This window comes from Cryptomeria japonica, chromosome 2, assembly GCF_030272615.1.
Source record: "Cryptomeria japonica chromosome 2, Sugi_1.0, whole genome shotgun sequence".
Classification (NCBI taxonomy): Eukaryota; Viridiplantae; Streptophyta; class Pinopsida; order Cupressales; family Cupressaceae; genus Cryptomeria; species Cryptomeria japonica.
The window spans coordinates 121,871,854-121,943,942 of NC_081406.1; the positions used below are offsets into that span (position 1 = coordinate 121,871,854).

At 35.7% G+C, this 72,089-nt stretch overlaps 1 protein-coding gene across 1 annotated transcript; it reads right to left on the reverse strand.

The window, feature by feature from the left end:
* Positions 1-15,479: 15,479 nt before the first annotated feature.
* On the reverse strand, positions 15,480-21,263 carry LOC131045638 (uncharacterized). Its single transcript, XM_057979249.2, has 6 exons — positions 20,490-21,263; positions 17,849-18,051; positions 17,397-17,664; positions 17,195-17,280; positions 16,990-17,081; positions 15,480-16,787 (listed from the first exon to the last, which is right to left on the reverse strand). Exons 1-6 carry the CDS (start codon positions 20,793-20,795, stop codon positions 16,519-16,521), a joined length of 1,224 nt encoding a protein of 407 aa, XP_057835232.2. The 5' UTR covers positions 20,796-21,263; the 3' UTR covers positions 15,480-16,518.
* Between the last annotated feature and the right edge of the window lie 50,826 nt (positions 21,264-72,089).

A 72,089-nucleotide genomic window follows, 5' to 3' on the forward strand; every position in this document is an offset into this window, starting at 1 on the left:
TTAGAGTACTCCAATTCTTCTTGTTTTGGTATCTTCAAATTTTGAGTGTATGAGTCTCAAATTGCTCCTCTAAGTTTAGGTTTAGTTGATTTTAGAAAAAAAAAAAAAACCACTTATAGCCCCCTTTTGTTCCTCATCTTGGTGCACATACCCTTGTGTCTCTATCTATTTTCTAGGTATTTGTATCTCTCTATATTTCTCCTACTATACATCCCTCTTTTTCTCCATCTCCTTGTCTCTCGTTATATCTCCCCTCGTCTTCATCTTTATCTTTTTATATCTCCATCTCTCCCTCTATATATTTATCTCTTCCTCCCCCTCTTTATATCCACCCTTTCTATCTCTATTTGCATTTATATATCTCTCTTCCTATTAGTAACAAACCTTAATTATCCTTCTAATTTAGATGTTTATGTATTAGCTATATTTGAATCTCAGTTCTTGATGAGGTGTGTGGGAACTACCTTTCCCCTCTAACTTATGTTGCTAGGAAGGGAGGGAGAAATAGGGGTGGGTGGGTGGGTGTATGAGTAAAAGGGATATATATATAGATAACGATACATAGGGTAATAGATACATAAATAGAGGGAGAGAAATGGATAAACATGAGAATTAAATAAATTAAATAAGAGGAAATGATGAGAAGAGAAGGAGATAGAAGGAGAGATATCTAAACATGGAGAGATAGAGATAGGGAGGGAGAAATAGGGACTCTATGTGTATGAGTGAGAGGGATAAGGATATAGATAAATAAAGGGAGAGTGAGGGAGATAACTAGGGACATAAGTGGAGAGATATAGAAAGAAGGGAGTGATAGGGATTCAAGAAAGAAAGGTTGGAGGGAGAGGTAGGTAAAGAGAGTGTAAGAGGGGAGAAGGAGATATATAGAGAGATATGTATAGGGATTGGGGAAGAGGGTCGATATTGAGAGTAGGGGGGAAGGATGAAGGGATGGAGAGTTAGTGAGAGAGTTATATTTAAGGATAAAGAGAAAGGGAATAAGGGAGGGAGGGAGAGGTAGAGAGAAAAGTCCAGATCTTAGAGGAGAGAGAGTGAGATAGAGGAGGGAGTGATAAAGAGGTAGATATAAGTGTAGAGCTTCAGAGAGATAATAAAGAAGGGATTTAACAAGAGTTAGAGAGATAGGTATAAAGTGCGACAAAAACAGAGAGAGAGAGTTAGGGAGAGGTTGAGAAATAGGTTTAGATCTTAGGGGAGAAAGAGAAGTAGAGAAAGGAATAGAGATAGATATGATGGTTTATTAAAATTTATTACTCTCCTTAGTAAAATGCCTAAATTTTTTATTAGTAATTGCTCATTTAGTGTTTCAAGCAATTTGAGATGATTGCCATTAAAACAATCGTGAAAGAGGGAATTCATATGTGAAAGTTGTGAGCATTTGACATTTCAAAAATGAAGGATGAATTTCAATTTCTTATAATTATTTTTTATGCATAATATAGAAACATTGCCTATTCCATTGTGTAGAGCTTCAAATCATCTTTCCAATGTTTATAAAAAATTAAAACTTTGATAAGAAAGGTGAACGTTATGCCCATTTTACTAAAATGTGTTTAATAGGCTTTTTAAAATGGATATACATTTCCAATGGATATTAATTTTGAAATAGATTATTCATTTTAAAAACATAAAATTAAAAAAAAAAACTTGAGAAAATGGATATCTATTTTTGACATTTAAAAAACAAATATTGGTTTCTAACGGATATCCATCACTAATAGATATCCTTTTTTTTGACATAATTTTTTTCGCTCCATTTTTTCCTCAATATTGCTTTGGGATTTGGCTTGGGAGTGCCAAATCTAGAAAGGAAACACAAAAAAAGTGTTGAGAAGTTTTCCATGGTTATCTAGACTTCGACAATGTGGTTGACAACTAACTTTTATTTGAATTTGATGAAATGAAAAGGGTTTGTTAGGGAGATCATCAAATTTCCACTAATATAGATTATGCCTTATTTTAAATTTAATAAATAATTATTATTGATTTTCTACACAGTTTATTAATTAAACCCTAATTAATAGGACGATAAAAAAACATATATAACTTTCAAATGGCTACACATTTTTTGAATCCAAAAGATGTTGCACAGTTTATGCTTCCCATACTATAGGAAAAAAAATTGAAGTTCATGAAGTTTTGACCAAGCTATGGTGTGCAGACACACAATTTTTTATATTTTAAAAAAGTTCTAATAAAAAATTCATAATTAATTATTTTCTTTCAAAAGAATTACAAAATAAATATGGCACATTGGGGCATGTGTCCTCTACTTACATTGAAAGTTTCAATTTATTTTTTTTTCTTGAACTTAGGTTTCATAGACATACACCTTTTTATTTTTTTCTTGAAATTTAAGTACTACTAGACATTGAAATTTTAATTTTTCACCAAATAGATATACTTTTTTCCAAATTACAACTAGTGGCTTTAAACTAGATTCGATTTTCTACAAATTGTATTTTTCATATTTTTCAAATTATGTTAATAACTCATTCAAATTTTTATGTCAAGTATCCTAACTTTGATTTTATAAATTTTCATCACCACTTAAGGGCCTACTTTGGGCCCCCATGATCTTGCATAGCCAACATGCAATGAAGGTCGTTTAAGAATTACATGGTCATACCTCTACCTCTTTATAAACAATCTCTCAGGCAATGGAACCAACTTATCTTTGACAACTCCCTTAATTATTTGAAAGGATATATGAATCATTGATCATAAATAATCAATGGTAGTCAAGTCTTGAGTATCTTGGGTTAATTTCAATATAATTACCAATCCTGTAGTCCTGTAGTGCACTTTTTATGGGTACCATCTATTTTATAAGATAAATATCTAATTATAACCCACAAGATTGATTTATGTGAACATGTTGACCCAAATCAACATTAACTTGTGGTCTTCACTATGATGCCTAGTAGCATTCCTTTTCATTAAATGGACCATTAAAATTTCTCTTGAACTGAATAAATATCTCTCAAAAGATTTTAAAAGGATATAGTGGATAGTATATTTAGCTATTTACCTAATAAATTATAATTCTCTTGAATTAGTGGCCCTAATATATACCTATAGGTTCTTTTCACACATGCTTGCATAAACATATATAAACATGGGTATAAACTATAGACAAAGAAAGGTTTGATTGCAGAATAGACATAGTCAATTAATGGATTTCTACATGAGTAAACCTACTACTTTGAAAGAGGAAGTATTGAGAAATTCATCATTGCATAAAGGAAATAAGGGGTTAGCTATGATCAATTTCATTGACCTATAAACTACCAAGACATTCATTGAAAAACATTTCAAGCTATCAACTAAGAGTAAAAGTTGTGGAGGATTTAGCATGTAACATGCACATGTGATTTGTTGAAAAGAACTAGATTCAAATGCATTGTTGCAATTTTAACAAAAATTGATCCATGCATGCTTTGTAGAATTCAACCATGTAATTGTTGAAATATTGCTCATAATATTGGTACGTTGAATTTAAGAGCTTGGTTAAGACATGCAAAAGTTCTCACTTACTATGGATTCAGTACTAGACTTCAAGCACTGCCCACTTGAGAGAATATCCTTTCCCCATTATCAGCTTTCACATATTGTGTTGTTACTCCTTTTGTTTTTGAGAACTAGAATGGAGGCTATGCTAGAATGGAATGGTTCCTCATTCCTCACCAAGACACTATCTTTCTTCTATATCTAGCCTCATTATTGCCCACTTTTTTAATGGAATCAAATATATATTAATTAATCCTCTACTTAGTTTTTTTATTTCCAAGTTATCTTCACCATTATATTGTAATAAATATATTTAAATTATTAATAAATAAATAAAATATTCCTCCCCTTTTTTATGGAGGAGATTCCCTCTTTTCAAATAATGCATTATTATATAACTTATAATAAAATAAAAATTCAATGATTTTTTCACATTATTAATATTTCCATTTCTAGTATTTTAAACTAAAGAGCAATCTAATCTTTATTCTTTTTTCACGACCTTTAAAAGAAATCATAAATATTCAATTATCCAAATAATTAAAACAAACATTTAATGATTTCTAAGTGATTGTGTGTGCGCATTTCATCATAGCCATTTCCTTTCAAGATGCTAAGCTCTCTCTATTTGGTGATGTTCTCCTTATTGCACAATTGTGTCAATTAGTTTATCACAGTCATGGAAACAACATTAAAACATTGACCCATGTTAGGACGAATAAAGAAAAATGAATTATTATACTCATCATAATAACTTTTATTGTCCAAAATACTATTCAACTTTTATAGTTTTATATCAACACATCTAAAAATTTAAATGTATTCAAATTAAGTAATTTGCCGATAGGCAATTCCCTATAGGGTTGCACCTCCACCGGAATTGTCTCACGCCGTAAAATTATGCTTTTTTCCATTGTCCGTCAGTTATTCCGGGAATCTCCATTCGTTGTAGGTGGACAATGGTGTTCCTTCCCACGTGGTACTTGCTACATCCCATAGGCGTTTATATCATGTCAAAACTGCCCTGCATACTGTTCAGCAACACTGCCAAAAATCCTATGTAAAAACTGACAAAATGAAGACGAGAGAAAAACAAAAAACAATATCATGCTCTTCTTGGCTGTCTGGAACTTTCTGTGATTTGAATTATTATGGCATTGTTTTACAAATTTGCAATGTGTATGTGCATTAAAAATGCACCAAAAAAAGAAAAACAAAATCAGGTCTCCAGGTATGATGCTTAATGAATGCCTGAACTTCATTCTACTTGTTTGTGAATTGGATTTTTAAAATTAATTGTAAGAATTTGTGATTTGAAAACTACTATTTTTTATATTGGTAGATATTGATGTCAAGAAAATCCAGCTACCCTGCAATGTGTTTGGCATCGTTAGAAATTTACCTTACATTATTGTAGAACTGTGATGAAATCAAGATAGAAAAAAATAATAATTTCAAACTCTTCCAGGCTTGGCTTTAATTTATTTCGTTGTGGTTTTTGCATTTGGTTTTTTGTGATTGGAATTATTGGGCAATCGTTTTACAAGTTCCTAATGTAGGGGTGTCCATTACAGACAAAAGCTAACATTAACGGGACATATGACTACAGAGAACAACAAAATCAGGGCATTCCAAGTATGAGATCCCTCCTGCACAAACCTATGGTTTTTATTTCATTCGATATGAAATTTGAATTTCTTCAATAGGAAACTAAACTTAAGTTCATTTACAGTTCAATTTAAACTTTTTACGATGTAAAATTTGTCTTGATCTGTATTATGATTCAATTATCATGGTGCTGCAGTTAGTTTTTAGGTTCCATAGATGATAGAACTACTGATTAATTTACGAAACTGCCATGACAAAATTTTCAATCTGAGACAAACAAAACCCAATGCTCGTACAGCCGATGATACAATCCTTTCATAGTAAACAACTAAGCGTAATCTTATTGATGGAAATAAAATGAAAGATGAAATTAAATTTCTTCTAGCAATAATTTACAGAACAACAATTTGTATTCACACTGAAAGCAACACCATGGAAATCCAAAATTTGTTTCATTGCCCTTGCCAACTATGCATGGAGAAAACAACAAAGTAGCAATATCTTTCATGTCATCATCTGCCAAAGTTATGAAATTTACCCATGATTAATTGAAAGGAATCAACCCCATGGCTACAAAAATAAAATTAAAAATAAGAACAAAGTTAGGGTTTTCATATTATTTAGGGTTCAGAGAATGAAATTAAAAAAATGAATAAAGTTAGGGTAATCTTAGAGTTAGATTAGTGTTATAAAAATAGTTTGAGTTAGGCTTAGGGTTATTAGTAGTATTGTGAAATTTTAATTTTTTCTTACATTTTTCTAATACTGTAATTATGTTGTTATATCTTATAATCACTATAAAAGGGAAAACTTAAAACTGGATCCATCTACTAGCTTCCTGTAGTGAAAAAAATGATGAAAAAACCAAAAAAGCCCAAACAGATTAAGTTCCCTGTAAAGATTTCTTTGTTAGTTAGAATATTTTTAAAATTTATTCAACTTTGGAAAATAAATTAATGTGGTTGTCCATCTACAGCAAATAACAACCCATCCAACGAGGGAGAATCCACATATTGCACATACTTGAAACCATACTAGCATATTAGCTTTGAAAAAGTCTAGAATATTATCATGATACTTCTGAAGCAATATGGCTTTGACAAAGAAGAATACGACATAGAGAATGACTACCAGACAACTTTCCATGGCCCAAGTTCATAATATTGTTCTAAATTTCCTTCAAAGCTTTGAAAATATATTCTACTATTTGGCTATGATGAACACGAATGTTTCCATTGCCTAAGTTCATAAATATTGCCAATCATGCTTGAACAATTGGGTCCTCCTTGTAACCATAAGATTATTGGTGTATGTGCAAGGGATGTAGTGGGTTGCATGGCTTAATTTAACTTAGGTTCTAGGTGTCATTTTAAAATTTAGTTATAATGGTACCATGTTCATCTCGTTTACTTTTAGTTACCTAGGCATTTAATATTTGCATTAGGCATTTAATGTTTGTCTCAAGGTAATTTCTCATACTACACGACACCTTGCTTATATAATGATGTTGTATAGATTAACGTATACCCCCTAATTTATTTAACTTCAGTCAAACAAAATAAAATGCATTGGTAATGCAACAAATCAAATTTAAAAATCTGCAACATGAACACTAGATCATTCATTCAAAACCTCTTGGAAACATTACTATATTCACTCTAAATTGAGATTACAAATGGTGCAAACTCGTGGGCTGATAATAACAGTCTTAAAACTGATATAAACTGTAGTGCAACAACAAAATAATTTTTTTTAAAAATAACAAAATTCATCCCTTCAAATATTCTACCAAAAACTGTGAAACAAGCTCATCAAAGACATACAATCTTCGACACTCTAACATGGATTCCAAAATCTATTTTCTATTGTACCTTCACCTCCAAATTTTAAGTTTCTTCTCTTCATTTTCAAAAAACCCTTCTTCCCAAAACAATTCTATTCACTCCCAAAATTGCTACCCTACATAAATGCTACACACGACCCCTTAAAAGAAAAACACCACCCAAAAACAAAAAAGGAAACTTAAAATGCCAACCTACTACCTCATCTTGTAGAATCACATTTGCTAATTTTAGAATCTTACAAGGGATTCCACTACTCCAAGGGTGTCAAGCCATTTAAAACTCTCACTGTTCACAAATTAAAGAGCTAGTCAAAGCATCAAAATCTAATGCTTGCTAATGGAAAATTTGAAATTTCCAATTTGGGGTTCCCTCTATGTGGATGCCCCTGCATAATATAAGCAAGGATCTTGTACATTTGTAATATATCACATATCTCATATCTCAATGTTCAAGAAAGCTCATTGCCTGCATACTCTCTTATGAAGGCACAATTTTTTTTTAGGTGATCCTAGAGTCTATAGCTCCTATATGGTATCAGAACCATGGTCTTGCAAAATCCTTCTCAAATCTAAGGGTAGAGCTATTTCTAGATGAGATTTTTTTATTACAAGTTATTTTGGGTGCATATTGAGGAGATTTGAGCTCGCTATTGAGTCTAGGATGGCTAAGAAAGTCAATATTGGCCTTCATTGTACATAATTTGACATTTTTATCAAATTTGTGAGGGTTTCAAGTTGGGGCAAGTTGCTAGATCTAGGACGTACCTAGATTTTAGAGAATATTGGGCCAAAATAGACCCTACCATTACGTTTGAAATACCCAAAAACCTTAGGAATGCTTATCAAATCATCAATTTTCATTACTGTCACCTTAGGAATCAAGGAAAATTTTCACCATTTTTGTAATCATATAGAATCCATACAATTGTATGATTCCATATTGTATATCATCGTATGGTACACATGTGTCAATAGTTGTTGGTATGGATCTATGGATAGGCAAGTTTTTAAGGAATATTCTTGGATATTCTCCCTTATGTCATGCTTGTGAAGTGTTTGTGCACTCCTACATCACTCTATATGTACTTTTATAGTAATTCATCTGGTATGCCAGCATCAATTTTTAAATATTTTATTTTTTATTAAAAAAATTCTAGCATTTTTTAGTTCAACAAGTGACTCTATTAGCACTAGGAACTAATGGCTATAGGGGGAGCATGGGAGCTCATACCCAACTGCTCCTCTACACCACTACTTCTAGGGCAAGGCCTTTGTCCTCTAGCGGTGTTTTTTATTAAATACTCATAGTGTCCCTCATTCATATTGGCATTGTCAGTCAGCTCTGAAGGGCCAAGTTTTGACCCCTTTAAGCCCTAGAAGAGCATTTTATTTTATGACACGTAACTTGGGTTCACGAAGTCAATATTTTGCAAACAAGATATTGTCAGAAAGGTAGTTTTGTGTACTTCGCAATTGTGCAGGTAATTTTTCCAAGTTTTATTGTTGGTAATTTTTCTTGCTCACTGATGTCAATTTTTCCATTGTGGACCTCCAAACTCATAACATGTCGCCAAAATCTCTGAATTTCATGGTTCTTGTAGCATTAGAAAGGTATTGAGAAGCTCTATCCTTATGCATGTATACTTTTTCTAGATTCAACTCCAAGTATTATTTATTTAGTTTTATGACCATATGAAATTATAATTGATTACTTTGACATCCTAACCCCTAGATAGGTTATGTCTTTTTGGAAATGATTTATTTGCAGTATTGATTATATTTGAGAGTACTCATCACTTTAAGAAACCCCCCAAAAATAGGATATAAATCTTGGCACATCTTATTTTTTGGGGAAAAAATATTAATTTCTATGTGCAAATCTTTCATTTTTAAAATAAAAATTAATTTTATTGGCAAAACTTTCTTTATTGGCAAATTTACTTTTGAGACATTGATTTGAAAGGCTAAATCAAGTTGGGTGGATATTTAAAATATATAAGGAGAGTGGAAGACTTTGGGATCCTTGATATGTTAGAAACATGGAGACATAAAACCCCTAGGTGATAGATTTTATATATGGTGAAATTTGGAAGATTCAAACTATTGCAAAACCATAAAAGTTCCAACCACATAAAACCTAGTTCTACAATCAATAATCCACCATACACCAATGAAGAACCTAAAACATGCAAATCACAACAAAATAGAAAGAGTATACCATTCACATATTTAGTAGGGTTTGATCTCCATTGTTTCCTATCTCCATTGATCTTGTTGATATGATTGCTCTCAGATTTTGTATGTGCACAGGCGCTCAACAAAGAACAAATTGTGGTTGTGAAGTCACTTGATTGCTTGAAGGCTTGATTGAATATGCCATTAGAATGTTGGATTAGTTATGGTTGATAATGATGAGAGGATCCTCTTATATAGAGAACGCCTTAGAAAATGGAGGGATGGGATTAAGAGGTGAAAGGATAAATGACCGGCTAGGATTAAGGATAGGTAGGGAAAGTAATAAAATAATGAGAGGGTAGTTAGGATAAACGAAAAGATAAATGACAAGTGTCATGGAGGGAAAAAGCTAATGAATAAATTAAATAAATAAAAATTCATTAAATTAATAGAGGAAGTGGGACCAATTAAATAAAAAATATATTTATTTAATTTAAGGAAAGGATAATTTAAATAAATAAAAAGTATTTATTTAAATAAAGAAAGGCTAGAAGAGACTTAGTGAATTAATTAAATAAATAAATAATCTATTTAATTAATAGAAAGCTTAGGATAAAATAATTAAATAAATAAAAATATTTATTTAATTAAAAATGGGACAATTTTAGGTGTCTATAGATTTAATGGTAATTCACAAAGTTTTCTGGTATATCAACAATAAGTATTAAAGTTACAATTGTATATAATTACGCATGTCATTGTTGAATTAATTTACTTGTAATTTCATCTTAGAATTGCAATTAAGGCTTGTAATTAGGATTTCAATGTTTAATTCTACTTTAAAAACCGCCATATTAAAATTAGGCCACAAAATTATAATTTTAACATAAAATTAGAATTAAGACTTCAATGTTTGATTGTAATTTTGACTATCACATTAGAATTAGGACTAACATTAGAATTAGGACTTTCAATTACATGTAATTTTAATTTCAACTTAGAATTAGAATTAAGATTTACAATTTGATAATTATATATGCATGATTTTAAATTATATATATATATACATATATATATATATACATATATATATATATATATATATATATATCATGTAAGAAATAATGAAATACTTATAGTCAACAAGAAATAAATACCTAGAAATTACTTAAAAAATTAATTAGGAGGATTCAGGAAATTGTCCAAGCTCATAAATGCCTCATGGTGCTATTACCCTACATATATATGTGCATGCATATAAATGCAGTTCAATGATTTTAAAATTTTAAAATTATACTTCAAGTGAATTCAAAGTACAAATGTAAATTTCAAGTACACACTACAGATGACTCAAACATAATGTTAATGATGGAACACTCACCACACCTTTTAGTGGATCTAACGTGGAAGTAGGTTATTGCAAATATGTTTCACATTTTACTTAAATTATATAATTATTAAAATATATCCAACTTGAAGAAACTAATTATATATATTTAGTGAAATCTACAAATGGTTAAGGGTAATTTATTGGTCTACCCTATATATGGTGTGTCAAGTTGTACAGTTGCCAACACAAAATATTGATCTAATTAAGATGATGTCATTGAGCCAACCATCTCCACCAAATAGTTCACAATACATAAATCATTATTATATATTAATGATTGATATTTTAAAATAGATAAGTCTATTTATTAATTTTAATATGTATGTTCCTCACAAAACTTTAAAACGTGATATATATTTTTAGGATGATCATAAGGTGTAGCTAAGAAAGAACGCTCTTCTAGTGTAACCGTTGCGTGGATGCACCATCCAATTGGGACCATAACATGGTTGATTGCAATTCTAACAAAAATATGGTGTTGATGCGTGTGAGATGCTAGAAGCATCATCATCTCCTTCATGCTCTCTACCACTAAATTTAGCTATTATGTGAGTAGCTTGTTCAATTAAATTTCCCTAGAGCATACTCAATGTTCATAATGTCAAAACCACTACCTACTTGTGAATGAGTTTAGAAATACTATGTGAAGGATAAATAATGGGGTAATGTGTCAATTTGTATAGATGTGTATCTGGATTTTAAATCCAATTCAAAGTTAGTCCAGAATTTTCTCAAAAAATATAATGGCACCGCAAAATCAACATGTAGTATGATCAAAGATCATCCATCATTACTCCCAAAACTATGTTGTAACTTGAGGATTCCTAGACCATCTAATTGGGATGGGTTGGTTTGTCAAAGGGTCAATAAAATATGGGGATATGGCTTTCTTAGTAATATGTACATAAGGATCTGTCTTTCTTGTGGTCTTTTTGAATTGAACTTTCTCCTCTTCTCCCTCCAAAGTTTTGAAATCTATCTAGACCCACATCAATTGATTTGACAAAATTTAAATAGTGTGTATTAAATATGCAAATATAAAGTCTATAGAAGCATATTAGGCTCATTTTAGATCAAATCATTTTTTTCTAGTAGCATGGTTATGATTTCATTTATAATTGCTCACACACAAGCCTTATTAAATGGAGGGGGTGGGAGTTTTACTAGTGGGGTTGTGAGGGAGGAGGGGAGGGGGTTTAAAGTGGTGATTTCTAGTGGGGATAAATATTTTGTAAAACTTTTAATAAAATTCATATTTTGGTAATTGATCCATCAATATAGTCTAAACTACTTGCAATTACAATTAAAATAAATAGTTACTTGTACATTTTAATATGTTAAATGCACATTATTTATCCTTTTAAAACACTTAAATATATAAATATCTAAACATATAAATAAATCATTTTACAATTTGAACTATGAACTTTAGTGATTCATTGCACACATTTTGGCACATGATGCATTTTGAAATCGAGCAAGTGTTTTGAGATCATATGCATCCAATATTAATAAAAATAAGATATATTAGGAACACAAGGAGTGAATAAATGAATTTGAAATTGTATGCTAAATCAAAGCAAAATGTCAGTAAGCTTCTACCTAATATTAGTATGTGTTTCTTTTTTATGATATCAACTTTGCTTGCATCTTTATTCAACATGTCTTGTAACCTTCTTTGTTGGGAAATAGGATTGACTAGTTATCAATGAAGCTATCACTCTTCCTCTATACACTAGTAGTCTCCCCCAAGTTTTTTTAGCACCACCCAATATCAAACATAAGAAATTTTTCTTAACAAGTAGTTTTTTAGATTGATAAGAGCATTAGGAATTTCTATAGTATTGGGACATAAGTATGTCATGACGACTAGATTGAGTGTACGACCACATCTATGAGCATAATGAAATTTTCTATCAAGGCCTATGGTAGTCAAGACAATTTATTCATATTATCTCATATTTTAATCATCAATAGCTTTCTATAATTGATCACCCTTTATTAACTACCTAAAGTTGATAAAATAGAGCTAAACCATCATAAGCCTCTCAATAATATTTACATTATATACTATCAACCCTTATTATTTGCCCCTAATTTATATTAGGGATATTTTATATCAATTTATTTCCCTACATTTTGATGAACTAAGTTGGTTTAATCTAAGTTAATTACTAACATGTCATTTTCCCTTTAGAATCTACGACTAAGCATAATAAAACATTTGATGTGTAGTTTAGATTCTAAAATTCAAAGAATTAAGATTTGAGATTGACTATGAACAAGAAATGAAATGAAATTAGAATGGAGGGAAATAGGCTTGTCTAATTTGAGAGTTGGCCAAGATGCTACCAAATGAAGGAGGTTTTGAGGATCCCGAATGCAAAAATTGAGCTTTGAAGTCTACTTTCTAGTTATGTGTAAATAGGGACAAGAATGTAAACAATAATGGCCTAGCAAGCATGGTCCTAACAAAGAAGTTATGGTACCATTTTATCTCTTTGTTGACTTTTTTGTACAATCATATTAGTATCTCATACGATTGTGTTGATGTCTTATATTCTTGCATTGGTGTTTGACTAATGACTTCGTCTATAATTTCTTTTTAAAAAATTGTAACCTCTAACTATGCCCTTTACAAGTTATTTATGCTAACAATGTCTTCAATAAAATGATGTTTTTAGTGCATCTAAAGATCTACCTTAATCAAATCTCTAATCTTATTCAACATTACTATTAAAAAATGCTCAAAATGTGTAAAAAGCTCAAAAGGTGCAAAAAGGTGTATGTTACAATGCAGGTCTAGCAATAGAGATCCTACTAGATGAGATTGTTGCCACCTATGTGAAGAAATGTTCTCTTAGATGCCCTAAGTACTTAAGTGTGTTGGAGGTATTCATACATAGACATTGACTTACTTAAGTGTGTTGGAGGTATTCATATATAGACATTGACTTTTAATATCACCAATGATGTAAAAAGACATATATTAGTGAAATGATAATGACCGCATTTTAAAGAGACATTTTCTTAACAAAAATTTATTACATTTTAAAAGAACATTCCCTGGTTCTTGCACAATGATTATAGATTTTTTCACTTCCCAAATTCCACAGAATTTGGCATCAATGTTTTAATAGTTAGCTCTATAAGTACTCAAGCTACAATAATAATGTTGAGCCTCCATGAGAATCATATGCAGCACATAAACAAATGTATTAAGAACAAATAAAATGGACACCATCTAGTTCATATTCTACCATAAGATCATCATTGGGGTAGGATAAAACTCCATAAGAATATCATTAGAGTAAGCTAAAGAGTCTTATCTATTTTCACAGCTGGCAACATAAGATCATCATAAGGACAAGATAAAGAGTCGTCTAATTTGGATGGTGGCAGAGAAACAAACAAATTAAGGAGGTCCAGAGAAGGAATATAAATGTTGAACTTGAGCTATAAACTCTGCATTCTAGCCAAGTGTTAATAAAGAAAGGCCACAAGTAATAATGTCCTATCAACAGCATTTCTGATGGCGAAATGTTAATGTCATTTGATATGTTTGCTAGCTGCCTTCATGTTGGTATCGTAGGTGATTGTGCCAATGTCCTAAATTATCGCATCAGTATTGAATTGGTGACATCCTCAATAATTTCCAACAAAAAGCTGCAACATCTAACTATGCCCTTGGTGCATGCCTACATTAAGCAAAATAGTGTTTGTCATACATCTAAGGACCTACCTTGGTCAGGTTTCCAAGATGATTCATCAATGATTCTGAAAATTGCTTGGAATGTGTATGAAAGGCCCTCGAGGTGCAAGCAAGTGTATGTTGCTACAGCAATGGCGATTAAAAATAGAGATCCTAGTATATTAGATTGTTGCTACCTATGTGGGTGGTTGCTCTCTAATATGATTTAAGTGTTCAATTGTGCAGCCTTAAGTGCTCTTTTCCACTTGGACCTTTTTCTATAAGCAGGCCTTACCCATTTTTTATTGCTTAAGAAATTTTAAAGTTTTAGGGTGAGAAAAGGCAAGGGCTTGGATAACAAAAGTCAATTTTGGATGCAGTGGATGCAGGCATGCATAATCTTGCTTAGAGGCAGAGCACTAGAGTCCAATATGATATAAAAGACCAAGGGTGAGAAAGGGGAGATCTCCATATATGAAAATATGGTCGATTAGATCTCCAAGTTCTTGCTTACCGGATTTGGGCGCTATAGTAAGTGTGAAACAAGAGGTTTTGAGTGCAGGTTTTGAGTATGCACTTCTTTATTTCTATGCATCTGCATGAAATCGTTACAAGTTTGGTCAGGTCTTCATATATAGATTTATGATATCAACAATGATGTTGAAGTACATGGATTAGTATCTTTGTAAAGAGTCATTTTTTGAACAAAATTTTGTAAATTAAAAAAAAAACATTTCCGACGTTTTGCATAATAACTCAAGATTTGTTCACTTCCATAACTCCACAACATTTGGCATGCCAAGTTCTACACAGTTACAGTAATAATATCAAGACTCCATGGGACTCGTATGAACAACAAAAGCAACTTATTAAGAACCAATAAAAATGGCACCATTTAGATCATATACGATCATCACTGGGGTAGGATAAACTCCATAAGATCTTTCATGAAAAAATGAATACAATCCACGAATATAGAGATTTATTTTTGAGGCAAAACAATACCGTACTTCTATAGTATCCTATTGTTTCCAAACTTGAGTACCACCCAAGCAAATATTAACTAACATCAATCAGAATGTCTAAAACACAGTTTACACAAAGGACTAAAAGAAATCATGACAAAAAGGCTTTTCTTATTGGACTGATAAGTAATTCAATATCCCATTTAAATTCCAAGAGAAAAAATATCTAACATAATAAATGCATTCTATGAATAGTAAAATTCTGGACTACTACAATTGTCGAGCCAAAAAACAATAAAATTTATTTTAATACTCTGCTCCAAGAGATATACATATGACATCTCTACAACAAAAGTCAAAACACACATCTCTGTTTTTATCTTTGTCAAAACCAAGTGTTTCAACTATTCCTACTCCAAAATATATCGATATGACCAGCTCTATCACATACTTTTTATACACAAGTTCCCCTTTGAAGGAAAAATGTACATATGCTTCAGAAATTACTTTTGAATGGAGAACTGTCTACTTTCCATATAATTTTCTGCCTACACTTTTGAAAATCATATAGCCACAAAGTTTATCATGTCATTTCATCTTTCAGAACAGCTACTGTGGTGTTCAACAGTGATTCATATTGTAAAAATTTATCTTCCACTGCCATTCCAGATTAGGAAGTAACCTAACTTCAATATACAAGCAGTGAATCTCCAGATGACAAATCTTGACCTGCAAGAAACGGTTTATGTATCTTTGAATAGAGCCATAGAGGCAACACAAGCAAGATTATGGCTCTTTAAAATGCCACAGGAGCCACAAGCAAACCAATGTCTCTCGATTGCATCTGAGCAGTGAATCTCCACACAGCAAACTGACTCGCAACATATTTTATTGCTTTTTGGTGCATAGATATGCATGGAAAAAGCACCACAATCATCTCTTGGCCAAAGTTTTTTCCCTTGACTTTCCTTTTTAACTCTGATTCTGTTCTTTTCTTTCTTTTTTCAGTCAATATTTGGAAGCCATGCTGAAGAGAAAAACTATATGATGGCAACATCTCACATTATTCACTTTTTTTCTTTTTACAAAGTTATTTGTTTTTATCCTTTTTTTGCATCTGCAGCCTAGAAAAGAGCAGTTTAAAAGTTGTAACTTTTTTTTTCTTCAGAGCAAGCAAGGAATAATAAACATAAGTACTTGTCTCAGATAAGGTTGTGTGTGCAATCTTAAAAATGGCAGAATTATAAATAGAGCCATCCATATAAGACACGGTCCAGCCCATTCCCCAAAATTTGTAAGCTCTGATATTGAGCCTTCATCTCCGATTTGATGCACTGCGTGATATAAAAAACTTAAAATCTGGATGTTCAACTTGAAGAAGTCTCAACCACTTATCTGCTGACTGAAGCAAAGAATGTGCTTGCTGCCGTTCACCACTTCCATTTGAAGTCCATGTCATCCCTCTAAACTTATATGAAGCGAGACCAAACACTGGCAAAGAGATCTTTGGAGACCTTGCGGAATTTGTCACAACAGTACCAACGAGTGCCTGAGCTTCAATCCCAAATTGACTGTTGCTGCCATCTGTTGAAAAAATGAAGGGTAGTGATATTTATATAGGTAAATAACGTAGGGAGTCAAAGAAATAGGAAATGTCAAGAAATTGACTTAAGAGCGAACATTGTACAAAATGAGCAACACTAAACTGAATTTCTGTGCATATAAATCTGCACAATTTGCTTATGGTTCAAGCAAGCAGAATGACACAAAACAAGAAGCTACAGACCTTTAAAGTGTGTTGCAAGAGGATGAAATGTCAAAAAACATGCATCAAGATCTCGTAAGGTTGGTCCAGTTGGTATCCTATAAATTGGGTACCTGTGCCACAACAATTTTATTTTTTGGTAAACTATGGGATTTGTTAATTTCCAGCAATATGTTTTGTTTTTACTTTAAGTTTAAACAATGCAGAAATTAGATCACAGACATACCATGCGACAGACATCCAGCTTGCTGGTAGCAAATCAATGCTTCTTAGAGTTTTTAATTCGGGGCAATTGCGTGCCAGATCGGCAACCTATGTATCAAAATCAAAATAGGAAAGAGTGAGATTTGATTGGCAGATCAAGAAAAAAAATGGACATGAGAATGATCTCATTAAAAAACATATTTGACCTTGGAAAAGAAACTTGCCTTGTCAGATAAAGGTTCCCGACTAAATGGGGAAGCTCGCTCGAAGTATTCAAAAACAAGGTAGCCAGGAGAATTACTACCTTCACTATCATCGCTGAAAGAACATTCTTGACAACCCTTTGTCTGATTTCCTAGAGTAGGCCTATCAAACCCAAACAATTGATGACTGCATTTGTGGCCCCTATCAGCTTCACTATCACTGCTGGTCTCACTACTCGTATCTCTATAATATTCACAATCACTTGCTTCACTCTCAGCACTGCAATGTCTACAAACAGATTCATCTTGGTCAGTATTAAACAGCCACTGAAACTTATTGTCCAAAAGGCTACCATAAACAGATTGTCCATTTGAACATTTCCAGAAAACTTAAGACAGATTGAATTCATAAATCATATAAATAATTGACTAAAACTAATGCAATTATAGAGAAAGACCAGCCTAAAGGGTACCTCTTCCCAATTGTAGATCTGGAAGAAACTGCATATAGTTGAATAGCAGAAAGGAATGGCACATAGTATTGAACAACAGAATCACTCCCATTCAACACCAATGGTACGCCAGCACCATAAGCACTGGGTTCCTTAAAAGAACCCCATAGATCATCCAGAGTATAATATTCTGCTTCACAATTTTGCTGTCCTTTCATACACGTCTGTTGAACCACAGAACATTCCTTGATCAATTTGCAACAAAGAAGTTGAAGGGAGAAGAAGAAAAACATTCAACAGTTTTTTATTCTAATAGGTGAAGGAAAAAAACGCAAAATGACTGTTTTTTTGGCAAAGGAAAGAATAATGGCAAATTAAGGTTGAAAGCAAATAGAATTAAACACAACAATATAAATGTTGCAGATAATCCTTTAAGTAGAAGGGGAGAAGGAAAAACTAAATCTGACGCAAAGGTTGTGGAACAAAATTATGATCGTGCCACAAATGGGAGCAATAAGTTACTTGAGTATAAACGAATTAATGCCTGAAGTTTATCCTTGTGAACCATCAAAGTTACCATGAATTTTGTCTTAACTCTTAAGAGATGAACAAATATAAGATAACAAGGGTACAAGATTAACAAAAGCTCAATCAAATAGAAAAAAGCCTTGCTAGTTTTTTATAAACTAGAAATCTAGGGTAAGAAACAAGCTACTGCCTGTCAGAAAATTCCATGAAAAAAGAAGCCTGCCATTTTGTGCTCCTGATAAACTAAGATTGAAGTTATTCAGCAATTGGGTCACTTCCATTTGAATAACAAAGCTACACCGGCACTACAAAGTACAAACAATATAATCCTTAAAATAATACCACAAATTATTGGAGCTTAAATAAATAGCAGGAATTCATTTCATATAATCTGTAAGAATGCAGAATATACCCTTATTAGCAAAGGGTAAGCAAAGAAAAATAAAAAATCCAAGTATCAATGTGGAATAACAATCAAGCAAGCTTTTATGTTTATGCAAGTAATGGTGAATGGCAGGAAACACCTTACTGTATTTTAATGCAAAGGAAGGAATATCATTGTATCAACAACTGGAAAACTAAACTGGAAGGAAACAGTGAGAATCACAGCTAATAATTTTTATTGTGAGCTGGTAATGCTTGGTCCAAATGTTAAACACTTACGCATCAGGATGGCTCAAATTTGAGCTCAGTCACGAATAAATTTTCTAATGGGGTGTATAAAGTATAAACCAATCACCTAACATTCACTCATCAGTACAACTGAAACTTGAGCTCAGCTGTGGATAGACTTCTAATGGAGAACATACACCAATCATCAAAGGAAGTTGTCCACAGACTTGAGGATTACACCTGCAAGAGGAATTGGAATATCACTCCAAATAGTAAAACTCCAATAGCCTCACCTCTACAAACCGGCAAAGAGGGTTTTCTCAATCAAGAGGTGAAGAGCATATTTAAAAAAATAAAGAGGGAAGCGAGTCAAGAACGGGGCAAAGATTGATAACCACAATTAAGATACTGCTAAAAACGCTAGACCTAAGTCAATTCAAAAAGGCGCCTCACGTCAATCTTATCTATGCAAAGCTCATGATCACGAGTAGATTGATCTTAGAAATGTGAATAGTCACACAATAGTATCAATTATACACAAAATATAATCCATTGTAAGTACTTAAAAATCCTGGAAAATTATTTCAAGAAAAATGTTGTCCTTTCTCAGTAAATCTTAAAGATAAACTTTTGGAAACAATACAAAATCCCAGATGTCTCAACATATCCAATAATATAATATTCAAAATAGAACAGGAGTTTTTGAAACAGGAAATGCTGAGATATCTGATGATGTCTAGCTATCAGAAGTAACTTTGTTTGACAAGAAATGGGTTGTATGGGCACTTGGAATGTTATTGTGTTTTTTGGCCAGAGGAACATTGGTGTACTTTTTGGCTTTTGGCTTCATACAATGACCTACTCAGCCCTTGGTTATGACCTTTTTTTTGGTCTAATCTTCTATATTAGAATTAAACAAACGAAGAACAAAGAAGACAGAGCAGCGAGAATAAACAAGATTATAGTCTGAGGAACAGAATTGCAAGCCTTGTAAAAATTCTATAAAATATATAAGATGTTACAATGTTAAAAAAATCACAAGATAAAGAGCAGAAAAATATGGAGTTCTTCAGGGAATAATCATTTGGCAAAAATTCAATTAACTTTAAGCCTTGTAAAAATAATCAGAAATGTGACAAAGAAACCATAGTAAAATAACAGGGCACACGATAGAAAGACAACGGGTACTTCAGCTGACTAACTAATTCGGAAAAATGAAATTAACAAAATTAAAAGCACCTTAAAAAAAGAATGTAATAGCAAAACGAACAAAATTCCAAAATGCTGTTACAGTAGACTTGAGAATGTCACTCAACCTATAAATCTATGGTCTACCATATGTAAGGATAAAGGGGTTTAAAAGAACCACAGACTTGCATAAGCAAACTCAGAGATACCAAATAGAAGGTGATTCTAAAACTGTGAAAATGATGAATAGATCGCATTAAGAAAAGAATCAAAATTCAACATAATTCCCACCCACTTCATTGCAGACATCGAAAAGATTTTGCAAAAATAATACCTCAGGCAAATAGTGTGCAGGGACAGTTGGAGTTGTGGACTCTAGGAAGCGATCCAAGTTTCCATAATTAGATCTTCTGGGAGAAGCAGATGAGGTTACACTTCGGCATTTCTCTTCAGAAAAAGTTCGATTTTCGGGCTCCCAATTCTCTACAACTGACTTATTAACCTTGGTAGCAGAAACCCCACCATTATGATTAGCAGAATACCGTGAACGCTGAGCGCGTGAATAAGCCTTGCTATTGCGGAGATCGCCGGAACGGTCGCCCATATTGCCCTGCTCCAATTGCAAACCAGCCCCAAACATTTGCGAATTCTCGGTCTTAAGCCCTATATTTCTTAAACCTCGATGCAGAAACCCTCAAAAATACACGCTCTGAGCAAAGCGAATATCTCAGGCAACAGAGCCCAGGGTTTTCCTTTACCAGCTTAAAATTTCCACGGTTCACAAACTTTCATGAAATCAAAGATGAATTAAAAGCCGTCACTTTTCATAATTAAAAGATATTTCCACTGCGATTTGTCAAGTACCTTGGATTACTGTTTCTTGAGCAAATTTTCGGCCTGGAAAACATTCAATGGGAATCAAACCCTTGTCCTTGGAGAACAAGCTCAATCGACAGCTCTGCAGCTGCAGAACACAGCGATCTACAGGCTGTGATGATTGGAAAAACAATCGAGTTTTAGCGATGTAGTCGAGAAGATTTTGGTTCAGTAACGCGGAGAAGCCCAAGTACGGAATGCGGAAAAAAAAAATGACGAAGAGTCTAGAAATAAGATAAACAAACATGCAGCTTCATATCAAGTGCATTTGCGAATAAAATAATATAATAATAGTATTTAACCTTAATTAAATAGTTATTTAAATATTGGCATCTGATAATAACTATACAGTACGACAGGTTCTAACGGCTGGATTTTCCGACCGAGATTTGAAAATCTTCTTGGCTTGGCCGTTTTTTAATAACTTCACTCCACCTGTTAACTGCGGTTAATCTACGATCGCCGCGTCTTTCTCCGTGGCATTAACTAAGGTTATCCACTGCTTTACAAGGCACTCCATCCAACGAACATGGAAGTCATCCCTTTTGTGCTCGCATTGTGGGGCCCACCGTCCCACTATCATATAAGACTATAATAAGAAGAAGAATAATCCGTTTTCCATGTTTGTTTGGGTCCAGAGTATATGCCTAGCTGCAAATCAGCAGAGTGGCGCCTTCTAAATTGACAGCCGTTTGCACTTTTTCTGTTTTGGTTTTCCTCGCAATAAAGGAGAAGAGCATCAGTTGTGGACCGCATTCTAATAGTAGTACATGTATCAATAATCGATCACTTTTTAGCTTTTTTGGTCCATAATTGGCCCATTTGTGCACCACTACTGGGACATTTGTCTACAAGTACTGGCAATTTTGAGTGGGAACATCTTCAAGTAGGTAGTAGGCAACACTTTGAAATGTGTACTTTTTGACCCTTGCGTGCATAACTGATCCCACATTGTGCGTTGTTACTACCCAAAAGTCAAAACAATAGCTATAAGTAGTTAAGTCGCATATAAAGACAACAACAAAAAAATTGTCAAAATCCGATGTATCGTTTAGGATTTGTGGGTGCACGAAGTTAGTTATAACCATTATTGATACACTTCCCCAGATGCAATTGTTTTTTAATGGAAGATTTTTTATCCAGAAAGTGTTTTAGCTATCTGATACAGTGGCACAAGCCTTAGGTTGAACCTTTCTAGTTAAGAGCCAAGAATTGAGGGGTATCCATTCTGGCAAATTTGTCTAGGGCACTCATTTCGCCAAATACAAGCCTTAGGCTCAAACCTTTCCGGCTAAGAGCCAAGAATTGAGGGGTATCCATTCCGCCAAATTTGTCTAGGGCACCCATTTCGCCAAATACAAGCCTTATGTTGAAACCTTTTCGGCTAAGAGCCATGAATTGAGGGGTATCCATTATGTCAAATTCATCTAGGGCACCCATTTCGCCAAAATTGTCTAGGGCATGATCCCAGCCTCATCCCTTACGATGTCAAAGTCTCGCACTCAGTAAGACTTGATCTCCCATGGGCTCATTAAGAACCTTTCAACTCCACCAACAAACCAAGGGCCCATTGACATACATACAAATTTTCATTGTCATGTTTATTTAACTATTCTATTAAACTATCCACTAAAATATAATTAAATTTGTTAAATTAAAATATGAAATTTCAATTTTTGTCTACATTTTTAAAGTTTTATTTTTAATGGAAAAAGTTTTAACCTAAAATTCAAATTGAATAATTCAACAATTATATAAATAATTATTTTCAATAGAACCGGTACAACTGTGTAGATAAAGAAGGGCAATAGACTCTTTAAGAACCTTTCAACTTCACTAGAAGACCAAGTTCTCATTGACATACATACAAATTTTCACCGTTCTTCCTTTACTTATTAATATATTGAATATATCTATTATACTATCCATTAAAATATAATAAAACTTGTTAAATCAAAAATATAAAATTCCAAAAAAAATTATGTTCAATTTTATTTTTAATGAAAGAAATTCTAACCTAATACTCATACTGAACATTTAAACAATTATATAAATGATGATTTTCATTAGAACTGGTACAACTACATTGAGAGGGGCAATGGAGAAAAGCAGTCGTCACTCTAGTATTGTTTGACAGCCTCTGAGACCGTCAAATTCAGACCCTATGTTTCTAAGAATGGTGTGAACGGGGTTTATTTGTAGTTTTTGTCATTTTGTGTAAAGAATCTTAATTTTCTATAATTGTTTGCTTGTTTATCATTATTTGAAGGCCTTGCGTGTGTTTGTGTGACTTAAACTAATGACACTTACTATTACTATAAAGCCAAGTCCTCCTTGATGTATTTCTAGCATTGTTTTTGTGCCAACCCTTTACAAAATAGTAACTTGTTTTGTTTTTACCCAATTTTGAGCAACACTTTTTAACTCTATCATGGATCATGGAAATTCATATAATGGCAATTATACTTAGGTAATAATGTTTTGTTATTTTTAGATGTTTTATATGTACTATTTTTTATGTGTGTGTATTGTTGTTATGTGAAAAGGGAGATATGCAAAGACAAATAAGATAATAAATCTTGAATATGATAGTGAATGTGGGCCTTGGCAATCTATATTATTGGTATCAATAGTTACTCTTGCTATCGTCCAATCTTCTGATTTATGGATTGTCAAGGCAGTCTGATTTTAAGGGCCCATACATAAACATAATGAAGTGATGTGATGAGATTCATTACAGTGACATACAATTTCATATAATACTTCAAACTTTGACAGTTAAAATTACTGAAATAATCACCCCATAAGTAACTTTTCCATCCAATTATATAAACATTTTAATTTATTTTCTAGACATTTTATATGTATGATATATATTTTTATTCTATCATGGATCACGGAATTCATTATATTATAATGACAATTGCATTTTGATAATAATGTTATTGGAATAGTTAGTTATTTTCAATTAATATTACATATAAATATTTTTTTAGTTTTTCCTAAACGTTTTACATGTACTATTCTTTGTGTGTGTATATTGTTGGTATGTGAAGGTGTGGATATGCAAAGATTAATAAGACAAAAAATCTTGGATATGATAGTGAACGTGGGCCTTGGCAATCTATATTATTGGTATCAATAGCTACTCTTGATATTGTCCAATCTTTTATTTATGAATTGTAGAAGTCAATCCCATTTTAAGAGGTACATAACAATATGAAGTGATGTGATGACATTCAATACAATGGTATACAATTCACATAGTACTTCAAATTTTGACTATTAAACTTATTGAAATAATCACCTCTTAGATAACTTTTCCACCTAATTATGTTTTTTTATTCGATCATATGACCAAATAATGATAAGGAAAACTCCAAGCTTCATGTTTTCCTTCAATTGTGTGACCTAATTGCTTATTCTCTTAATTTTAATTTTACCCATTAATTTTAATTTTAATCATCCAATAATTTTTTGATAAAGAGAATCTTCAAAACTTATATAATGCATAGACTTGAGCATAACTAGTAATGAATAAACAATGTAAAAAGTAGAGGGATTGAATAGAAGTCTTATTTTAAATGCAATGGATATTTATATGGATTCATTAAGGACTAGAAAGTATTGTTCAATTATATTAGTATTCTAAATTTGTGTTTTGTTATTTTATATTTTGTACAATGGATATTCTCCATCAAAATCTTAAGTTTCATCTATTTGTGAAGGAAATAAGATATCAATAATGACAACCACAAGTTCAATGGCAAGGGCATTAGTTGTATTATCAAAAAATTGATTTTCACTAAAATTTTGTTGAAGTTTTTTAATAGAGTTGTCATGCGCTCTTCATTATTTTGGATTAAAGATTGAAATTATTCTATTTAACATGACAATTTTTGTGGAAGGAAATATCTATTCTCAATTTGCATTATTACTATTTTGAGAAAACCAAAATACAAGTCATAATTAATAATGTCTTGCTTTTTTAATTCTACTTATTTGCTTTTTCATTCTACTTATCTCCATTGCTTGGAACCTCAAATCATTTTAAATGACCTTAAGAGTGTTGATATGAACAATTAGAGCCCCCTTATATTGAAAAATAAGTGGAATGAATGGCTTTATAGATCTCTTATAGTTATGCAAGGATTGATAAGTAGCATAACAATTATGTCATGGTTGAGCTTGGGAACTCTATTTTTCAATATGAAAGTCTCACTACTGTGAGATTGAGATTCATCGATGTTTTAAAAATACCCACTAATTTTGAGGTTTTCCAATCTCTAAAAGCATTTAGTCGTTATAGTTGCCTAATTGTGGGTCATGTAATTCTTGGAGGATTCATGGAGTTGTGTCCACATCTTCAGATTTTTGGGATTCATGCTTGCTTGGAGTTGATAAAATTGAGACACACTATACCTTAATTGGGGAAGGGTGTTTATTGAAAAAATTATTTGCCAAAACGCCATCATCATTATTTTCAAAACTCTATCAAATCTTGATATCATAAAATTAGCTCATAATCTTGTTCCCATGTGAAGCTTTGTTGACTCACTTTTGTAGGTAATGTGAATAGTCTCCCAGCTTGTATTCTTTAAACTCTATGTTTTTTATAGCACGGTTAGCATCCTTGATGCTCCCAAAAATGAAAACAATGAAACAAAAAGTAGAAGAATGAGAATAAATATAATGATCAAATAGATCTAAACAAATAAAAAATATTTACAACAAACATCCACTAAATCAATAATAAAGATGGACATAAAATCGATATAAATACCAATGATAAAGTTTTTTAAAACTACAATCAAACAAATGTTATTATACCATACCAACCATTAAAATTGTATAATTTCACATATTCTTTCTGAAATAAGAAAAGCCTAGGCTTAATAAAGTGATAAAGTGATAAGGAGAACCTCTTTGTTATAGAGTGTGTCCCCACATTGATTATGCTCTCAATCCACTTTCCATGGTTCTCAAAGGCCCTTTATATAAAGAAAGCGATGCTTCAAAATTTAGTGTCTTTACTGATCCTAATTTTTAACCAAATATTTATTAAAAAAAAGTGTTCTTAAACTCTTGAATATAACGCTAAAGATAACTTTAATGGCGTATATAATTCCTTAAATCAAGATTCCATCTTGTGATCTAGTATAAAATATTTATTTTAACTACTACGTGAGATAAATAAATCGAACATTTGCATTTTCCCCTTGGTTGTTAGAAAAATAAATAGGGGAGGAATGCGAATTGAAATCCGTGTTCGTAAGGACGACTGGGCACGTGGTCAATGAGTGAATGCAGGTTTCATTTGGAGGTCTTATCCGCTTTGAATGAGAAGATGATGCTTATCCTTTTTAATATGCGACTTTCTCCGGTCAACAAACATTATTTGATTTTTATTATTTAGGGTAAGAGGATTTTTTAAAATATGGTATTATATTTATTTATTTTTTAATGTTAAGAGTTCATTTAGTTTTGAGTTTATTTTGATGGAATGCTTTAATACGATTGTATTACTTTTTGTCGATAAAAAATAATTGATATTTATTAAATCAAGGTTTCATTATGACACCACAAACTATCTCAACTACTCTAAAGACTAAATTTTAGGGTAAGATATATTTTTTTTAAATATGAGTATGGTATTACACATTTATTTTTTAGTGTTCATTTAGATTTGAGTTTATTTTGATTGGATGCTTTAATATGAATACATAATGGTATTTCATATATTTAAATATTAAGTTTGATTTCTTTTATGATGTTTACCCATTCTTGATAACATATATTCTTATGTATTTTATCTTATTTTGATTATATTTGCATATTATTTCACACATTCACTCGAGCACTATCTCACACTTCCGTATATTCATTCTCAATCTTGAGATCTAGCATGCCCCGTCTTTGATCAGACTTGTGATATATGAGAGAAATCTCATGTGACGTGAATCTAGACTTTAAAAAAATCAAAAAATTATTGACTCTAATCATCTTATACAAGAATAGTTGAGAGCTAACATGGTATATGTTTGTACAACTGTTTGTTATGGCTTAGTATTTAAAGACTTTCATTTAAATGTTAATTTATATCCATGAATCATCATAAATCATTTGAACATCCTAAGGATTGACAAGGAGCATTTCTAAGAACATTTGGATTTGGAGCATTTCTAAGAACATTTGGATTTGGAGCATTTTGAAGAATCGACACTTACATCAAAGTCACATCTAGGCTATTGCATGCTTGTTTATTGTCTACCAACAGTTGCTCAAATCCATAAAGGGAGTCTTTCAAGACGATCATAAATACCACATGTCAGTTCTCCAACCTACATTTAATAATTTCCAATGAGTTGTAAATTTCTATGATAAAAAATACTAAGAGGATGGGTCAATGAATGAGAGATAATTAGATATTTCTTGCACTTAAGGCTTATAGAACTTGGAGGTATCCCTATCAATGCACACTAGTTTCTTGATTAAATACAATATGTTTGTCACAATATAAAACAAATAAGATATTCATATAAATTTGGCAAGGAAGAATAAGTCTCTATAATTTATTTCAACATTCCTTATACCCTTAATGCTTAAGCATGAAGAACATAAATTATGAAATAAATTATACATCTAAGTGTCTTCCATTTTGAAATAGAGTTTGGTTGGGGGGTGAAGAAAAATTGATGCCAATTTTTTGGGAATATCAAATTTGAAAAAGTGTCACATAAACCATACAAATAAGATTAGATTAGGGACACAATTGTCATATATCGTTGTCTTACAATGATTGTTATTGTCTTGCAATAACTTGAACCTACAAATGTAGTTTCACTACAAAATCAAACTTAGTGATCCCCTACCAATATTGTAAATAACACTTATTTATTAGAAAGATTTATCACTTTCCTTCCAAGTGCACTAAGTAGAATTTCTTAACTCGACAAAAAATAACACGAAGTTATAATATTTTTTTGGGAAAAAATATATATATTAATCAAAGAAACATTTAAATATGTGTAGACCATATACAATTCCAAATAGAAATTTCTAGAATGACAAGCATCTAAAGAGGAGTCCATCAAGGGTACTCAAAACACCAAATGATAAAAAACCCATACCAACTAATTCGTCGACCATAACTAGGTCTCCTTGACCAAATCCAACAACCATCAATCGCCTTAGTCATCATGAAAAGGCTTAAGAACATGTTGAAACTTATTAGGGGTCAAGTCAACCCAATCACTCACTTTCCCACCATAAATCCCCTGATAAGCCCATTTGACTAAACAATTAGCCACCTTATTCGATTGTGGGCATGTGGATAAAGGAGATAAAATCAAAGTTTGATGTTAGATTAAGAATTTTTTTAAGAAACAAATCTAAACATGAAGAAGATTTTTGAAAATTAATTTTGTTTAAAATGGGCGTGCCAAAATCATAATCTATCTCACAAACGACTCTTATCCATCCCATAGATGAATCCCACATTAGATCTTGAAGAATCACTCAATCTTACATTTGATTACCGCTCCCTTTTATCATGACCAACACTACCAATTCTAATAGCACAAGGTTTGAACCTCGAGAAGAACTATTTGTGTTAATTTTCAAGAAGCCACAAGGAGGAGGAGACCACTTCCTAAATATTTTCACCCATAAGGAAACACAAATCTGTATTTTTAGGCCTAACCTAAGAGGAAGAAGAAAGAGATAATTCTAAGAGCTTGACAAGGAATAAATCGAAAGAGGTAAGAAGATGCATAAATTGAAAGAGGTAAGAGGATCAACAAAAGTGAATTTAGCTTTTATAGTCTCTTTGATCATGCATTTTATTTTAACCCACACTTGCATGGCCTTACTCTAGTATCCCTAAAAAATTCATCAATTTTGTTCCAACTAAATCTGCCAACAAATAAAGGAAAGACCAATATCACATGCAACCAAAAGAAACAGAGTATATGTTGGAGGTCTTACCATACTAATTCAAAGCTCAAATAGAGAAGTTGCATGGATGAATGGTCTATTCCACACCTTCCACCAGAAACTCCAAATTTTCAAAGAAAAGGGCATTGAAAAATAGTTGACTAGAGCACTCCTCATGACTACCAAAAAGGAAGCAAATAGAGGGATCCAAATAACCTATATTTTTTATGTTCTCCCAAGTGATACGTTTATTATGACTTAAGAGCCACATGAAAAAGTTACACTTAGGCTAGCCAAACTTGTTCCAAATTCTTTTTCACCAAGGAAACTCTATATTTTCTACCCTTCAAACCACTAAAGAGTGATAAACAAGAGAAACTAAAAATATACCTATTGGATCATGGCCCTAGGAAAGAATGTATGACTCATTCAAAGAAGTAGAAGGCATTGCAAAAATAATTGAAACCAAAGTAGTATGTTTGTCTTTATATCCTCCACCAAGCCAACTCTATGGATCTTTCCACTAATGAACTAGAGATCTTTCCAACTAAATGGATTGCTTAAAATTAGAAACCTTGGACCATCCAACTTCAAGGAAAATGTCATTAAAGAATTAAAGTTGAGGAAGGAAGAAAAAATAGAGGGATGATTATCCCAAGAATCACCTTGGAATAAAGCTCAATTACCCTTATTAACTATCTAAATGAGTTCTTAATAAGAAAAAAACCCTTTATAGAGTGTTATAGATTAATGAGCCTCTCCCAATCAACTCCATATGTTAAATATTAGTATCACCCACTCTACCCAAATATTTGAAGTTGAGAATTCCTGCCTACTACTTATCAAGATTTTTGCATCATCTCTAGTATAGTTTGGTAGCTAAAGCTTGGAAATTGAACTCTAACTAACACAAACCAAGGCCACTAAATTTTGTCGGGTTACAAACTAATTCCCAACTATCCAATATTCATTCCTGATTTTCAAGACTTCTTGCCCATAATGATTTTATAGAAATGTTGACGACTATTTTTGACACATCGCCAAAAGTCGGGTAGCCAATGTAAACACTTACTACCTCTCCTGAAAAGCAATGAATTTGAGAAAACTCACTACCCCAAGGTCTCTATAGTCGGGTCACGACGGTGATGGGAAGCCCAATGGTTGATGTGGTTGTACCTATTAAGGGGTATGCTGGTTGAAACTAAATCTCATTGATCGTGAATGGCTGAACTTCCTTTTTTTTGTATTTTATGATTTAAGATTCTCTGGAAAATAAACTGCGAAGAGTAAAAGGGAACAAGAAAATAACAATAAAACCAATACAATAACAACTTAATGAACTAATCAGTTAGTTCCCTACAATCCAAGAAATTATCAGATATTACCTAAGTTAGCATTCAACAACGGACCTCCAGTAAACCTACAAAATCATCAATTTCATAGACGTATGGAAATAAAATCATCAACGATATGGCCTATCACAGTAATTCTCATACACCATTGACGTGCATAATATGATTCATAAAGTGATAAACAAAAAGATCAAATCACGTTGCTAACTCCAAATAATAGACATTACCAGATTACATAGAACAATTTAGTAGAATATAGGCGTAGATCAAGCAATCTACAAGCTGCTTCTTATATTAATCTCAATGAATGCATAACAAAATAACTCAACTTCTTAACAATCTGCAAAAATATTCTAAAAATCTCTAAGTGGGCCAAAAATCATCAATTTGGGGACCCTTAGAAATGAATCCAAATTCTCAATTTATAGAAGTTTTCTTCCCTATTATCTAGGAAATAAATCTAATCTAGATTAAGAACTGAAACTAGGAGTCACAGTTAACTTGCAAGTTTCTACCTTGGTACTCCAATTAACTACTACGAAATGGGGGTTGCATGAGCACTACGAAGACCATGCTGGATGAGCCACGTTTTCGTAGTTATGCAGAATTTTGCTCAAAATTGGAACCTGAGTTGGAGTTGCAACTGAAAATACAAAATTGGGGGTCATGCAAAAACCTTGCTATCTTTAGCAATTGTATGTTCATCCTTCACTTTTTAATAAAATCTCTATAATTATCCATTATGGATGCAACTTCTTGGATAGGAGGATCAACTACGTGTTTAATTCTAAATTTATACTTCTTCAAAACTCCATTTGCATGCTTCTTTCCTTTCTCTAACTCCCCTATTATCTCTGCCACCTCTTGACACTGAGTGATCAAGTATGTGTACCTGTCCATGAGGGCGACATCGAATTGGGCCGAAGGTCCTAAATGTTGAGCCTCGTATCCGTCCCATCGATTCAAAACTTGTTGTTGCTCCATTATTCTGGTACTAGTTAATCCTAAATCGAAGGTTCCAAGCATATGTTTTACAAAATTCTCATATTTCAAAATTTCTCTGAGGAGAGGAACCCGAATCTCTATCATATCCTTCATATAATGCTTAAACATCTCAATCTTCGGCTCCAAAATGTACACATAGGACTACAAGTTTTCATAATTGTCCCCTCCTAAGAGGTCCTCCTCCATTATTGTCTCTTCCCCTAACCGCGATACTTTATTCAAAATTTAGAACTACTTATTAAAAATGCTTAGCTTTTGTTCCCATTGCGTGGAATAAGAAGCTAAATCTTCACTTGCCTGTACTGCCCCACAGTATATCCTCATAGTATCTTGCAGAAATAATCTAATCTTAGCTGCATTTACTTGGGTCCATGATTTAGCTGCAGCGGCCACCCGTCTCACCTCCACTAATGCCTTCACTTCTCCCTCTGGTAGTGATGATGTCGAAGGTAGGTCATCAGTCCTACAAGAGTCTAGAGGTTTTCTCATTTCAATCAGCAACTACTTGTTTTGCCCTAGTTGCGCTTTGAGCTCCATTTTTGAAGTATGTTCTTTTTCTACACACCCCCTGACAACACTTGTGGCTAGCTCCAAAGTATCTAGCTCTCCCCACTTTGTTTGCTCACCCAAATTTACCTGGGATATTTGATACTTAGGGGAAGCTTGTCACTCTGCTTGGAGTGGAACTGCTACATCTGCAATTACTTCACCAAAGCCCATTTTTTATAGATGATGTACAGTTTTTGGCTTCTTAGCCTTTGGTGGCTCCTCGGTGATTACCTGTTGCAAAGTGACCTTAGGAAGCTCCACTTTTCTCTTTTTCTTTTCAAAAGTGAACTCAAGCCATTGCGGTATATCTTCATCCTTGTCACCTTGATGTGACACTATATCTGCAGTTATAACATGGACCTCCGCCTACTCCTCTGCTTCATCTCTTTCCTCTGCCTTTTTTTGCTCGGGATCTTGAGGTTAGGTAGCTTGGTAGGATAGATTGGTATGGAGAGCCTATTGCTTATGTAATTCTCCCAATTTTCCATTCACCTCTTCATTTAATGGCATATATTCCTCATCTGTCTTTGTTTCACCTTGCTTGACTGCTATGTCCTTGAGGAGGTGATGGGATGGGGTTTGGGATAGACTGGCCTAGACTATGCTCCTGGATCCTTCCCTTGGATCACCTGGTGTTCTCTTCACACCCTAGGGTCTCTAGGACTTCCCTTGCTTGAGGAATCCCCTGACCTTTCCCAATCCACCCACCAATGAGTTGCAATGCTGCTCCTAAGGTCTCACCTACTCATGAGACTCAAAACCCCTTACTATGGCTAATAAGGGCTTGGCTTGTCCTACTGCTTCCTAGGTCCTAGCAAGGTTAGGATAGGTCTTAAACCATGTTTTACATCCATCCATGTGCCTTCAAGAAGTTTCAAGCTTTCAACCCCTTATCGATTTCACTATTTTGTGTTTTGCCTACAAAATAGGGCTACAAGGATTAGGACCAATTAGGCCTCCTACCCAGCCCTTTAGGGCTCCCTCTCACAAACGATGCACAAACTACCCAAACTCCCAAAATGGACTACCATTCATTTGGAAAGGGCTCAAGGATTTCTCTAGTTTTGGGCCTCCAAGTGGTCGTACAGTGCCTTGGGTGAATTTTGGGGTTTTAAAGGGTTTTGTGAGGGTTTCATGGTCTGCCTAGGTCACAGTGGATGTTTTGTGTTGTAGCCACCTAGTCTAGATTGGTGGAGGCTCCTCCTTCACACCAGTGGTGCTTCACACACTCCTTTACACCTCCTCCAAAGGGTGCACTCTCCTTTGACCAACCTTGCTCTCCAAGACCTCTGCAACTTGACCTTTCCTAGTCGGGCATTGTTCAGTCTCACCTAGGTGTGGGTCTTTATATGGCCTCCCTGCATTTTCAAGGGCCCTACTTGCATTGAACTATGGTACAAGGTTTGCACTCTCATTCCCCATGGTTTCATGGTGGTTCCACAATGGGGAATGGAGTTATGCATCCATTTACACAAACCAGTCCAAAACTAGACAATAATAAGGCAATTTACAAACTATTTACAAATGCACTCAATCTGTAAATAAAAACCTAATATAAGTGCTCACAATGAAATTATTTACACCATAGAAGACATTCCACACAGTTCTGCACGCAAATCAATCCATTAACTTGCTTGGTTGCTTCATTCAAACTAACTGGTAACCAACAAAACAGTCACAGTCAGGTCACTTTGCTTGGGCAGTACAATGTCTAACATCCAACCCATTAATTTAGGGTTTGTAAATACTTATACTACCTTTTCGTCAGTTTGTGTGCCCATATTAGGGTTTTCCACACCAAACTAAAGGTTTTGACCTCATGGTGGAAAAGTTGCTTGGCAACTTTTAAAAGTTGTCATGCAACTTTTGTAACTTTTGAGCAACTTTCCCAATGTTGATTTTCTTGACTCCTAGACCCACATTGGGCCAACCTAAGGACACTAACATGCTAATAAGGCCTAACACACATCCAAGGCACACTCATCCTCTCCTGCACAAGAAATCACAACAAAACACTAAGGACCTAAAACTAGGACGTAGCCAAGAACAAATGAGCTCATGGCTCTTATTCATATACAATGGCTTCAAAAGAAGCATAACAGCAACAAAACAAAGAAGGAGGAAGATCTTGGAAGGGTTCTCCTACACCATACTCCCCCTCTGCACACAACTAAGAAATAGAAGAAGAGATGAGAGCCGGGTCTATGCCAAGTGTCTTGAACTTGCTCTCCTCCACTCAAGTTGCTTCAGATACAGGTTGGCCTGCCCATTTCACCAAGTGCTCCATGTAGACCTAATGTCTAGTGGACTTCTTCACCCTAGATTCCAAGATCTCCTCTACTATAGGCTTCTTCAATTGTGGTAAGACATTAACATCTAGGTCCTGCAGTACCTTGGCTTGGTTCTCAATCTACCCTTCTATCTCACCCTTGTACATGATCAGGTCAACTACATTAAAGACTGGTGATATAGCCAAATCTGAAGGCAGGTCAACCTTGTAAGAATTCTCACCATATTTTGACAGGATTCTACAAGGTCCTACCCTCTTCATTTGCAGTTTGGTAGGCTTACCACTTTTCATCCTAGCTTTGCTCAAGTGGAACATCACATAGTCACCCACCTTGAACTGAACCTCTCTCATTTTCTCATCCATTTTTGCTTTCAGTTTTTGAGTAGACTCAAGGATGGCTTTCTTGACTTTCTCTTTGACTTCCTTGATGGTTTGAGTGAAGTCCTCTGCTTGCTCACTCTTCATCTCCAAAGTACCAAGGTCTCTCAACTCACATACTCCCCTTGGATGTCTGCCATACACAACCTCAAAAGGACTTCTACCAGTGGTCCTATTCACACTGTCATTATATGCATACTCTGCTTGAGGAATGATTAGGTCCCATGTCTATCCATACTCCTTAGTTAAACACCTCAACAAGTTGCCTAACACCCCGTTGATAACTTCGGTTTGACCATCGGTTTGAGGATGGTAAGCTGAGATAAATGACAAGTTAGTTCCTAGTCTCCTCCATAATGTTTGCCAAAAATGGCCCATGAACTTGTTGTCCCTGTTTGACACAATGCTTAAAGGGAGTCCATGAATCCTAACAATCTCTTTAAAGAAGAGATGTGCAACATAGCTAGCATCATGTGTAGTCTTACATGGTATGAAATGGCTCATCTTGGAAAATCTATCTACTACCACATAGATGTTGTCCATACCTGCCTTTGTCTTGGGAAGTCCTACTACAAAGTCCATGCTTATACATTCCCAAGGTCTATTTGGGACCGACAATGGTTGATAGAGACCAACATTACTTGATCCTCCCTTTGCTCTTTGGCATACACCACATTGCTCCACATACCTCTTCACATCTCTTGGCAACTTTGGCCAATAGTAGTACCCTTGTACTAAATCCAAGGTTTTGTTGACTCCAAAGTGTCCACTTAAACTGCCATTGTGTTTCTCTTGGATGAGGTTTTCCCTCATAGATCCTCTTGGCACACACAACTGATTACCTTTGAACAAGAGACGATTTTGGAGAGTGTAATCTGCATACTCACCATGGAAATGGTTCTCAAACTCCTTGCAAACCTTGTAAGCTAATGAGAAGTCATCATCTCCTTCATAGAGGTCCTTGAAACCTTCTATTCCTATGCTCTGCAATGAACTGTCAACAACTTCTTGCTTAAGGCATCTGCCACCTTATTGAGTTGCCCCTTCTTATGCTTGATGGTGAAGGTGAAGGATTGGAGGTACTCCATCCATTTCAAATGTCTATTGCTAAGCTTCTCTTGAGTGTTAATGTAACTCAATGCCTGGTTGTCTGTGAACACCACAAATTCCTTTGGAAGTAGGTAATGCCTCCATTTCTTAAAAGACTGCACTAATGCATACAACTCTAGGTCATAGGCCGAGTACTTCTTCTTTGCTTCATTAAGCTTCTCACTGAAAAATGCCACAGGTCTTCCCTCTTGACTCAATACACCCCCTACTACAATTACACTTGCATCACACTCCAAAGTGAATAGCTTATCAAAAGTAGGTAGGAGAAGGATAGGTTTTGTGGCTACTTCCTGCTTCAACAATTGAAATGCTTTGTCATCCTGCTCAGTCCATTTAAACTTAGTTTTAAGGCCTCCTTTTATGGTGTCAAGGACTGGTGCACATATGCCACTGAAGTTCCTGACAAACTTTCTATAGAATTGAGCTAATCCATGGAAACTCCTAACTTCAGTCCCTGTTCTAGGTGTAGGCCAACTCAAGATTGCCTCCACTTTGCTTGGATCCATCTTCAAGGTTCCTTTAGACACCATAAATCCTAAGTAGACCAGCTCTTTCTTCAAGAAGTCACACTTCTCTAGGTTGATGGATAATTTCTCCTCATGCAACCTCTTTAAGACTAACCTCAAATGCTCAAGGTGCTCCTCTTTGGTTCTGCTATAGATGAGAATGTCATCTAGGTACACCACCAGAAATCTGCCTGTGAAATCCTTTAACACCTCATTCATCAACCTCATGAAGGTGCTTGGGGCATTGGTGAGTCCAAATGGCATCACAAGCCATTCATACAATCCTTCTGTGGTCTTGAAAGCAATCTTCCACTCATCACCCTCCTTGATTCTAATCTGGTGATAACCACTTTTAAGGTCCATTTTGGTGAAATACATAGCACCTCCTAAACAGTCCATTAAATCTTCTATTCTAGGAATAGGAAACCTATACCTTATGGTGATCCTATTGATTTCCCTTAAATCAGTGCAAAGTCTCCACTTACCTCCTTTTTGGGATGCTAGCACTACCGGGACTGCACATGGGCTGATGCTCTTCTTAATCAATCCTTGTTCCAATAACTCCTGCACTTGCCTTGCTACTTCCTTATTCTGATCAGGTGTGAGCTTATATGCTACCTTGTTAGGTAGGGATGCTCCAGGAACAAAGTCTATTTGATGACTTATAGACCTTCTTGGTGGCAATGTTGCAAGTGTTCCATCACTCACTATGTCCTTATACTCTTGCAACATTTGCTTCACCTCCTTGGGTACTTCTGCCTGCAAATTGTCTTCTTCCCCTTTTGGCTTCACAAAGATGGCACACTTCACTATCTCCTCCTCATGTAGCAAGTTTAAGAACTCTTTACCAGTAGCCAATAAGACACTAGGTGTTCTTGAAGTTCCCTCTTCATTCTCTATCAAAGACTGAATCTTAAAGGTCTTGCTATCCTTCTTGAATGAAATGGAGTTCTCCTCTCCATCATAGATCACCTTCCTATCAAATTTCCAGGGTCTACCTAGTAATAGTGACAGGCATCCATAGGTAACAAATCACAAAGGATATTATCCTTGTATCCTCCAATAGAAAACTCCACCCAAGTTTGTTCATTGACTAGCACACTCTGCTCATGGTTCAACCATGTCACCTTGTATGGGTTAGTGTGGGGTATCCTTGTAAGTTTCAACTTCCTAACTGCCTCTTCTGATATGATGTTGTCAGTTGAGCCTGAATCAACTATCACCTTGCAAACTTTACCAAGGATCTTGCATCTCACCCTAAAAAATGCTCTCCTATGCTTAGGTTCATTCTTGACTGGCTGTCTTATCAAGACCCTATTGAACATCAAATTTTCTCCAATCTCTGATTCAATATGGTCCACTTCAGGTGTCTTACTGCTTGAAGAGTCTTCATGTGCATAAGCAACCCTCTTTCCACTGTTTGATGAGGTAGGCTTGTCAGGGCATCTATATGTCGGGTGTCCCAATTGACCACAATTGTAACACTTCATAGTTACAAAGTAGGAGTTACCTCTGCCGGTACCTCTACCCCTACTTGGAACACCTTGTGCACCTCTTCCCCTAGAATGGCCCCCTCTGAGACTGGTTTCACTGCCATGTTCAGTCAACTTAGCTTCTCGTTGGTTCCTCTGCTCATTTGCCTTGCTTTGGTAACCACCTCAGTGATTCATTTGTTCTCTACCTCTGCCTCTACCCTTGTTATTGGAGTCTCCTTTCCATTTGTTCCTCTCTTCCACCTTGACAACAAGCTGATGACATTTTTGAACAGTAGTAGGAGTCCATAGGCTTATCTCCTCTTGAATGTTCCACTTTAGGCCGCTTAGATACCTAGCCACCTTAATAGATTCATCTTCTTGGACTTTGGATCTAAGACAAAGTTTTTGAAATTCTTCGGTGTAGGAGGTCACATCAAGGTCTTTTTGCTTCAATCCCTGTCTCTTCTTATGAAGTTGGACTTCATAATCCTCTAGTAAGTAGTTCTCTTTTATCTTGCTCACCATGGCCTTCCAATTGGCAATAGGTAGCTTCCCCATGCTAACTCTCTCTTCTTGTAGGTACTTCCACCATGTCAAAGTTGCTCCCCTTAATCTTGATTTGGCAACCTTAACCTTTTGAGCCTCTGTCACTCCCTCACACTCAAAGTGGTTTTCCATGCCCTCAATCCATTCCATAACAGTGTCAATGTCCATCCTTCCATTGAAATGTGGTAATCCTTCAAAAGCTTTGGTGTTCAAAGCCTTAATAGCCTTCACAAAAGGTTCTTTATTAAACAAGGGATCTGGTTCAGGTATAATGTCATCTATGTCTATAGTTTTCTTGCCTTTGTCCTTGGTGTCTTCTCCCCAAGGTCCTTGTGTCCTCTGATCCACCACTTCCTGCAGTTTATCCCTTATCTCACTCATAGCTTCTTCAAGGAGTCTATTCTTCTCCTTCTGCTCTTCTACCTCCCTAGCCAACTCTGCATTAGTGACCATTCTACTCTCCCCTACTGATTCACCAGTATATAGAGACATACACAATCCAACAAATCTTTAACTTGGCTCTGATACCAATCTGATGGGATGGGGTTTGGGATAGACTAGCCTAGACTATGCTCCTGGATCCTTCCCTTGGATCACCTGGTGTTCTCTTCACACCCTAGGGTCTCTAGGACTTCCCTTGCTTGAGGAATCCCCTGACCTTGCCCAATCCACCCACCAATGAGTTGCAATGCTACTCCTAAGGTCTCACCTACTCATGAGACTCAAAACCCCTTACTATGGCTAATAAGGGCTTCGCTTGTCCTACTACTTCCTAGGTCCTAGAAAGGTTAGGAGAGGTCTTAAACCATGTTTTAAATCCATCCATGTGCCTTCAAGAAGTTTCAAGCTTTCAACCCCTTACCGATTTCACTATTTTGTGTTTTGCCTACAAAATAGGGCTACAAGGATTAGGACCAATTAGGCCTCCTACCCGGCCCTTTAGGGCTCCCTCTCACAAATGATGCACAAACTACCCAAACTCCCAAAATGGACTACGATTCATTTTGCAAGGGCTCAAGGATTTCTCTAGTTTTGGGCCTCCAAGTGATCGTACAGTGCCTTGGGCGAAGTTTGGGGTTTTAAAGGGTTTTGTGAGGGTTTCATGGTCTGCCTGGGTCACAGTGGATGTTTTGTGTTGTAGCCACCTAGTCTGGATTGGTGGAGGCTCCTCCTTCATAGAAATGGTGCTTCACACACTCCTTTACACCTCCTCCAAAGGGTGCACTCTCCTCTGACCAACCTTGCTCTCCAAGACCTCTGCAACTTGACCTTTCCTAGTTGGGCACTGTTTAGTCTCGCCTAGGTGTGGATCTTTATATGGCCTCCCTGCATTTTCAAGGGCCCTGCTTGCATTGAAATATGGTACAAGGTCTGCACTCTCATTCCCCATGGTTTCATGGTGGTTCCACAATGGAGAATGGAGTTATGCATCCATTTACACAAACCAGTCCAAAACTAGATAGTGGGAAGGCAATTTACAAACTATTTACAAACACACTCAATCTGAAAATAAAAACCTAATATAAGTGCTCACAATGAAATTATTTACACCATAGAAGACATTCCACATAGTTTTGCACGCAAATCAATCCATTAACTTGCTTGGTTGCTTCATTCAAACTGACTAGTAACCAACAAAATAGTCACAGTCAGGTCACTTTGTTTGGGCCGTACAATGTTTGACATCCAACCCATTAATTTAGGGCTTGTAAATACTTATACTACCTTTGCCTTGGTCTGTGTTCACATATTAGGGTTTTCCAAACCAAACTAAAGGTTTTGACCTCATGGTGGAAAAGTTGCTTGGCAACTTTTAAAAGTTGCCATGCAACTTTTGCAACTTTTGAGCAACTTTCCCAATGTTGCTTTTCTTGACTTCGAGACCCACATTGGACAAACCTAAGGACACTAACATGCCAATAAGGCCTAACACACATCCAAGGCACACTCATCCTCTCCTGCACAAGAAATCACAACAAAACACTAAGGACCTAAAACTAAGACGTAGCCAAGAACAAATGAGTTCAGGGCTCTTATTCATATACAATGGCTTCAAAAGAAGCATAACACCAACAAAAAAAAGAAGGAGGAAGAGCTTGGAAGGGTGATCCTACACCAGGAGGTCCTCTTGATCTTGAGGGGTTAGAACTAATCTTTCATTCAATAGGTCCTCCGCCTCATCCCCTTCTTTCTCGCCTCCTAGCGGCTGATGTTTTCTCGAGATCATCTTCTTCTTGATCTAAGTCAGATTCATTGTTTGAAACTCTTATTCCTTCAATGCTAGACCTGAAGCCTTGCACCCCAGGCTGCCCTACGGGTATATTAACTGGTGGTGGTGCAGGGGCGTTGATACCTGGATCTAGTGTGGTAACTATTGAAGGTGGTTGAGTAGGTATATCTTTAGTAATTTCTATTTCTTCCTCCTACTCCTGGGTACCTTCTCCTATAGTCTACCCTATAGTTGTCCTTGGTGGAAGGACTTTGATGAGTGGTACTACTCCTAATTCATCAGTCACTCCAAGGTCTATTGCCTTCTTCAATAGCTCAGATTCCTTCATCTTATCTTAGAGTTTCTTCAATAAGTCCTCAGTGCTTTCTTGATGTTTCTCCCACTCATCAGGATTGGTGGACGTATTCTATCTTGAGCGTGATCTCATCTTTTGAGCATACTCCTTATAACCCCTTGATTGGGGTACCCCTGAAGTGCACTCCTTCGGTTTCCCCTTTGAGGCACTCGGCCTTACCCTCTGGCTTAGCCATTGCTTGGTCCTATTGATGACCACTTGAGAAACCTTTTCAATATTCACATCCTCATTTGTGAACCACCTTATTGGGGAGAGGGGCTTCTTATCAATTTCTAATCCTTTATAAGCCACATCGAGGAGGTCTCCATCATCCCTGAGGTCTTTAGGGAGATTGGTCTCAATTTCGAAATCTCTTATCTGTGGCACAAATAGCCTATTATAGTTTTTCTCTCTGACCTCAAAACTATCCTAGAGGTTGGCCCAAAAATCCTCCAGGCTTGGCTTGTGTCCCTCAAATGCCTTGGACATAGCTTGTTTGAGCTTCCCGTAGGGATCATAAAATTCCCTAGCATAATCATATTCTTTCAAGTTCAAATCTTGAAGCTCTGGCTCTGCTAGCTTTGCAACCTGTATCTTTGAGCATGAGAAGTATCCAATATATACTGAAAAATCAATGCCTATTTTATGTTTTAAAGATAAGAGAGATTGGAGGCCCAATAGTTGCCTTACATATTCCAACAAAATTACTCTATCATTGCATTATCTGGGAAGCAACATTGGGTTCCCTCTGAATCCACTGACCCTAATGTAAGTAGAGAGTGGGTTTTGGATAAACCAACATGCCCACTCTCAGATAATAGCCATGGCCTCGAGGCTGATCTGATATCCTGTGTCTCTTGTTAATTTAATGATTACTGGAAAAATGAAGGCATCATTAATTCTTTTGAAATGAGCCTTTCCATTGACTAGGGGGAGTTGGGAATAATATTCCCATACCTTCTTCTGTCCTTCATCATCCCCTAACTGACCCTCTACTTGTAGTCCCAGAAACTTTCCATCTCTGATAGCCACCCAAATGACATAAGATGTGAAAAATAATTTTTGGGTCTAGTAGACTTCCTTCATTTGTTTGCAAATGTTGTCAAAGAGGATCTGCGACCAATCAAAATATTGTTTTTTCCAATTAGGATAGTGGCCATAAACTGGAACATCCATGGATGGAAATGCTTACAATCAGGCTTGCCAAAGGCCCTGCTCAACATAATAATCAAGTCTCTTTGGGGCTCCTTGAAGTTTTCCCTTAGGATCTTTGTTGCCTTGAGACCTGTTTTTCTCTCTTCTTCCAACCAATTTTCATTCATATGCCTTTTATTTGCTGAAACTTTTTCATTCCATACCTTTAAAGCCTCCTCTTCAGTTGAGAGGAATATCTCTTCTCTGGTTAGGATACCAAACACGAATCTCAACATATCAAGAGAAAAGTCTATAATTGTCCTTTCCTGTGCATCGGTGCACTTTCTAGTATCAGGGTTGTAGAACTGAGCAATTGTCATTATAAATTCCGGTGCTTGCACTGATTGTGAAAAAATAGCTGTCTCCACTAAGCCTGATCTTTTAATTCTCCTGTGTAGGGCCTCTAGTCTGGGCTCATTTAGCTGGGTTCTGATATCTTCAATTTCAATATGGCCAATTTCCATGTCAGTGACCCATTTGACTTGATCATCCAACTTTGAGGAGTAGACCTGTCCTTGATAGTGGTATTTCATGGTAGTTGGAAGTTTGTCAATATCCTTGCTTCTTTTTCTAGAAGATGAGTCCGTCTAACTACCTGAACCTGTAAGAAGAAAATGAGGATCAGTTCTTTATCAAAAACATAAAAATTTCATTCACTTCGAGCCTTCGGGTTTCTGGAGTACAGAGTTTTTCTTTTTAAAACAAGGTCCAGAACTCCGGGGTTTCGGGGTAGGTACGCATGGATGTAGTTCAGAACTCTGGGGTTCTAGGTTGGGTAGATAGCACTTGATTTAGGAACTCCCAGGTTCCAGGGTTCCCAGGTAAGGAATTTAATCTCACCTCGGGATCTCGTGGTCCCAAGCCAAATAGCCAATAGGATTTTAGCAAGAGGATTAATAAAAGATAGACCTTGGAACTCTAGGGTTCTGGGGTTTCGGGGTAGGTGGTAGGACTCCCTCACAAAGAAATAATCCAGAACTCTAGGGTTCTAGGGTTCTGGGGTCATCAAAAGAAATCTTCAACAAAATATCGAAACTCCAGGGTTTTGGGGTAGGGAAGAGCAAACCACCCGGAACTTCGGGGGTCTGGGGTTCCACGGTCAGAACTAGGGCACGCGAGAAAACACACAAAAAATGAAAAGAAGAGAAAACAAAAAACAAAAACCCTGACAAAGAAGAAAAAAAAGAAATCTAACCTACAAATGACCAAAAGGGCAAGAAAAATCACCTACCTGGTGGATCAAAATGCCCAAGAACGCAAAAGGAAGCTTGGCAATTCAGAGGCTCGCGGTTATGAGGCAAGGAAGAAGGAGATTTGAAAGCACAATTGAACTTTAAAAGTTCATCATTCCTATTTATACTCCCTCCCAAACATGTTTGTATGAGCAGTTTAAACAGGATCTCGGGACTCTGGGGTCTCGAGGTTTCGAGCTTGACAACAAGACACAAAACAAAACATCCTACCCTAGGACTCCGGGGGTCCAGGGTTCCGGGATAGGAAGGCAAGCAAGAAAGGATCCACCTCGAGACTCTGGGAATCGAAGGTTTTCGGGGTGGATCAGACACACACCTCGAGACTCCGAGAATCTAAGGTTCCAAGGTAAAGGACTCAAACACATACCTCAAGACTCCGAAAGTATGGAGTTCTGAGGTAAAGAACAAGAAAACAAAAGACAAAAAAAAGAAGGAGACCAACCTCGGAACTCCAGGGGTCCGAAGTTTTGGGGTTGGTGAAAGTAAAAGAACAAAAAGAGACCTCGAGACTCTAGAGTTCCGAGGTAAGGGAACAAAAAGAAAAAGGACAAAGCAAAAGCGAGCAACAACAGGGGACCCATATTATAACACAAGGAAACTAATGGGGAATAGATATGCAAGGCATAACAAGAAAGACCATCAAACTCCTTGAGGAAATGTTTGGGAGTATAAAAATTAGAAATCAATAAATAGACAGATCATTCAAGACAAATTTTAATAGATTCAAATAAACAATAAATGAGTGTCATCTAAAAGTTCAATGGATCACTTGCATGTGAAAACGATCTAAATTTTTCCTTCATTGGTCTCTTTTGATGCTCCCAATAGACAGGGGGATACCAAGGTACTCCATAGGTAGAGTTTTGATTCAGAAGTGTGGAATGCCTACAATTATATGTTGAATATGCTCATAAGTGTTGAAAAATAAAATGTTAGACTTAACCTCATTAATATAGTGGCTAGCAGAAAAAGTGTAAATTTCTAACATTTTCTTGAAGTTAGTTATTTCTCTAATACTAGCTATCCCCAAAATAGTAGTATCTTCTAGAAACCAAAGATGAGAATGAGATTCAATATTTTGAGTTCAATTATATCCCTTAATGAGTCCTCTTAATCTAAACCATTTAATGAGTGTCCAAGGCCTTTAACCATCAACTTAAATAAATAAGGAGATAAAGGATCTCATTGTATAGTTCCTTTGAAGCCAAGAAAATAGAGAAAGGGATTCTAGTATTTAAAACTAAGAAAGAAATCAATGTCATGTAGCTCATGACCCAATCAACCAAAAATGGATAAAAATAAAAAGCTAACTATATATTTTGAAGAAATTTGTGAGATTTTGCCAAGATCAAGGGCACAATGAAAAGTATAAAAATAGAGACAAAAGAATGACAAGAACAAACTGTATTCTCATCAATATGAAAATGATCAACTAGATTCACCAATACAATGAATATAGGCCTTCTTATATAGGCAAGGCCATATGGATGTACAAGCACACAATTATGACATGTGGCTCAATGAGAAACAAGGGTAGGTAAGAAATACTAGGGGTAGGTAGGAGAAATAATATAATATTCCACAAGAGGTGGATGACCCACCGAATGTGGAGTGTAACAGCAAAATAAGACCACAAAAGGTGGAATTTCTCCTACAAGCTCTATCACTATGTGCACACTTCCCTAAGTGTCTCAAATCCAAACTACGAAGAGATGCATTATCCTAAGTTAACTTAAGTAAAGTGTAATAATATCCATAATGAATATTTACTTACAACAACACCCCCCCTTAAGTGCAACTTAGGGGAATGAAGACTCAAGTCAACAATGCAAGATGGGTCCTAGCTACTAGGCCATGATAGGTACCCATGTACAATATGAAAATGCAAGCAAAACCATGCAATGCAATCTCTCACAAATGGAGAAAGGGAGAAAACCCAGTGGGGAAAAACTCCCCCCCAAAAGAGAGATGAATGTACAAAAGACTCTCAAAGAAGAAGGACAAAACCTCAAAGAGGAAAAAGTCCCCCCATAAGAGAGGAAGGAGAAGTTAGCTGACCCCCCCTAATGACACATCCTGCACCCCCAAGAGAGCTCACAACTACTAGAACTTACTCTCAGTAAAAGGTTTGGTGAATATATCAGCAACTTGCTTCGCTGTAGGACAATATTGCAAATCAATGACCTGCTCCTGAATGAGCTCTCGGATATAGTGCATATGAATCTCGATGTGTTTGGTCCACTGGTGCTGGACCGGGTTCTTCGAGATTGCAATAGCACTCTGATTGTCGCAATATAGAACTGTCGACCGTGGAGTGGTGAACCCAAACTCTGTGAGAATTTGCTAGAGCCAAATGGTCTCAGTCGTTGCGTGAACAGTGCCTCGATACTCAGCCTCAGTCAAAGAGAGAGAAATAGCATGTCGCTTCTTGCTCTGCCAACAAATGGGGCCTGAACCAAGGTGAAACCAGTAACCAGAAGTAGACTTATGATCATGAAGATCGCCAACCCAATTGGAGTCTGTGTAACCAACCAAGCGAAGTCCTGTGCCTGCTGCATAGTGAATCCCATAGTGATGTGTACCCTAGATGTAATGAAGGATGCATTTGGCAGCTTTCCAATGAAGCTCATGTGGTTCTTGCATGAAGCGGGAAACCATGCCAACTGCAAATGAAATATCAGGGCGTGTATGGGTCAAGTAGATGAGACTACCCACAAGCTGATGATACAAAGTGGCATCAACTGGTGGAGAAGAACACTGAGCCTCAAGCTTGAATCCTAAAAGAAAGGGAGTTGAGGCAGGCTTACAATCAGCCATATGAAAGCGTGCAAGTAGATCAAGAGCATACTTTTGCTGCGATAGTGTAATACCGGAAGGTGACTGTGAAATCTCTATCCTGAGAAAGTAGTGCAAAAGACCCAAGTCAGTCATAGCAAATCTGTGTTGCAAACTAGATTTGAACCTACTAATGATGGATGTGGTACTCCCTATAATGATCAAATCATCAACATAGAGCACAAGTATCAAGTGAGAGTCATCCTGTCACAAAATGTAGACATTCAGATCATAATGACACCTGGTGAACCTTGCGGAGAGAAGAAAGGAATCCATCTTGGCATACCAAGCCCTGGGGGCCTGCTTAAGGCCATAGAGAGATTTCCTTAGTCTGCAAACCAAGGAAGTATTCTGGATGAAACCCTATGCTGCTCCATATAAATCTCCTCATCAAGATCACCATGAATAAAAGCACTCTTCACATCCATCTGATGTATAGCCCAACCATGAGCTGCGGCAATATCAAGTGTCAAGCGAATGGAGTTCATCTTGGCTACGGGCGCAAAGGTCTCAGTATACTCAACACCTGCAACCTGAGAGAAACCTTTTGCAACAAGCCGAGCCTTATACTTATCCACACTACCATCTGCTGCAAACTTGGTCTGATAGATCCACTTACATAAAACCATCTTTCCCTTAGGGAGATGCACTAAATCCCATGTGTTGTTCCTCATCAAGGAACTATACTCTTCTTCCATAGCTTGGTCCCACTTAGGAACCCCTTAAGCTTCCCTAAATGTCTGTGGATTAGAAGTGGTAGCAATGAATGCATGTGGAAGATCCTGATGTTGTGATTCAGTTCTCCATGTATTTGAAGGATCCCCAACAAGAGAACCTACGGACTCAAGTGTTTGTTGAGCCCAATGAGGTCTAGGTGGAGGTGGAGAACAAGGCTCCTCAACTACAAGTGGACCCTGCGGAGGTGTAACCCTATGAGTCGGAGGTGTAACCCTATGAGTCGGAGTTGAAGAAGTCTCATCATCTGAATCACTAGCATCACTATCCACAATGGAGGAAGGTGGAGGAGGTAGAGAGGCTAAGCTAGCAGAGGTTTCCTCAAAGTGAACACTCCTCTCAATGAACACCTCATGTGTCTCAAGATCCGTCAATCTATATGCCTTAACACCCTCAGGATATCCAACAAATATGTAAGGTCGACTCTGTGGTTCCAATGCCTTGCATTTCTGTGGAGGTATGCGAGCCCATGCTAGACACCCAAAGACTCTGAAATGTCTCATAATCAGTTTCCTACTAGCCCAAGCTTCAAAAGGAGTAATACCTTGCAAAGCTTTGTGAGGAACCCGATTCTGGATATGTGTGGCACAACTGATAGCCTCGGCCCAAAAGGCGGGATCAAGAGAATGTGCATGAATCACACAACTAGCCATTTCTTTGAGAGTTCTATTCTTGTGTTCTGCAACTCCGTTCTGTTGTGGAGTGTATGCGACATAATGCTGAAGATCAATTCCCTCAAATGTACAAAAATCCTCAAGTCTTTTGTTCACATATTCCCTTCCATTATCTGTGCAAAGAATCTTCACCACTTTCCCAGATTGCTTCTCCACATGAGTCTTGAAGTCCTGAAATCTGTCAAATACTTCACTCTTATGAATAAGAAAGTAGACCCAAGTGAAGTGGGAGTAGTCATCAATGAAGGTGAGGACATAGCGGGCCTTACTAAATGAAGGTGCTGGAAATGGACCTGCTATATCGTTGTGAACAAGTTGAAGAACTTCCAAAGCTCTCCAAGCTTTCCCTTTATCAAACTTTTCCTTGGGATGCTTGCCCATGGAACAACCTGAACATACACCCTCTGAAAAATTGATTTGAGGTAGACCTGTGACCATGTCTTTAGTGCTGAGCTGCTGAAGATAGCGGTAGTTGAGGTGACCAAACCGCTCATGCCATAGCTTACTTTCGGATTTTGAATGAGTAAGCAAGGTCCTAGAAGGTGAACTTGGCACAAAGTGGTAGAATGAATAAAGCCTTGAGTTGTCATTGACTTGTCTCACTACTACCAAGGCATCATCATCAAGTTCCTTTACCACAACTGAATCTGGTCTAAACTCAACCTTTTTCCCATTCCCATAGTGAGTGATTTGGTAGGTAGAGAGAAGGTTGGTAGACAAGTTAGGAACATAGAGAAAATTCTCAAATGTTCCATCATCCATGTCAACTGAACCTTTCCCTTCAACCTCTACTTGTGTATCATCACCTATGTAAATGTGAGGTACCTTAGATGGCTCCAATGAAGAAAACTGCTCCTTTGTAGAACCCATGTGATATGAGGCACCTGAGTCAAGTATCCACTACTGTGAAGAACTTGTTGTAGCCACAAATGCTTGCCCTTTTCCCTTAGACTATGAGGAAGAGGAAGGAGATGAATCCTTCTTTATGTAGGTAGATGGCAAGTTGATGTTGTTTTTCTTAAGAAGATTAGTTAACTCATCAACTTGCTTTGTGTGGCATCGATGCTCAACATGACCATACTTCTTGCAATATGCACAAGTTGGCTTATCCTTCTTAGGTGGTGTCCCCTTCTTGGAAGAGGATGAAAAATCACCTTGTGATGGAGAGGATGATTGTCCTTTTTCCTGCTGTTGTTGTGACTTAGATTGCTTCTTCTTCTTGTTGGAATCTTTGCCTTGACTTCCTTGATTCCCTTGATTAGCCACCAAAGCCTTGGACTTTGAAGACTTGAGAAACCCCATGTTCAACAACTTAGATTGTTCCAATATCAACATTTCTATGAAAGCATCAAATGAAGGCATAACATCGGAACTCCCCACTGTCAAACGATGAGTTTGGAAGCTAGACACAAATGCTGCATATTCTGGTGCAAGCTTGTCCAACAAGTTGAATATCAATTGAGCATCCTTTTTGTCAATTCCACAATCCTTAAGCTTTGCTCTTAGCTCATTTGCTTTGGTGACATAATCTTGGATTGTATCAAAACTCTTGGGATCCAAGTTGGTGAGCTCATTGTCAATCTTATAACCTCTGATTTCATCAACTTGACCATACAATTTCTAAAATATATCCCAAGCATCTTTGATTGTAGTACACTTTTCAATATGAAAGATGAGGTCATCTGATACATACTTACACAAAGTTCCAAGAGCCATGCAATTCTTAGTGAGCCATTCTAACTGAGCATTAGGGTCAACCTTAGGATTAGGTGGTGCTACTATTGTTCCATCTATGTAATGCGTGAGACCTTTTTCCATTAATTTGCTCCACACTTTAATTTTCCATGATGCATAATTATGTGGAGTTAAAGGTGGAAATTTATGAGGACTCATTGCAAAAAAAATGAAAGAGCACAAGGAAAGAGAGACACAATCACACAAGACACCCCCCCAAATTCACTCCAAGATGGAAACAGCCTCCTGGATGCAATGGTGAGGTCGAAAATGCTCGAAGATGCCTCCAAAAAGTGCAGTTCCTCAGATCCAAAAATAGAAGCCTTCCACGATGTCTCCAAAAACCAATCAATGAAGCCCCAATGGCTCTGATACCATGTGAGATTTTGCCAAGATCAAGGGCACAATGAAAAGTATAAAAATAGAGACAAAAGAATGACAAGTACAAACTGTATTCTCATCAATATGAAAATGATCAACTGGATTCATCAATACAATGAATATAGGCCTTCTTATATAGGCAAGGCCATATGGATGTACGAGCACATAATTATGACACGTGGCTCAATGAGAAACAAGGGTAGGTAAGAAATACTAGGGGTAGGTAGGAGAAATAATATAATATTCCACAAGAGGTGGATGACCCACCGAATGTGGAGTGTAACAGCAAAATAAGACCACAAAAGGTGGAATTTCTCCTACAAGCTCTATCCCTATGTGCACACTTCCCTAAGTGTCTCAAATCCAAACTACGAAGAGATGCATTATCCTAAGTTAACTGAAGTAAAGTGTAATAATATCCATAATGAATATTTATTTACACCAACAAAATTCCTAATCAACTCTTAAGTTGTGGTGTCGTGTTGTCATTGATGTCAACCTATCTTAAGTTGTTATAGATGTTGAAACAAGGATGATGTAGTGGAAGTTCCAATATATAGGAGATACTCTTAATGTGTTCTAATACTATAGAATTATTTGGTGCAGATGTTGATGTATTTATGGAAGGATGGTACCATAGAAGTCTCAACATGTAGAAAACAATATTTAATATCTTAGTGGAAGAATGAATTTTATTCCTTTGGCATGTGAAGATGATATGCTATGGTTCTACAAATGATGTATATGCTCTATGAACATTGCACTATCTATTTTGCAGGTCCTCTACTGCTCAATTGGTAGAGTTGATTATTGTTACTTTTGACAGTAAGGTTGTTTGTCAGAATAGGTTTGGAGCATGCCTAGTGGCTTTTGGATATGTGGATGTAGGTGTTGTGGTTTGGAGAGTTTTTTCATGTGATCTATGCAGTGTTCTAGTTTATTTTTTAGGTGGCAACTTGATTGGCATGTGAAGTTATGATGTTTAAAGTTTTAGGTGTTAGCTATTTTGGTCTTCGACTAATTGTGATGTTGATTCTACTTGAATCATATTCTTTTGGTTTGAATACACCCTGATGGTTGAGTTTGGATGTTTATATGGGTCTCACCATGGCATGCATAGATTTGCATTAAGTTTCATGAATTGAAAATGTTTTCAAGCTGACTGGTTGGTGTGCTTCATTTGTTCATCTACACATTTTATTTGATGTTGACCTTGGAGGATGTGCTAGTGTGTGTGTTTTGTTAGAATCATTTGGAAATGTTGTATTGTAATGTTCTTAGGTCCTCTCTATCTCTTAGAGTGGATTGCATTTGATATTTTAGGTTTGAATGGCCTAATTTATGTAATAACATATATTCTATATGTGGCCAACCTAGTTAAGGGTTTTGATGATTAATCTTGTATATAAATAAGTGTGAATGTGTTAGTGATTGTGTTGAATGGGTGTGAGTTGATTTTTCAAAGGTGTGAAAGACCTACAAGTAGATCTAGTATTGGAGATGTGCAAAAGACTGTTGTGGAGAGCTTTGATGATGATATTCTCAATGTGACAAAGTTCAAAGATTGTCTTTTGGAAGTAGAAAAGTTTGTTATGATATTGGTCACTTAACATAATAGTTCAAGATTAATTTCATGATTAGGAGATCAAATTAAGCTATTTGTTTTTCTATCAGAAGACAATGAGTCTCTTGGCAGCTTTCTATATCTTGCCCCAAAATAGTGAGTTTTAGGCTTACAAGTCATTTTTATCTTGACCTAAGGTTGTGCACCTTATTTTTGCAAGCCCTCTCAAGAGAAGGGTGTTCTATAGGCAACATTCTAATAGATAATATTTATATTGTGTGTTTGATTCTCACTGTGGTTTTTCCCTGATTGGGTTTTCCATGTAAATATGGTGTTCATGTGTTTGTTGTGCTTAATACTTTCATAATTTGTTATTTCTGAGTTTATATGCTTGTGATTTAAAGTTTGAAGATTAGTATTTAAGTGTTTGAAGGTCCAGACTAATTCATCCCCCTATCTTAGTCATGCGGCATGTTCAATAGTCTATCTCCTTTAGAAGCTGAGAAAAGGGAGGAAGGGATTCCATTAATCTACACTAAGAAAGAAATTTATGTCATGCAACTCATGACCCAATCAACCATTTAATTGGGCAAAAATGAAAAGTTAAATAATATTTTGAAGAAATTCCCAATCAACTTTGTCATAATCCTTGTACATGTCCAAGTTGGTGAACATGGCCTTCTCCTTAGAGGCATGCATAGATTGAATGGCCTTTTCTATCACAAAATTACCATATAACATTGGGTGACCCAACACAAAACCTCATTTCTCAAGATAGATCAAGGGTGTCTAGCACTTTTTTAGATGCTTTATAATAGTTTTGGTGACAATCTTGAATGTGACATTAGAAAGCGCAATAGGACGAAAAGAGTCCAAGGAGGAAGCTCCTTATTTATTAGAGATTATTACTAAGAAGGTGGAGTTGATTTCCTTGAGTATTTGTTTACCCAAGACTCATGAACAACTTCATGAAAATTATCCTCCAAAATTTACCAAAAATCCTAAAATAATTCCATATGAAAGTCATCAGGTCTAAGAGCCTTACCTTTCTTCATCTAGAGTATACAAAACTCCACCTCCTCCAACATGATAGGATCCATGAGATAAATGTTCATGTAATTAAAACCAAGGAAGGGATGCATTCAAGAATAATTTTCTCTCTCCAAGTCTTGGAGATCTTGTTAAAAAAAGCAAGTAGAAGTTTGTAAAAACTTCTTGGGAAATATTTGGGCAGGAATTTAAGTTGTCCACCTAAGCATAAATAATCTAGACCAAAACAATTTCCACATCTACAGTCCTTCACTGAGTTGTGAAAAAAAGAGGTATTATTATTGTAAGTTAAGTAACGGAACAACTTCCTATACTAACCTTGAGAGGAGGGTGATGAATTTTTTTTTACAAATTGTTACAATAGTTACAAAATCTTAACATAAATAGACATAATAAAATTCATGCCACAACACAATGATTTACATGGGGAAAACCCTTCTGGGAGAAAAACCCCACACTCCAAGAGTTGCCCAATATATTATTCAGCAATCAGAAATAGATTACAATATACTTGCATAGTAAGCTCTTCGTAGGAGTACCACTAATTAGATATTTAGAGGTACAACTCAATAGCCATAAGACTCTTACACACAACCTCTATCTCACACACCTCATATATAGGAGATACAATACAAGAAACCGTCAATCGGTATTACAAAACCATGGGCTAAAACCACCCAATAAAGTATAGCCGACCTTATCTCCAAACTAGATGCCCTATGACGTGTTAAAACACACATCAACACATGTCCCTCCCTTTTATAGCTCATTTATGTGTCCAATACATTTTATATTTCCTATTTTAGGAGTCCAAACTTCTGAAGACCATAACTTGTGAGTTGTGTGTTCGATTGACAAACCATTTGAAGCATCAGAAAGCTCATGAAGTGCTCTATCACCTTTTAAACCGCTACACCATTTACTCCCACTTTTTAGGGCATTTCAGAGGGCCTAAAGTCTCCAAAATTAAGTTTAAACCTTTCATTGCACCCCTCCAAAATGGAAACTTTAATACCTTCAAAACTAGGTGTGATCTTGCGATGAAACTTTACCGGTATGCTCATCTAGCCAGTCAAAATCTTTGGGGATAATTTTGCACCATATCATGCTCAAATGAAAAATTACTATAAATAGTAACCACATGTAAATGCAAGGTTGAAACACCATTTTCCCAAAATTCTCCCACTTGTCGAACACTTTGCAAGAGCAAAGGGAGTGTCAACACAATATATCAATTGCTAGGGGGCATGAGGTCCATAAACTTAGAACACCATCTGAACTTCTTCGTACTCACAACCTAAGTTAAAGAATTTGCAACATTTATCAGAGTTTCTACCATAACCAACTTCACCTTGCCATCTTCGACCATATCTCTGATAAAATGATACCAAACATCAATGTGTTTGGTTTGGACATGAAATGCCAAGTTCTTAGCTAAGTAGATCGCACTCTGGCTGTCACAATAAACTGCCATTGCTCCTTGTTTTATTTCAATATCTAAACATAGTCTCTTAAGCCAAATTGCTTCTTTACAAGCATGAGTAGCTTCCATATACTCTGTTAGTCCCAACCGGTGTTGAGAGGGGAGGGGTGAATCAACACTTTACTGGTTTTAACCAATTAAAACATTTAACTCAAATTTGTAGTAACTTATCATTCATCAATGTAAACATTTACTGCAGAAGATTATGCATGCATGAAAAGATACATAGTGACACCAAGATTTATCTCATGGAAACCCAAATGGGATAAAACCACTGTGTGAGTAGGAACTCACAAAATTTGTACTCTTCTGGAGTATGCTTGGTAAGAAGCCATCCCTATTAGGAGATTACAAAGACACTGTTAGGTGTCACCCGATTAAGGGATTTTATCTAAGGCCTGTGAGTGCCTTTAACCAGTTAAAGGTAGTTGTCATGCCTGTGAAGTGTGATACCTATAGCTAGAACACAAAACACTCAATAGATCATTACAAGCATGGTTTGCAAATAATAAGAAAACAAAGATGAACCATGATAAAGTGACCTATCACCTCCTAAGAGATGCGAGTATGGATTTGCTCTCAAATATGGATAAGCAATCCCAATGACTTGACTACACCTAGACAAAGGATTTGAAATGATAATGATATGCAAAGATGAGATTGATTATGCTATATTGATCCAAGAGACTAATTAAGCTAATGATATGCATGATTAAGCTATGATGATGATGCAATTAAGCTAGAAAATAGATTGATTAAGCTACATGATTCAACAATTATGCTAGAAAATGATCAAATTAAACTAAATCTAAGATGCAATTGCTTATAAAAACAATGCTCAAATGATATTCCTATAGTAACAATGCCTAAATTGATAATGAGAAGGGATCCTTATTGCTCCAAAATGGGGGATATTTATAGGATTTCCAAGGCTAGGGGGGAGGTGGAAGGAATCAATGGTCAAGATTGAGTCTGAAGATATCAAGGGTGAAATTGGAGGAGGTTGGAGAAGAGGTTGGAGGAAGAGACACTTGTCATCTCTATGGTGACAAGTGTCAAGGAGCCTTTCTCATAAAAGGGCAAGTGTCCAAGAGAGGAGACATGTGACCAAAGTGCCATGTGTCTCAAGAAGAAAATATCCACACCATAGGAGGTTAGGATAAAGAGGATAGAATGTGCAAGATAGGATAGGGTTGGTTAAACCCAAGGTTAGGTGGTTAGAAGTTAGGAGGCATGCAGGTAATTTGAATTTAAAAATTCAAATAATAGGAAAAGACTAATTAATTCTCAACAACTCATAAATTGATTTGTTTTAATTAATTAGAGGATTAGATGAATTGATTGAAATGGGGGGTGGAGGATTAATTGATTTGAATTAATTAATCAAAGGGGACTATTGAAATGAACCTATTAAATAAACCCTTAGATTTATTAATAAGTAGATGAAAGGGAGAATTTAATCAAATTGCCTAATGAATTCAATTAAATTGGGAAGGGGGATTAAATAAATAATTGCTTATTTAATTAACTATATTCAGACCATTTTTAGGTGTACACATTTTGCCCCTCTTTGAAGCAAGTTGTGATGACACATTGATTCAAAGAATAATCTCATTTTGATGATGATATTGGTTCGATAGGATGCCCCAGACATTGATTGGTAAATTGCGGTATGATGATGCCCCCTTGAGAGATCAATTGAGATAATTGACCTTTGGAGTGTTTGGATCTTTGCAAAATTGATATCCCGATTAGAAATGATTCAATTTCTACAACTGTGGTTGATGAAAATGCGAGTTCTATGATCACAGTGATGTAGTTTCTTGATTATTGATAAAGCTTGATTGGTTAGATTGATAATATTGAGATTCAGTCTGGTTTCAGGAATGACACCTCCTATATAAGAAAAAGATGATCAAAGCATCTGGTTTCAAGAACAATATATCTTGTATAAGACATGATCAGAATGTCTGGTTTTAGGAAATATACATCCTGTATAAGACATGATAGGATTGATTTAGATGCGATTGATTAATAGAATTGATAAGGTTGATTGGGTATAGAACTGGCAATTTGTTGATATCAAGTTGTAGAAAGATTTAGATATGTTGATGTTGGTTCTGTTGAGAGGGGAATATAAGATTTTTGTTGGGTTGATAATATCTGGAGAGAGATGAGTCATCATTCTGATTGCATATAAACTCATGATGATGCCTTGATGATTCTTGCGATAGATTTAACCTTGGATAGAATGAGCATGCGAGATCCCATGCAAGAATGAAATGCAAGCTAAATGCAAATGCCAATGCAAATGAAATGCAAAGCTATGATCGAACTAGTCACTGGGTTATTAATGATTAATTTACAGACAACAGACACCAAAAATATCATGTTCCTTCCTTGTTCCTCTAGTCAGAGACATCCTGGAGTTACTCAGAAATCATGACAGTGAAAATCAAGATAGAAAAGTTGAACAATCATGCTAAAATCATTATCCAAAAGATATCATCCATTGAAAAGTATGTAAATGTGCTTAGATTGACTTTGTGATAGTTTGTGGTTGATAATTTGATCTCATGTTCAATGTTGGATGTGTCTTAGTTTTTGCTTGATAAGGGTTGCCTAACTATTGTTCTACCTATTTGATTAAGCTCAAAAAGATCAAATATTTTGCCCCCAGCTAGGTGCAAGATTTTGCCCCAAGCCTATAAACAACTTCAATATGATATACCCAATGTACCAAACCATGGTGAGAAGCCATCCGGGATGCCTGCATATGTACAAGGCTTTATGATGGATATGAACAACGTTGAATGAATGCAAGCGGAAGGATGCATGAACTAATAGATGGAAGAGCTAGCGGACAAATAGTGCATGTTTGCCAGGTTTTCACCATCTAGATTTATTCCACTTTTTCTCATATTTGATTTTTTTGGATTTTCTACTTTTTCACTTTTTTTTTGGATTTTTTTCTTTTTCACTTTTTTTGGATTTTTTGCTTTTTCACTTTTTTTGAATTATTCTGCTTTTTCACTGTTTTGGGGATTTTTCTGCTTTTTCAGACATAAAATTTCTTTAGATGCATGTTATTGATGGGTTCATCGAGCTGATCTTTGTCTTGTGTTGATAGCTAATATGCTCCTGACCCAAATACTGTTGTGATCAGAAACAGACCTAACTAGTTTGGTTCAAACTTTCCTTTCTTATCTCGATCTGCCTGGTTGCATGGATTTTCCTTTAGTACTAGTTCCCCAACTTGAAAGACTCATGGTTTGACCCTGTGATTATAACTTCAGGACAGTCTTTGTTTATATACCTTTAAATGATCAAAGACATTTTGTCTTCATTCATGGATTAATTCTAACTCCTACAATCGAGACACTCATTGTTCTTCATCTGGGATAAGACCTTTTAATGATACTCGTAGAGAAGGTATCTCTACTTCTATTGGTAGTATTGTTTCTGATCCATAAACAAGAGAGAAAAGTGTGGCACGTGTTGTTGTGCAGATACTAGTACGGTAGGCCCATAGAGAAGGGTTCAATTGAATATGCCAATCTCTGCCAGCATCATTCACTATCCTTTTGAGGATTTTTAGAATAGTTTTGTTTGATGCTTCTGCTTGCCCATTCCCTTGTGGATAATAGGGTGTGGAAAATCTATGTTGGATCTTGAATTTCTCACATAGCTCTTGTACATCCCGATTCTTGAACAATTGCCCGTTATCAGTGACAATGGTCATGGGTATTCCATAGCGACAGATGATGTAGTTCAAGATAAATGCAACAATCTGTTTTCATGTGATATTTGTGAGAGGTACTGCCTCAACCCATTTTATGAAATATTATGTAGCTACAAGGATGAATTTATGACCATTAGATGAAGAAGTATTTATCTTTCCTACTAGATCAAGACCCCATTGGCAGAAAGGCCAAGATGTTGCCAAAGCATGAAATTCTTGTGCTGGTGCATGAATCAAATTCCCATCAATCTGACATTGTTTGCATGTTCTAGCTATCTGAATAGAATCTCGCTCCATAGATGGCCAATAATAGCCCAAGCATATGAGTTTTTTTGAAAGGGTAAGACCACTTGAATGAGTGCCACAAATGCCGTTATGGACTTCATGTAAGGCCTTCTCAGATTCTTCTTGTTCGAGACATCTTAAAAGAGTACTGTTTAGACCTCATTTAAATATGGTATCCGTGACAAGAGTAAAATGGGAGGATTGGCGAATAAAGTTTATCTTTTGATTTTTTCGATAAGTCAGGAGGGAGGATATTATCTTTCAGGTATGTATAAGTTTGGCCATAGCAGGAGGAATCATGCCCAACAAGGTGACAAATAGTTTGGGAATTGGGACAATTATGAGTAGGGTAAAACAACTCTTCCACCAAGAATTCATAACGGTGTTGATTTTCCTATGTCTGAAGGAGAGAAGCAAGTGTAGCCATGGCATCTTTTGCTTTGTTATCATTCCTTGTAATCTGCTGAAAAGTTATTTCTACAAAGTATTTCTTGATATCATCAACCATATTTTTATAAGGCATTAACTTTTTGTCCTTTGTTTGATAATCATCATTAATTTGATTGATGAAGAGATGAGAGTCTCCAAAGACTTGAAGTTGTGTAATGTTCCATTTTATAGCCATTTTGATACCTATAACCAAAGCTTCATATTCTATTGTATTGTTGGTACATGGAAAGCTTAATTTTTATGCTTTTGGAATTGTATGACCTTGTGGTGTGATGAATAGAATACCTGCTCCTGATCCATGCTGTGTATATGAACCATCAAAGTATAATTGCCATGTTTTTGTTGATATCAACATCGAGAAATTCAATTTGCAAAGGATGATTATCTTGAAGTGGTGCCTCCGCTAGTTGGTCTGAAATGACTTGTCCCTTTGTAGATTTTTTGTCTACATACTCAATATCAAACTCACTCAGGATTGTGATCCATTTTGCTAGTCATCCTATTAATGTTGCCTTGCTGAGTAAATACTTCAATTGATCAATTTTAGCTATCAACTTGATGGAGTGAGGTAATAGATAGTGTCTTAATTTTTGAGAAGCAAAAACTACCGCCAAGCATGTTTTTTCTGTTGGGGAATAGTTGAGCTCGTATCCCACTAATGTTCTGTTGATGTAGTAGATGGCTCATTCTTTTCCTTCATTATCCTGTTGTGCAAGCATAACTCCTGATGATACTTCAGTGGTCAATACATAGAGTAACAACGACTTTCCTAGAATTGGTGACATTAGGATAGGTGGTTGCATGAGATATGACTTGATCTTGTTGAATGCGTCCTCACATTGATGGTCCCACTTGAAATGAATATTTTTGTGTAATAGATGTGTAAATGGTTGACATTTATCTGCCAGTTGAGCAACAAATATTTTGATCGACTGGAGTCTTCCTTGGAGTGACTTGAGTTGACTTATATTCTTGGGAGATGTCATCTCCATGATTGCTTTGACCTTAGGTGGATCTACTTCGATACCTCTAGCTGAAACAATGTATCCCAATAGCTTACCCAAAGTGACACCAAAGGCACATTTCTTAGGATTGAGTTGTAGCTTATATTGTTCTAACCCGTCAAAGATCTTTTCTAGTATTCATATATGGTCTTCTCTATTGTATGATTTGGCCAAGATGTCATCCACATAGTCTTCCATGAATATATGCACCATGTCACGGAATATCATTGTCATAGCTCTTTGATATGTAGCACTTGCGTTCTTTAGTCCAAAAGGCATGACGTTCCAACAGAAAGTACCCCACGAGCATGTGAAAGTTGTCTTTTCTTGATCTTCAGGTGCTATTTTAATCTAATTTTATCTAGAGAAACCATCCATTAGAGAAAACATGGAGTGTCCAATAGTTAAATCTACAATGATGTCAATGTTAGGCAAAGGAAAGTCATCCTTTGGACATGCATTATTAAGATCTCTGAATTCTGTGCATATTTTGATACTTTTATCTGGTTTTGAAATAGGAATGATGTTGGATACCCATTGAGGATAAGCTACAGGTCTAATGAATCCGACATCCAATAATTTATTTAATTGTACTTTGACTAGGAGAGCTATATGCGGATGCATTTCCCTTAATTTTTGTTTAACTGGTTTGACTCTTGGACTGACATTCAAGTGATGCATAATATGCTCTGGATCTAACCTTGACATGTCTGCATATGACTAGGAAAAATTGCTTTGCCTTCGTTTGAAGAATTCCATATATTTTTGCATTTCTTCTTCTGACAGAGAAGTTGCTGGATGTAGGATCTTTGGTTGCTCTGTTGTCCCAATGTTAATTGCCTCTATTGGTTCAATCAAAATGGATGACCTTTCTTGATAGTATGCAGGTAAAGTGCCCAATCTCCCATCTTCCGGTGCCTTGAGGAGGTTTTCATCATTAGATGCGTCCTTTCTTTTTACTTTTTCCTGATCTAATGTTGCCAAGAAATGGTTTTCAGCATTAGACCTTATATTGTTTTCTTTATTTTCCTTTTTGCGACTATGAGATTTGGCACCCACTTGACTGGAAGATGTGTTGCTTAAATTCCTAGTGAGAGTTGTTGCGGGTTTGATTGCATTAAGATATACAGATATGGCGTGGTCATTCAGAAAGGTATCAATGACAGTATATCCTTCATTTTCCCAATCAATAAGTTTGGGGTGTATTAGAGGTAAGGGGTCATCAAGTTGAGATGTTCCGAGAGTATCAAGGGTCATGATGGATGTATCAAAGTTTTGGATATGTATGTTGATGTCTAGAATGGTACTCTCATCAGAATGACTTCGCACTAGGAGCTCCTGATCATCCTTGATTAAGTCCAAGTCAACCGAATATGATTCTAATTCAAGTGAGTTAGTTCCTAGCGTTTTCCCTGCATACATGTGAACCAAATCGACTCCTACATCTTCTTCAAAGCAATTTTCTTTAGTTGTTTCTTCAGAGTGATAGGAATCCCATTCCCATTTGTTAGAATATGTATCACTTGCAGCCTGCAATCTATAGATTTGTTCATATAGTATTTGATTTGTTTCTTCAACTTTTCTTGTTATATCTTTTCTTCTTTCATATTCAACCTCTTTAGGACTAAGATTGAGTTTTGTCAACCTTACTATGAGTTCTCCTTGATTATTACCCAGTTCATGCTTGTTTTGATTGTGATTTAAGATTGTTTGGGAGGTACTTTTATTTATTTATTCCTGTTGATTTGAAGCTTGCTTCTTTTCCCATTTCATGTTTGCTTGTGTTTGTTTCTTAGCCGATGTTTCTTCTCTTTCAATTGCCAGTTGTTCTTATTTCTTTTCATATTCCTCTTGTTGTTGGCTGAAAGATGTGTCTTCTGGTAAAGTAACTTGTCCATACCCTAAGCCTGTTTTGTCTGTAGCCTGTTGAGTATAAGGTTGGATAGGTTCTAATATACCTTCTTTTCTTTTCCCTATAGGACCTATTCCAGTGTATCCCATCTTTCTGAGAATGTTAAATCCTTTTCCATACTTTTCTATAGGTATGCAAACATTGTTGATCTTTTGTTGAAATTCTTTGTCCTTGTATAGCCACTGTAGTACATCTTTGTCTTATGTTTCCTCTGATAAGGTCTCAGCACTAACAAATGCTCCATCAAATATCGGAAGATGTTTCACAATTGGTTGTTGTTTAGAGTTTGATGGTTATCCAAAGGATTTAGGAGAAAGGGGTAATTGTGATATTGAATATTCTCCATTCCCTTGATCTCTTAGCTGCATTTGTTTTTCCATACTTGAAAAAATTGAGGCAAATGATTTTTCTTTAGATTGTGTGTTTGAAGATGATGTCTCCCTATTATGAGGAACAATGACTTTTTGAGCTGGTTTGAGATTACTACAATACTGAAATGGATTTGAATCTATTGAGATCGTGATTTCCTGCCCATTGTAGGGAAACTTTAAGAACTGATGATATGTTGATGGAACAACTTGTATGTCATGTATCCAGGGTCTTCCCAAGAGTATGTTGTATGCTAAGTCCAAGTCTAGAACTTGGCATGCTGTGTCTTTCTATAAAGGTCCCACTATGATGGGTAACATCATAATTCCTTTAGAGGAACATTCTTCTTCATCATTTCCTTTAATGGTGATCTTTTTCCGGGGATCAACTGCATCTTCTAAATAACCTAGAGCACAAACTAGACTCAAAGAGCAAATGTTTAAGCCAACTCCTCCATCTATTAGGACACAATTTAACTGGTGTCTTATTAATGATGACTTTGATATGCAAGGGAGCATTATGGGGATGTTGTAAGGACATGTTGTCTTCTTCAGCGAATGATAAGAAGTGAGGGGTCATGAGGTGTCCCACCATGGTTTGGAATTGATCTATATCCGGATCTTTAGACACTGTTGTATCTACTAATTCTTGGTCAAGATTTTTTTTGTGTGCAGGTGAAAGCTTTAATAGTTCTAAGATGGATATTTGGGCGGGCATTTTCTATAATTGTTCCACTAGATTATATTATTTTGTAGTGGATGACGTATTTGTTGTAGGACCCGACAAAACAACTTTAGCTTTGCTTCTTTTGATAGCATGAGTAGTTCTTGATTTTTCTTTTCTTTAACTACAATCACATTTACCACATTATCATATGTATGAGCGTAGTTTACCTTTGCTTTACCCTTACCATTATTTGTTGTTGATGATTCACCCTTCTCATAGTTTGGAAGAAGAGTTTTAAAAGTTGTATGAGATTCATTTGTTGTATGTCCATCCATAGTTATTATCCATTTTCAATCAAATATTGGATGACATGTTTCAACTGCTGACAATTATCTGTGTGATCTCCCTTATTTCGATGGAAATCACAATAATGGTTATCATTCCACTAAGGTGGTTTTACTTGAGGTTTGTAGTTTGTTTCTTCTTGAAAAGTAATCAATTTGTTTGCGAGAAGTGTCTTTAGTGTTTGTAAATTGTTTTCGAAAGAAATTTTTGATAGTTGCTTTTTGGTGATGATTGTTTTGCTGAGCCGCTGCTGAGTGATGGGATAAATTAAAAACCGGTTTCTTTGGTTTCACATGTTGTTATCCACTATTCCATCATTGACGATATTATAATTTCTATTCCAAAACTTTGGCTTATCATTGTGATTGTTGTTATTAGTGTTGTTAGGAGGGTTAACTCCTTTGTATATTTTCAACTCACCCTTCTTTATCATGGCTTCCTCCATTCTGATTCCATTATCAATAATCTTTTTGAAACTTTTATTTCCTTGCATTTTTAGATAATAACTCATTTGATCATTTAGGTTGTCGATGAATATGTCCATTTTTTCATACTCTGGCACCGTATGAGGATATCATGAAGCTAACCATCTCCATCATTGTAAAATTGTCATGAAAGGTTGTCCACTCTTTTGTTTGGCATTACATAGGTCTAGCATTGTTACTTCATGTTGTATTTTGTAAGAGTATTGTGAAACAAACTTATCCACCAATTTTGAGAATGACCTGATTCCAAGTGGAAGTTTGGAGAACCATTCCATAGCTAGTCCAGTTAAGCTTTTCAGAAATAATCTCATCAAGTAGGTATCCTCATGTGCAAACTCCATACTCATTGTGCAAAATTCTCATATATTATCTTGAGGGCCAATGCTTCCATCATATTTTTCATATCAAGGAGTTTCACATCCTATAGGAAATGGTATCATGTTTAGATTTTTGTCGAATGGATAAGGACATATTTCTTGAAGTGAGTATCTTCTAACATTTCCTCTTTGCATATCTTGAATTTGTGTTTGCAGTGTTTGTATTTGTTGTGTGAGAGTCGTGATAGGATTATCAACATGATTTGTTCTTGCATAACCATTATTTTGCATTCTAGGAGGATCTGGATCTCTTTTTGTATCATCTCTACCACTTCTTATATCTTCATTGGATTGAACATTATTCAGAATTTCTACTTCATCCCTTTTGGGAATGTAAGTTTCCTCATTGGTTCTGGTGTTACTAGGAATTGGCGTGTCATTCATTTTGAGACCAAAAATATCTTCATATTGTTCGTTATTAGGGGGAGGGTCTCTTTTATTTTGTGTCAATTTGTTCACATCAAAATCTTGGGGGAGTGTAACACTAGATTTTGCTAACATAGGAAATATTTTTCTTTTTCTCCCTCCAATAATTTCTGCACAAATTTATCGAATTGAGGATTTTTTTTATGTCTCTGACATGTTGTTCTGTTATTTCTTCTTCAACTTGTATTTCATCTTTGTGTTCCATGGTTCTATAATCTTCAGTTATTTCCAATATTTTGATTTCCGTCTCTATGATCTTTTGTCTTTGAGCCGTGGTTAGAACGGGCATACACATGTGTTAGATATTGCGCTAGGATTCGATTGTCCAAAATTTGTTTTGATAAGTGATCAACTATCAATTTAATGCGATAAAGTGATATGACACGAAAAGGTGATTCAAGTATTTAAAAGTTTGCAAGTTTTTCGATCTTCAGTTTTGGAGTGCAATGATGATGATTTTGATAAAAACCAAGTCCAATAGGAACGATATATCCTATGATGTGGGACAAGGTTGTCCTGACCAAACGTTGTAGTTTTGTGATAGAGGATGATAGATCCTAATGAGAAACTATGTTTTTGAGTGATCAGTTTATCAAAGAGGGTGATTATGCACTTTGAGATGTTTAGATCTTGAACTTGTTGAAGGCAAATACTTGAAAATCTTGAGGTGTCTATTTCTAGAGTCTGATTTGATAGATGATAACTTGACCAAGTCAATAAAGGAGACAATCTAAGCACAGAATGACAGATGACAAGTGTTTATGCTCACTGTAAACTGACCAAGCAAATATGATAGATTTGAAAAAGACATGCAAGAAGACAGTTCTGGACAGACATAGACATAAATTCGTACGACAGATTACACAGCCCCGAACGACAATTTAGACAGGCTCATATGAAAAACGTGAAATTTCGCACGATAGAAGACATAAAATCATATGAGATTTCTCATAGAACCAAACGAAAAATGATGACACAAAATTGCCTACTAAACTAGGTCATATGACAATTCTCACTGGACCGGATGATGAAAGATAACCCCAATTTTTCTGCTAAATTGGCTCATACGACAATTCTCATTGGACCATGCAATGAAGTCGATGTCTCGTATGATAAAATAACAAAATCGTACGACAGAGAACATAACAGAGACAAAATGTTTGTTTGGCAGAATTTTGATTAATGAAGTTTGATGTTTTGCTTATGTTTTCCAGTTTTAAAGGTTTGATTATCTGTTTTAGGTATGAAGACACAACAAACATGCGATATGATAAGTGACCTCAAGCACATTACGCTACCTAAGGAAGTTGGTTGAGAGAGAAAACCTTTGCTTGCAAGCTTAGGTACACACCTAATAGCTAATCAGAATACGGTCACTGAGTCTCACACAATGGATTCTCAACATCGTATTATCCGACTCCAAATGCTAATGGGGGCATGATATGACAAGTGTCTTGGGAGAGTTACTATCTCTCTTGCACAAAGATTATCCCCCTTTTAGAGGTGAACTGGGTAGCTTCTAATTTAATTGGAACTAGTAAGGGATCCGTTCGGTGCATCGGGATATAAACTCAATTAAGAGGTCTCCTAGCCTTGAAAACCAAGGTTTGATATACCCGAAGGTATGAAGGAGATCTATTCCTAAGCATTTCCATTGACTTGATTTTCATAAAATCATGTTTATTTTATAGTGGGTTGGAGTACTTGGTGTTAGCCATTCCCACTTGGGTCATTCCTCTCTCACCCGCCTTAATGGCCTAGAGTTATTAGCTCCTCGAGAGGGCAAGCCCACTAAAGATATGCACTATTGAAAGCAAAAGATGAGTCTAGCTTTTTGATCACCTAGGAAAGGTCAGAGCATACTCACCTATCATCAAAACACATAATACATGATTGTTCATTTCCTTTAGCAAAAAAAAGTGTGCCTATAAAATTTAAAGAAGACATAAAGTTTGGTTGAGTCCTCCTAGGCAACCTGCAAAATAGATGCATTAGTAGTCATGATGTTTGGATGAAATGAAGCTTTGACAAGCATAATCTTCGACAATCATCCTCCAAAAACCAGTTAGGCTGCTGAAAAACTCACAAATAGACTAGGGTTAGCATTAGTAATAATCAAATTGAAGCATGAAAACCCTAAAATGTAATCTGTTTTCAAAACACAGAAACAAAATTTTGTACGACAATTCTCTTTGCTCGTACGAGGACACAAAGGAAATCGTATGAGGTAAAAAGGGAACTCATATGAAATTTTGAATCAGACTTGGCCAGAAACTTGCTAAATTGGAAATTTGATGATGCTAAGAGGCCAAAAATGAGCTTACCAGCCCCACGATGGGCACCAAAATGTCGTGCTTGTGAAGTGTAATACTTGCAGCTGCAACACAAAACACTCAATAGATCATTACAAACATGGTTAGCAAGTAATAAGCAAACAAAGATGAACCCTGACAAAGTGACCTACCACCCCCTAAGAGATGCGAGTATGGATTTTCTCTCAAATCTAGATAAGCAATCCCAGTGACTTGACTACACCTAGACAATGTTGGTATTTCAATAGAGAGGAGATTGTTGGCATTGAGAAGGTTGTTGGAGATTATTGATATAACTAAAGAAGGATGATTATTGTCTCAATAATATTATTTTGTCATTGATGTCAAGAAATTGATTTTCTGATTTAGTATGATGTTGCCATATCTTGAGAAGTATGTTTTGATGAATATTAAGAGGTCGGTAAGTGACAGAAAAAATGTGACAATAAAGGGGAGAAATAAGCTATACAAATGGGCAACTATTACCGAAGTTAGACAATGATGAGATCATGTTGTTTTGATTGTTTTGATATCCTAAATATGTTGTTGATTATAAGTTTAATACTGTACTATGTCACTGAGCAAAGAACCTAGTCGGTAAACCCTAAGGTACCTAGTCGGTAAACCCTAATATTATCGATATCGGTTAAAGAAGGCAGAATGTCTACCAAGTGAAGTTCAGTGTTAACCGAGTAACAACTGAGTTATAATAGATCGCATTGGATGAATACAAGCATTATTTAATGAAGGATGTTGATGAGCTAGAGATGAATAAATGATTGCTATGTCGCACATGAAGTTTGTTAAGGATCTATGGCAATGGAAAATCAAGAGGAAGATCTACAACATAGATTGAACCGCAATAACCTAGCACAAGTTCCAAGGAAGGAATGCGAGTTCCAAGGTGAGATAAAACATTTTTCAGATTGAAGGATACATTGAACCTAGTCAAATTTGATGATCTAATGGTTAAGATTGATCATGGGAAATGTGATCAAGGAGATTAAACGGTTAGAATTGTTTATAAATAAGGAATTATTGATGAACAATGTATGTGGGAAAATGTATGCACATTGATGCTACAGTAATGTTTCCCGAGCACTGAAGCTTGAATATCTAATTGAAGAACAGAGTGAGAAGCCCAGCAAGCACAAAAAGGGACAAGATAAGTCTTATGACAAGATGGTTTTGAGCAAATAGAATCTGCTTTAGCATTTCAAATGTGAAGTTGCAGATATATTTTATCACTGTTATTTATTTTGTAAGTGACAGAAAATCTCTTAACCGAGTAGACCTAACAGTCTTATTTGTAAACCCTCTAACAAGGTAACATTCTAGTTGAGTGTTTGAAATGCTTTGACAAGGTCACTTCTAACAAAGTGCAAGATTCTAACAGATCTGAGGGAAATCCCTTAACCGGGTCACATCTAGCAATGTGTTTGTAATCTTTAACAGGATTTGCTTTTTACCGAGCATACTCTCGAAGGGTATATTTCTTAGTGGGTCTGAAATCCCACAGTGGTTTTCCCCTATTTCGATTTCCACATTAAATCTAGTGTTATGTGTATTGTGATGTTATTTGTTCATGAGTTTGAATATTTTACAGTTTTAGCTATATATTCTGTAGTATATGCTACCGAGGTTGAATCTGATGAATTTATTGAGAATTAAGGTTGTATGATTCACCCCCCCCCTCTCATCTTATTATCTATTGGCTTCAGAGCTTTACAATTGGAATCAGAGCTTTGGATTCTGGAGGAAAAGTTTAAAGGTACTTGAGGCAAAGATCCGAAGATGTATAAAAGGGATGCACCAAAGCTGAACATGTCAAGTTTCTCCACATGGCAGAAAAGGATGAAGTTGCACTTATCAGGAATTGGAGAATATGCAACATATTATTTGGAGAATGATTACATTGCACCGAGCACCTACCCAATGACAATGGAATAGATAAAGGCAAAGCAAGAACATATTCAAGCTATGATTGAAATAACATCATCATTGACTGACTTAGAGTTTAATGATCTAGAAGGCTGTAATGATGCAAAGGCAATGTGGTCTAAGCTCATATCTGTGTATGGTGGTGATGAACATGTTCAAAGAGCTAAAGTAGATAGTCTAAGAGGACAAATTGAATCCATGAGAATGAATGCAGGTGAGAATATAACACAATACAGTACAAGGTTAAAGGAAATTGTCAATCAAATTAAAGGAGCAGGAGGAACCATTCAAAAAAAGGATGTAACAAGTAAGTTATTGAGAACCCTTCTACTTGCTTATGCCATTCGAGTATCTGCAATCAATGAGTTAAGGTCTATACCAAACATGCCAGTCTCTTTGGATGCCACTATCGGTAAGCTACATGCATTTGAGTTAAGTAATTTTGATAACAGTGGGTCTTCGGTAAATAAAGTTGAATCTGCATTCAGTTCTTTTCATCTTGGTGAATCTAATGACTATAATGATAGAACAAATAAGTCTTCTAAAGGAAATCACAGTGGAGCAATTGAGAGATTTCATAAAAACATGGAAGAGGTACACAAACTATATGAGGAAATCAGAAAGCAAGAAGAGTTTGAAGCACTATTGGCCAGAAGGTTACCGAGAGGCAAAGGTAAGTATAAAGGAAAGCTACCTTTGAAATGTTTCAATTGTGATAAAATAGGACATATGGCTTCTAATTTCCCTAACAAAGAATCTAATGAAAAGGGAGAATACCGAGAAGATAGACATAAAGAAAATCACTACAAAGGACACCGAGACTTTAGAAGGAGAGATAGAAAGACATGCCTAGTAGCTGATGAGGAATCCAACGATGATAAATCTAATGAAACTGAAATAGAGGAAGTTGTTTATGTGGCTATTAAAGATGGATCAGATGAAGAAAGGTATGAAGAAAAAGCCCTAATATCTCACATAAATAATAATGATTCTTGGATCATAGACAGTGGATGCTCTCATCACATGACAGGTGATAAACACAAGTTTGTAAAATTAGAAGATTATGATGGAGGTTATGTAAGATTTGGTAATGATGCACCATGTCCAGTGAAAGGTAAAGGTTCTATCACACTTCTTGACAATGCTAAATGTAATGATGTATACTGGGTTGAAGGTTTGAAATACAATTTGTTGAGTGTAGCACAACTAAACAATACAAGATACTGAATAGAATTTCAGAAGGGAATTGTCAAAGTTCATGACAAGCATGGAAAGCTAGCTGCTACCGAGACTCAAACAAGAGGTAATACATTTCATCTTGACTCAACTCGGAACAAATGTCTATATGCAAAATAGAAGATACCTGGTTATGGCATAAAAGGTTTTGTCATGTAAATTTTGATAATCTGATCAAAATAAGTAAGAAGCATCGAGTAAGAGGTCTACCGAGCTTGGAAAAACCTGAGAATGCTATGTGCCGAGGATGCCAGATGGGTAAGATGACAAGATCAAGCTTTACAAGTAAGTCCTACACCTCTAAAGGAATTTTAGATCTTGTACACATTGATCTTTGTGGTCCCATGAAAATTCAGAGTTATTATGGTGATAAATATTTCATATTATTTGTGGATGATTACTCAAGGATGATGTTAGTTATTTTTTTAAAAGAAAAATCAGAAGCTTTTCAAATGTTTAAATGGTACAAGGAAAGAGTTGAAAATGAAACAGGAAGACAACTGAAATGTCTTAGATCTGATACAGGAGGAGAGTTCACCTCTGATGAATTTAACTTATTCTGCAATGATCATGGTATAAAAAGGCAAGTATATGCACTGAGAACTCCATAGCAAAATGGGATAGCTGAGAGAAGAAATAGATCTATTGTAGATTGTGCCAGAACCCTGATGATTGAAAATAGGGTACCTCAAACATTTTGGAGAGAAGCAATACGCATTGCAGTCTACACCCTGAACCGAGTGCAACTGAAGAAAGGAACTATGAAGACACCATATGAAATCTGGTATGATAAGAAACCTAATGTAAGTTACTTTAAAATCTTTGGAAGCAGATGTTATGTTCACAAAGATGACAGAAATGGGAAGTTTGATCAGAAAAGCGAGGAATGAACATTTTTTGGTTACTCTTCTAGAAGTAAAGCATTTAAATGTCTGATCAAATCATCTAACAAAATAGTGGAAAGTGCAAATGTGAAAATTGATGAATTTATAGAAAGAAATGATGAAGGAAATTCCAAAGAACCAGAAAATTATGAAGAATTTGTTTATGTTCAACGAAGAAGTCCTACCGAGAAAGTTGCTGAAGAACATGAAGATTGTATCCAGTTACCAAGTGATGAAGAAGATCATACAAAGCCTATATTAGCCAAATATGTCAGAAGAAATCATGCATCAAGTCAAATTATAGGAGATAAGGATGACCCAGTAATGACAAGAAGCAAACTGAGACAAAACACATGTTTGATATCTGAATTTGAACCGAGAATAATAAAAGAGGCATTTAACAATGAAGATTGGGTAAATGCTATGACAGAAGAGATTGATCAAATCAAGAAGAATGAAACATGGACATTGGTCCCAAGACCGAAGGACAAAACTATAATCGGTATAAAATGGATTTTTAGAAACAAGCTAAATGAAAAAGGTGAGGTCATTCGAAACAAAGCAAGACTAGTTTGCAAAGGTTATGCTCAAGAAGAAGGAATAGATTATGGTGAGACTTTTGCACCTGTGGCTAGACTTGAGGGAGTAAGAACATTGTTGGTATATGCTGCTTTCAAAAATTTCAAGGTATATCAAATGGATGTTAATCTGCATTTTTGAATGGTATACTAGAAGAAGAAGTTTATATTGAACAACTTGAAGGATTTTTTGAAGACAAGAATAAAGATCAGGTATGTAAATTGAACAAAGCTTTATATGGTCTGAAACAAGCACCTAGAGCATGGTATGAGAGACTGCACTCTTACTTAATCAAGATTGGTTTTATAAGAACAAGTGAAAACAACAATATGTACATGAAGAATGATGAGGACAATGAAATAATGATCTCGGCCATATTTGTTGATGATATTATTTTTTGTGGAAATGATTCTCTATGCAAGAACTTTGGAAATGAATTGTGCAAAGAATTTGAGATGTCATTAATCGATGAGATAAAGTATTTTATAGGTTTACAAATACTACAAATGAAAGATGAAATTATCATTACTCAATCCAAGTACATAAAGGAAATCTTGAAGAAATTTGGAATGGAGGATTCTAAACTGGTAAGTACTCCTATGACTACTAATTGTAAGCTATCAAAGAATGACAAATCTGCATTTGTTGATGAGACACTTTACCGATCCATGATTGGGAAGTTGCAATATATTGTTCACAGCAGGCCGGATATAGCACATGTTGTAGGAATAGTTGCAAGATTTTTTGCAGATCCCAAAGAAACCCATATGACAACAATCAAGAGAATTTTTAGATACCTGAGAGGCACTGAAGATTATGGCTTAGTTTATGAAAAAAGGAATGATTTTGATTTAAAAGTTTATACTGATGCTGATTGGGCAGGGAACATTGATGACCGGAAAAGCACAAGTGGTGGAGCTTTCTTCTTAGGGGAAAGACAAGTAAGTTGGCTTAGCAAGAAACAAGGATGCATTTCACAGTCAACAGCTGAAGCTGAATATGTCACTGTAGCATTGAATTGTACCAATATAGCATGGATCAAGCAACTGTTAGAAGGTATAAATGAAAAGGTTACCGAACTAGTAACTATACTTTGTGATAAGACTAGTGCCATTAACATTTCAAAGAATCCGGTAAAGCACTCTAAGACAAAGCATATCTCTATAAAGTATCATTGTCTCAGAGAAGAAGTTCAAGAGAAGAAAGTTGTGTTGGAATATATTAGCTCAAAGGAGCAAATTGCAGACATCTTCACAAAGGCACTACCAAGGGACACTTTCAAGTATCTCAGAAGCAAGTTAGGGGTCCTACCCCTATCTTCTACTCACTGACAGAGTTTGGTGAAAGCATCAATTAAATGACTCTATAGAATATTATTTGTGGATTGATGTTGATTTACGCACTTTAGGAGATTTTCTAAAGGTGTGCAGGA

Coding starts and splice junctions, on each gene's coding strand:
- LOC131045638 (XM_057979249.2), bottom strand. CDS start 20,795: ATGTTTGGGGCTGGTTTGCAATTGGAGCAGGGCAATATGGGCGACCGT. Junction 17,281..17,396: donor GGGAACCTTTATCTGACAAG/GCAAGTTTCTTT, acceptor TTTGATACATAG/GTTGCCGATCTGGCACGCAA. Junction 16,788..16,989: donor TCTTGCAACACACTTTAAAG/GTCTGTAGCTTC, acceptor TTTTTTCAACAG/ATGGCAGCAACAGTCAATTT.